Below are 58,854 nucleotides of genomic sequence, written 5' to 3' on the forward strand. Positions count from 1 at the left end.
GGCCTCGAACTCAGAATTCCACCTGCCTCTGCCTCCCAAGTGCTGGGATTAAAGGTGTGTGCCACCACAGCCCTTTTTTTATTTTTTTTATAAAATATTTTACTTATTTACATTTCAAATGTTATCCTCTTTCCCAGTTTCCCCTCTGCAACTCCACTATTCTGTCCCCCACTTACCCTGCTTCTATAAGGGTGCTCTCCCATCCATCTACCCACTCCTGTCTCACTCCTCTACACTGGGGCATCAAGACTTCACAGGACCAAGGGACTCACCTCCGATTGATAAGGCCCCTTCAGCTCCTTCTGTCTTTCCTGTAACTGCTCCATTGGGGTCCCTGTGCTCAGTGTGATGGTTGGTTGTGAGCGTCTACATCTGTATTGGTCAGGAGCTGGCAGAGTCTTTCAGGAGAGAGCTCTATCAGGCTCCTGTCAGCAAGCACTTTTTGGCATCTGCAATAGTTTCTGGGTTTGGTGTCTGCATGTGTGATGAATACCTAGGTGGGGCATGTACTCACTGATAAGTGGCTATTAGGCAAAGAATGCGGAATACCTAAGATAAAACTTAGGGACCACATGAAGCTCAAGAGGAAGACCAAAGAGTGGATGCTTCAGTCCTACTTCGAAGGGGAAACAAAATAATCAAGGGAAGTAGAGGGTGGGAGGGACTTGGGAGAAAGAGAGGAAGGGGAGGGGAAAGAGAAGAGAAGAATCAGGTATGGGAAGAGATGAAGGAGGTGTACAGAGGGTCAGGAAATTAAACAGAGTTGTGTAGCAATAGGCGATGGGAAACTGAGGGTAGCAAGCAGAAAGTCCCAGATGCCAGAAAAGCAAGAGACTCCTAGGACTCCACAGAGATGACATTGGCTGAGATACCCCACAAAGGGGAGGGAGAACCTGAAGAAACCATATTCAGAGGTTAGGCATGGCCCCCGGGTTGAGGGATGAAGCTACCCACCCATCTTCAAAATTTTAACCCAGAATTGTTTCTGTCCAAAGGAAATACAGGGATAAAGAATGGAGCAGAGGCTGAAGGAAAAGCCATCCTGAGACTATATTGTGCTTTTAGAAATTTGTTTCAAACAATAGTTAGTTTTTTTCTTTTACTTCAATGATCTACTATTTGTTCAAATTTATGCTGTTCAGTTTCTACCTGTTTGTAGAGTTTATAAAGCTATTGTAGTTGACTTCGAGTTTCATTTCATTATGATATGAGAGGCAAGAATTTAGTTCAATCATTTAGAATTTATAAAATATGTCTTTGTATACTTAAAATACTTATTTTTCCTCCATTTCCTTTGAGGCAGTATCTCCTTAGGTAGCCCTGGCTGTTGAGGAATTCACCATGTCAGTCAAGCTAGCCTCAAACTCAGAGATTCCCTTTTCTTTGCTCAAGGGCTGGGCTTAAAGGTATGTGTCCCCACATTCAGATTGTTCTGAAATAAGCTACATATTACACAAAAGTATATTTAAATACATGTAAAAGTATCTTTAAATTATATATTCATGTATATATATACATGATTTTTAAACATGTACTTTTTGTGTAATATACTGCTTATTGTAAGGTTCCTTGTCTTTTTATGAAGGGAAAATTATGTGTGCTTTGGAAAAGAATGTATACTCTATAGCTATTGAATCAAAGACTTAACAGTTGTCTAAGTCAATCCATCTATAGCATAGTTTGACTCTAATGGATTTCTTTGTTAGTTTTTCTGCTCTGGATAGTGTACTAATTGATGAGTAAGGTAATGACATTGTACACTAACAGTGTACTTCTTCCCTTAGGACTAATACTGTTTTTTTTTTTTAATAAAACCAGGTGTTCTAATATTAGATTCACCTATTGCCACAATAATTATTTTAGTATTCTTAGTAATCTTTTTATTATTACACAATGACCTTAAGGCCAATTTTCAGTTTTTGCTTTAAAATTTAGTGTTTTTCTATGTATGATTAGCTATTTCTTATGGTCATTGATTTTAATGTTGTATACCTTTTTATTATTATTTTAATTCTATTTTTTGTGTTTCTTATAGCTGAAGTGAGTTTCTTTTTTAAAACCTTCATATTGGTTCTCTGTGAATTTCACATTATGCACCCCAATCTCACTCGTCTTCCTGTCGTTCAGTATCTGCCATCTGCCCTTGCAACCTCTTCCTCAAAAGAAAACAAAAATAAAAGAAAATAAAAAGACATCATGCCATGGAAGCTTCAGTGTGTCATGGTGTGTCACACAGTATACCCTTTTATCCTTTTCTGTTTCTTTGTTTTTAAATTCTTTTATTTATTTTTATTTATTTACATCTCAAATGTTGCCTTCTCTCTGTACCCCCTTGAAGAGGTCTTTCCCCATATCCCTACCCCTTGCCTTTGAGAATGTGACCCCCCAATATTCCCCTAACCAACTCTCTACAGGATTAGGTGTAGCCTTCCCCACTGAAGCCAGAAAAGGCAGCTCTCTGCTATATAAGTGTCTGGGCCTCAGAAGAGCCCATGTATGCTCTTTGTAAGGTGGCTCAGTCTCCAGGAGCTCCCAGGGGTCCCAGTTAGTTGACACTGTTGGTCTTTCTATGGGGTTGTTAACTTCTTCAGTTCCTTTAATCCTTTCCCTAACTTTTCTATAGGGGTTCCCAAGCTCAATCTAGTGCTTGGCTCTAAGTATCTGCATCTGTCTCAGTCAGCTGCTGGTAGAGCCTCTCAGAGGAGAGGCACGCTAGGCTCCTGTTTGCAAGGACAATATAGCATCAGTAATAGTGTCAGGGACTGGTACCTGCCTATGGGTACCTTAGTTGGTACCCCATATGGGATCCCAAGTTGGGCAGGTCACTGGTCGGCCATTCCTTCAGTCTCTCTTCCATTTTTTTTTGTCCCTGCATTTTGTTTAGACAGGAACAGTTTTGGGTCCAGAGTCTTGTTAGACGGGTTGATGTTCCCATTTCTACTGGGGGACCTTTCTGACTACTAGGGGTGGTCTTTTCAGGTTCCATCTCTCTCCACTGTGGGGAATTTTGGGTAAGGTCACCCATGTTAAATCCTGGATGCCTCCCCATCCCTTTTCTAGAGGTTCCCCCATATCCCACTCCCAACAGCAGCATATTTCTCTTCATTCTCTAGGCCCTCTGAGCTTCTCTTCTGTCTCTCTCCTCACCTGATCCTGTCCTCTCTCATTCCCTTCCCCTCCCTTCTCACACCCAGGTTCCTTCTTCCCTCTGCCTGCCATGATTATTTTGTTCCTGTTTTAAATGAGATTTATGCATCCTCCCCTGGGTTTTTCTTCCTCTTTACCTTCTTAGAGTCTGTGGGGTGTATCATGGGCATTTTTTACTTTTGATTAATATCTACTTATCAGTGAGTACATACTATGTATGTCCTTTTGGGTCTAGGTTACCTCACTCAGGATGATATTTTCTAGTTCTATCTATTTACCTGCAAAAATTCATGCTGTCCTTGTTTTTATTAGCTGAATAGTATTCTATTGTAAATAAACCGTATTTTCTGTATCCATTCTTCAACTGGGGCTGTTTCTAGTTTCTGGCTACTAGGAATAAGGCTGCTATGAATTTAGTGAAGCATATGTCCTTGTGATATGGTAGAACATATTTTGATATATATTCAAGAGCAGTATAGCTCAGAAAATTGGAAATATTTCTATTATATGTCGATACTTATTTTCTGTTTGAGTATGTGACCAAATAGATTGGATCAGAAAAGAAAATCTTCCCACCTTATTCAAGCAGCTTTACTTGCAAATGTCCATTACAATAATTCATTGTTCGAGTCTAGTTCTATTGAATCCTCACTGAGACAATTGCATTATAAACAGAAGAGAGGGTGTGATACAACAGTGTGGCTAATTTTACAGTGGAAGTGATTGTCCCTATCAGATGACCATAGGTTTTTTTTGGGGGGGATACTGGTACCATTCACTCTATTATGTGATGTACTGACTGCCTCAGCAATCACAAATGGGCAGACTGAAGCACTTCTTCAAACTGGCTGTGGTGTTCTTCCAGATGTTACACAAATAGAGACAGAAACTGATGCACAGCATCTGTGGAAACAAACACAAAACTTTCAGAATACATGATCAGATTAGATGAGGAGGTGCCCAGTAATGTGCGTATAAGGGCTTGGTGCCATCACAAGTTGTAATGTTCATTTCCGCACCTATTATGTGTATATTTATTTAGGAGTGGACTGTTCATTCATAGAGGCCAGATGTGCATGTCAGTGTTGTGATGCCTGGGATTTTTCCCCAAGACTTTCAATTAAAATGTCAGTGAAGCAAGAGATCATTATATGGTCAGCACTGGACATATAGACAGATAACAGTTTTCTTTGGATATGTTTAAAGTACAAAAAAAAAAAAAACCCAAACAAACAAACAAAAAACTCAAGGCAATTGTTAGAGCCATGACATTGACCAGTGCTGTCTCAAAATGCTTCTGTATGTAGACTTACAATTTGAACCATGGATTTTCTTTTACTGTGCTGCAACAGAGAGCTTGGTGTTGTGCTTGAGGGAGGGACTGTGTGACCTGCACACATGAGTGCCTTCAGGACTGGCATCAGCAGAAATCCACAGATGAGTATGTTAATCTAAGGGAACTCACCCTGACCTCTAGACTCTTTCCAATAATGTCATATGTGCTGCCCAGGAGATAACAACTGTCCTGTAATGAAAGGTGTGTAGTGGGTTGGAGTCAGATTACTATATCTCACTAAGTTCATGAACAAGGCAGCTTCCTGTTGAGGCAATGCAATGAAGATCCCTAGAAAATACTAAATCCAGACTTTATTTAGGAGAGTCTTGGCTATAATGCTCGGAGATAATACACAGTTTCCTTTCTGATGTAATCATACTCTAGATTTTTGGCTACTCACTTGGTAGGCTAAAAATCCATGGCATGTTTGAAAATTTCTGCTAGCTATCATTCTCAGTAGCCACTACTGTGGGATTTGCTGTCATTTTCTCCTTCAGGCATAGCATTGCAGAAGGCACATTCCCCTGCACCAGTTTCATAGCTGCGACAAGTGGCAGGATAAAAGATTTCTCTCTGTTGTTGTTCCTTTTTTTTGTCATTCTGGTTTTCAGTGTTCTGATATTATCATCCTCTTCAAATGCAGCTATGCCCTTGTTCCTTTAGTGCTTTGTGAAAAAACGACCAAGCCATGGCTGTCTTCTTTAACTCATCTTAACTGCTGTTTTTTTTATTTATAATTGTAGACAGAAGCCAATGGCACAATATATTATAAAGTTAAAGAGATCAATATCATACAGTCTATATGAGCTATTTTGTAAATAGTTATCTTGTATAGAAAAAGACCTAGGGGTACACATCAACACACAAACAGTGGTTACTTTGGATAATAAATTAAAAGTGTTTCTCCATTTCTAATTTTTCAGTAACTATACATTTCTTGTAAATAAGATGATGCATTACTAAAAAAATATTCACAGGAAGACATCTGAAAGCCCCTCCCCTTTAACTTGCTTTTCTGGCATTGCTTTCTTTAAGATTTGTATTGTTGCTGTTTTTAATTTCATAAAAATTATCCAAAATATCTTGAAATTAAAATGCAATGTCAAAACAGTACAGGGACCATTTCAAGAGAAAAATGAATATCTTTGAATAAATGAGGATGATGAAAGGGGAATAGGTCTGGTAGGATCTTTGTAAGTAGAGTTGAATTGCCATTCATGAGCAAATGTTTGGATACTGAGCTTATAACAGTTCCACTTCAGATACAGTGTTGGTAAGCTTAGAATATTTTGTAGGGAAGATGGTTTTCTTTTTTAAAAAAATGTGTAAAAATGGTTCATTTTGTGGAATACCACAGATATTTTGGTTTATACTGAAATATACACACTGAAAAATTTTTATATTGGAGTAAGAATATATATGTAAGTATATTTTTTCAAATATATGCTTTTTTGTGATAGAAAATCATAGTCCTTTCTTGTAGCTTTCTGAATGTACAATACATTACTGATATTTATACTAACCCTGACAAGATGGTCTTACACTAAAGGAAAATCAAAAGTTACAAATCAGAACAATGGGCGTATTTTTTAAGAATCAAAATTAAGTTAATTGCTTTATATTAAGCACATAATTCTCAAACTTCTATGTAAATTATAACTTAGCTTATTGTCCACTCAGTATTGAGAGCTAAGTTACTACTTCAGATAATGTAAACAATACATATTGACCTACATGAAATGCTATAGAGATGCTTCCAAAATGTGTGTGAAATATTCATACAGTGTCATTACTTAATGCTAGATGCTAATCCTTGCTTGTTTGACTTGGAGTTTTCAGGCAAGATAAAGACATCAATAGCCATCTAATTAGACATATCAGAACCTTGTGAATGAATCCCTCAATAAAGCTGAAGACAAATGAATCATATTTTCATTGGCTCTGTTGTGAATTTGTATTTTAATATGTACCTGCATCAAGTGTTTGGATGAAGAGTCTGGGTGGTAGAGACAGAACATCTCCTCTTATCCAAGGAATATACAAGTAGTGTTTTGCTATACCTTGCTTTGACTATGCCTGTGTTAATGACTGTGTCTTTATTGTCCATAGGATTTAACATGTTATTTATTTTATATTTATATTGCATTTTAACTGTTGCCTGCCAGAAAATTTATTTTATAGTTAACCTAAAGTAAGTCACTCTCTTCTGAACGGACTGAATTCAAGCTGCCTGTATCTGAGTATTATGCATTTGGCAACTAAAACTTTGAAAATTTATAAATATAGTTCGAAGAGTAGAATACCATCAGTCAATTGGCTTTGCATCATAAGCATTTCCTTGTACTGTCTTTTGGAATAAAATCTGTATCTTAGTAAGTTAGCTTTATGAGCTCCTCAGGAGTCAGAAAATACTGTGTCTCCTCTGAGTCCAGCGCCCACTTGATAATAATGTAAAGGTGAGAAAACAGTCAGCTTTGTTATTAAGGGAATGCAAGTGTAATTTAGCATTTCAAATCATGTGATTTCAATGTAATTGAAGTACAGCAGCTAAAGCTTAATCCATTCAATACATTTATGTTTTCTTGGGGATGTATTGAACCTAGAGTTTTTGTTTATGTACTACTAATCTGAGTCTGTCTGTCTCTGTCCTCCCTCCCTCTCTCCCTCTCCCTCCTCCTTCTCTCTCTCTCTCTCTCTCTCTCTCTCTCTCTCTGTGTGTGTGTGTGTATGTGTGTGTGTGAAGTGCATGCATATGTGACAGTAAACAAAGAGAGGGAGCATGAATTATCTATGAGCAATAGTAGCAGAACAAAGAGATGAGTAATCACAGTTGTCTTTAATTTTTTTCATGATTCTTTTTGATGGAGCTTGAATTTGTAGGTTATGCTTTGAGATACAGCTGGGGGCTTGTTTCTGCCCTCTTAGAAATTATAGTTTGTGACTTCCCTTTTCCAGTCAGTGTTTCCTAAACTCCATGTGGCAGGAATTGTAAAGAATAATGGAGTCAGCAATGACTATTTAGTGCCTCTGAGGTGCTGAGAGCTGAAGCAGAGAAAACTAACAGCTGTAGATGCTTCAGCTCAGAGGCTGGCTCTGAAGTACAGTCTCTCGATATGTGTTCCCAAAGGGATAGTTACACCACTTTACATTGTGTCTTAGAAAAGAAAAATATTTGACTGGACTGTTAGCACATCTTTAATATATAATGTATTATTTTGAAATTATTTCTATCACAGCGTATTTTCATATTGTATAATTCACTCTTCCAAGTGTAAATATTAATGAATGTGATAAACTAATAGTCTACAATCAATCAGGATCTTGACCCATGTTCAATAGGTCTACCCAGAACCAGCACTAGACCTTAACTAAGCCCCACTCCTTCTTTGTCACTCCTTTATATTTCTAGCTCCCCTTCCTTTCCTCTTTCACTACACCTCCATTTTCTCCCTTTGCTTTGTAGTACCAGACACTGAACCCATGGTTTCACTAGTATCCTATATTTCAAGTCAAGGTCTTGTCCTGTATATCATGTAAGCGTACATTGTGCAGTATTTGGAGAAAAACTTCATTCACTTGGTAAAATGTACTTGCTATTAATCCATGCTACTAAATGAAGTGAAAGCTCACTTAGGGGTCAGTGATAAGGGTCTCAGCAGATAAGGGTGCTATTGATAGTTGCTGATTTCTGGGAGAATGAGTCAGTTTTCTTAAAGGGTGTGGTTTCTGGTAGGTCAATCATAGCCCAGTGGATGGCCCCAACCTATATGTACATGTGCACTACAAATTGAACTCAGTGTGTAATTAGAAAATACCAGGGAAAATGATGTTTTAAGAAAAAAAGGAGGGCAGGTAGTTGATTTGGGAAGAGTTAGGGATAAAGGCAATGGTAATATGATCAAAATGTAGTGTATTCCTGATTAAAGTCTCAAAAAATTAATGAAAAGGTTATGTTTTAATAGCTTGTTTTTATTACCAAAATTAATATTATTAAATATATGATGTAGGACAAGGATATGTGCCCCATAACTGAATGTATGCAGGTCAGAGCACAGGTTTGTGTAGTCTGTTCTCTCCATTTTCCATTATGTGGGTTCTAGGGATTGAACTCAGGTTGTCAGGCATTGCATCAACTGCTTTTATCTGCTGAAGAACCTTACTAGTTCCCCTTCCCCAGAGTTCATTTTCCAGCATAACATAATAATACTCTATTATGCTATTATGGTTTGTTTATAGCTTGCCATTTGAAAGAATTTTGGATTGTTTCCAGGTTATGGTGATTGTAAATACAGTCAATATGCATGTTCAAATAAAATTGTGTGTATGTATTTGTAAATGTGTATACATAGTGTGTGTAATATGTTTGTAGTGTGTATGTGTGTGCATGTATGTGTATGTTTGCTTGTGTCTGTGCATGTGTGTATAGTGTGTATGTGTATGTAGTATGTATATGTAGTATATGTGTGTGAAGTTCTTATTTCTCTTGGCAAATATATAAGTGATTAAAGAGTTATTTTTACTTTTATGGAAAAATGTGATAAAATCTATAAAATTTTATTTCCAAGTTGGGAGTGCATTATAGATAATCATAAATCCACATCCTTGTCTGAAACTTTCCATTACTTTTTAAAATTTGAGCTATTTGTTGCTGTATAGTAAATAGTAGTAATAGTAGTTTAATTTTCATTATTCTAATTAATAATGCCACACTTATTGTGTAATTTCATGCTGTCTGTATATCTTTGTCTATACTTTGTATATATTTGTCTGTATATTTTTGTATAAATTACTATTCATTGTTTTTGCGCACTGGATATACTTCCAATCTACCTTTGCCATTTCCTTGTCTTTCACAAATTCTCTAGGCATATGTTAATGTTAATATATTCTGAGTCATCTATTTTAAATTGTTAGTTTTATGTCATTAATAAAAAATTGCTGTTCTGGGCTGAAAAGATGGCTCAGTGGGTAAGAACACTGACTACTCTTCCAAAGGTCATGAGTTCAAATTCTGGCAACCACATGGTGGCTCACAACCACCCATAATGAGATCTGATGCCCTTTCCTGGTGTGTCTGAAGACAGCTACAGTGTATTTACATATAATAATAAAGAAATCTTTAAAAAATTGCTGTTCTTTAAATGTGAATTCTACTGTCTAATTTCTTTTAATTTACAATGTATATTACATTTAATTTTTTTAAAGTATAGATTACACATCAAAGTTTATTTATTGTTATTGTTTTAATTTTCTTACTTATTTTAGGTTGATTTTGAATTTTTAAAAACCTCTTTCTCAGCCTTGCATGAGAGGATCACAAATGTCTGTGACTATACCTATCTATAATGTGATTTAGAACCATTTGTTGAAATAATTTTATAAAACTACACGTTTTACTTTATTGTGCACATATATGTGGGGGTGGCATGTAGGACATGTGAGGGACATATAGGAGGATGTGGGGAATATGTATGTGGCACATGTGTGTGTGGGACACATGTGGTGTAGGCACAAGTAAGGAATGGCACATGTGTATAGGTCAGATGATATCTTGCAGGAGCAGGTTTTGTCATTTTGTAATATGCATCTTGTTATAATTGAACTCAGATCCAGGTTCAGCAGCAAAAGTCTTTACCTAAATACTGAGTCATCTTGCTTGCTCACTGATCTCCTGATCCTCCTGTTGCCATCTCATAAGCGATAAGACTGTAGGTGTGTGCTATCACACCAGGATTTTGATTAGGTTTATTCCTAGTTATTTTGGTTATTATGAATGGTGCACATTTACTGATATTTTCTGGATATGTTTGTTATTAGTATATAGAAGCGCTATTGATTTTACATCCTGATTCTATGTCCTGCTCCTCTACCAAATATATCCATCAAATGGAAAATATCATTCTGAGTGAGATAACCCAATCACAAAAGAACACACATGGTATGCACTTGCTGATAAGTGGATATTAGCACAGAATCTTGGAATACCCAAGATACAATCCATAAACCACAAGAAACTCAAGAAGAAGGAAGACCAAAGTGTGGATACTTCAATCCTTCTTAGAAGGGAAAACAAAATACCCATGGAAGGAGTTGCAGAGACAAAGTATGGAGCAGAGACTGAAGTAGGGTCAATCCAAAGACTTCCCTACCTGGGGATCTTTCCCACATACAATCACCAAACCCAGACACTATTGTGGATGCCAGCAAGTGCTGGCTGACAGAAGCCTGATATAGCTGTCTCCTGGAGGTTCTGCCAGTGCCTAACTAATACAGAAATAGAGGCTCACAGCCATCCATTGGACTGAGTACAGGGTCCCCAATGAAGGAGTTAGAAAAAGGACCCAAGGAGCTGAAGGGGTTTGCAGCCCCATAGTAGGAACAACAATATGAACTAACTAGTACCCTCAGAGCTCCCAGGGACTAAACCACCAACCAAAGAGTACACATGGTGGAACTCATGACTCCAATGAATGGCCTAGTCAGTCATCAATGGGAGGAGAAACCTTTGGTCCTGTGAAGGCTCTATGTCCCAGTGTAGGGGAATAGCAGGGCCAAGAAGCGGGAGAGTGTGGGCTGGTGAGCAGGGGGAGGGGAGAGGGAACAAGGTTCTTTTTCGGAGAAGAAACTGGGAAAGGGAATATCATTTGAAATGTAAATGAAGAAAATACCTATTCAAAAATAAACAAGTAAATAAATTAATAAAAAAGAATTTGTGATATCTGCCTTTATAGCTACAAGTATATTCTTATGGACCTTCTCTCTGTTTCTTTTGATTGATCTGTCTAAGTGTCTGTCATTCTTATAAATATATTTCAAAGAATTATGTTTTTGCTTGTCATATTCTTTTAGATTTTATTGCAATAATTTCATCTTTAACTTTTATTGTATCTTACCTTTTAATGACTTTTGGCTTGGTTTGTTCTCACTCTTCGTAGACGTCAAAAGGTATCATAGGTTATTTACTTCAGATCCCTTAAATTTGCTTTTAGTTGCTGAGTGTTGAAACCAGAGTCTTTTTGCATTTGTAAGGCAAGCAATGTACCACTGAGTGACATCCCAAGGATATGATTGATTTTGAATGTTGGCTATCTTAGCTGTAATTCTCTTATAAAAGTTGAATTTGAAAAAACCAAAAAAAAAAAAAAAAAAAAAAAAAAAAAAAAAAAAAAACAAAAGTTGAATTTGATGTATTAGAGTCTGATATGCTATGCTTCATTCATTTTCATGTTTTAAAGGATAGGCCTTGATTTTAAGTGATTGATTCATCATTATGAAGTATACTGTTAGCCTGAAAGTGGTGGCACATGCATTTAATCTCAGCACTAGAGAGGGAGAGGCAGGTAAATCTCTGAGTTCGAGGTTGTCCTGGTCTACAGAGTGAATTCCAGGATAGCCAAGACTACAGAGAGAAACCCTGCCTCAAAAACTCAAAATATATGAATAAATAAAAAGAAAAAACAAAGTATATTGTTTTTTCCATATTTTTATAATTTCTGGTGTATCATGTGATTTATTTCTAGTTTTGTCCTTTGTGACCTTAAATGATGAAGATTATTTGATTTCAGGGGTATTTTCTGAGACTTGCTTTGTGACACATGCATATTCTGGTTCTTGGACTGGACATTCTGTTTCCTATGTATATTCAACCAATGGTGTAGTGAATCAAAGTTCCTTTGCTGATTTTATCTTGTGAGTGTATGACATATCTATGGCAAGAGAGAATATGTAGGTCACTCTGATTTTGTAGTATGGCTCATTTTCCCCTCTATTTCAGGGAATGTTTGTTTTGCGCAGTAAACTGTCTTCTTGATGTATTACTTTATCAGCACACACCGGCTCTCCTGCCTTTTCAAATTTTATATCACCACTAACTCATTGGCTATAAGTCTAGCTACTCTTGCTGGTTTCTAGATTCCATTTGCTTAGATTATCATTCATCAGCTTCTTGTGTGAAGATTTTATGTCTTAGCTATCTAGGTGTGTATCTTATACTTAGCCATTATCTGCATCTTATATTTAATCTAATTAGCCATTGTGTGTTTTTTATTTGGGGAATTAAGGTCATTTACATTCATGGTTATGATTACAAATACTAACGAATGCTTGTCATTTGCTGTCTTTAATGGTTACTGCTTTCTTAGCTCTCATTTGACCTTCTATTCTTCTTGTAGCATCTATTCACTCCTTTACTTTTGTAGGTGTGATTATCTTCTTTTTTATTGACTCTCTTTTGCCATAGATTTCTATTGCTGTGATAATACAGTCTGACTAAGAAACCTGAAGGAAAAAATTTTATTTGGCTTATACTTCCATGTCACAGTCCATCACTAAGATATGTTATGGGGCAGGGGAACTCAAGCAGAAACCATAAAAGAGAACCACTTACTGACTTACTATCTGACACTCATTTAACTTTCTATTTCCATGCCCCACTGCTAGGGAAACTACCATCCACTATAGACTGGACCATTCAAAATTAACCATCAGTCAAGTCAGTCTCTTACAGACATGTCCGGAGTTCAGTATGATCACTCAATTCTTCATTAAGGCTCCCTCTTTGCAGGTAAGTCTAAGTGGGTCAAATTGATAATAAAATCTAGCAAGGACACCATATTCTTTGTATTACATTCACTTAGAATGATCTGAAATTTTAAGTTAGATGTGTATTTATCTTGTTTTTCCTGGAATGTATATATATTTGCTTTGGTTCTGAAGATCACTTTGCTGGAAATAGCACTCTCAGTTGGCAGACATTTTCTTTCAGGACCTAAAGTAACTTATTTCATGCTTTCCTTGCTTTTAGAGCCTTGGTTGATAAATCTTACTGTTGTTCTAATGGGCTTGGGTTTAAAAGTAAGTTGATATTTCTCTCTTACAGCTTTCTATATGTTTTTCTGTTATATATTCTTGGTATTTTAAATATAATAAGGTACAAGAGAAGGTTTTCTTAGTAGGGCAATACATTATGTCTATTTGGAGTTTAGAAGGACTAGAATAAAAAGACAACAATAACTTTCTCAACATTTGGATGACTGCTAATATTTCTACCTTCTATACCAAAACTATATGATATTTTTCATTTAACTGCATATTCTATTAATAAATTCTATTTATTTATAAAGTATTTTATTTACTTAAAATATAATTGCTTAAATTACCTCTCATTTCCAACCTTCAATTCTTCCTATGAATCTCTGTCCTAAATTAATGGTCTTATATTCTTTAGTTATTATTTTCACACACAAGGATACATATACATAATTATATAAATGCAACCCATTGATTTAATTTAGTGTTGCTTACATATATATGTTTTTAGGGCTAACTATTTGGCATTAAATAATTAGTAGTTACTTAGGGGTTATTCCCTGGAGAAAACCAACTCTTCTTCTTTTTGTAGTCTTTAACTACCTGAAGATCTTTTTCTACAGCTGGGGCCCCAAGAGATTCCCCCACTCATTTTGGCAAAGCTGTTGTCATTGTTTGGGTTTTATTTCAGTAGTTATATTGCTGAGATTTTATGAGTATAACTTGCCTGTCATATCTAGAAGACATGATGTTACAGCTGACATCCTTGTCCTTTGTTCTTACACTCTTTTTGCTCCTTCCTCTGTCATATCTCCTAAAATATAAGTGTAAAGTTTGTGCTTCTTAAAAAATATCTCAATATTCTTGACTATGTGCTTTGTCTTCAAGCTCCAAACAGTTTCTTTTGCTACGTTTTGTCTAGTCTGCTGGTAATGGTAAATGGTATTTTTATTAGAATTATCGAGACTCTTACTTCCAAGATTGGTTGCATCTTTTTAAAAATATTGATTTCTTTATTGAGTTCCATTTGTGCATCATATTACTGTTCATAATTCATTTAGATTTTTAACATTTTCTAGAGACTCAATGATATAAAAAAACCCATTCTTTTGAGTTTTATTAAAATTGTTTTTATTTACCCTTTGAAAACTTCACACTTGTATACAATGTTTCTTGAGCATATCCATCTTAGTCCCCCACTATACCTAGAAGCCTCCACTAAGTTTTCCACAGACTGGGTAATTTTCTATTTATTTTATCCCACTGAATCCAATTAGTGCTGCTGATATGTACATCAATCCCAGGGTGTCCACTGGACCCTGGGAGCCTATGCGTGGACCCTGGGAGACTATGCAGGATGTCCACTGGACCCTGGGAGCCTATGCAAGATGTCCACTGGACCCTGGGAGCCTATGCGTGGCCACATTTTTAAATTAAAAACTGACTCTTCCTCCTCTGAGAGCTGTCACTACCAATATCTCTCTCATTAGAGAGGGAGCCTTAGGAACCCTTCCCTGACCAATGTTGCGATTTTCTTCCTCCTAATCCCTTCTAAATAGTTTCAGTTTAATGTCTATTTTGCCCCTCCTAGAGGAAAAGTACTTCTCCCACTCTCAATATTCTTAAGTTCTCTTTACATTTTTGTATATCATTGAGACCTCCTGGGATTCCTCTGCCATCCCTCCTACCCATGTCTATTGTTGTTCTTGTTCACCTTTTTTTAGGCAGTCATGTTTATGAGACCTTATGAGTATGACATCTGACAGTGGTAGGAGATACAATCTTACAGCAAACATGTTACTCCCTTTAATCTCTTTTCCCTTTACAGCTCTACAACTTTTTTATTTCCCCCCAATAGTCTCTGATCTTTAGGTGTTGGAGCTGTAATCTAAATGTATCTGTTGGGACTATCCTCCACATTTATGCAGTTTGCTGGGTTGTGGCTTTCTGTAATAGTTTCCAATTATTATAAAGAGAAACTTCCCTGAGGAGTGGTGAGAACTATACTTGCTTTGACTACAAGGACAGATATTTAGAGTGTAGTTAAGGGTCATACATCTTTAGTAAAATGACAGTGCTCCTTTATCCCTAAATTCTTTGCTGGATTTCCAGCACCAGATATTTTCCCTGTTGTTGAATAGGTCTTGATTCCAGTTAGAGAATTGTTAGTTGCGTTTCTGTTCTATCTGTGTTTTTGTGTCTACTTTTCTACTGCTTCTTTTTCTTTCTTTAAGCTATCCCTTAGCCATGTCTCAGGGCTGTCACAGGATCAATCATGTTCCTCTTAATCTTCTTTTATGATAACAAGATTGTCTTCAAGTCCTTGTATAGTAGTGAACTTAGGTGTTTCCTTTCAGACACCTACCTTTCTGAATCACTTTCTGGGCTATTTTTATTCTGAGTCATGCGAAGGTGTTGGAATGTGCTACCAGCTTCTGATTTATTATAATAATTCTTGTTCTAGTTTCATCATTATTGACATGACAAAACATGTAGACCAAAAGCTACACAGGGGAAGAAAGAGTTTACCTGATGTATGATTCCAACTGATAGTCCATCATTTTCTGGAAATCAAGCATTAATTATATCACAATCATGTTAGCATAAAGGGAATAAACATATTCATATTTGTTTGCTCTTTTCAATCAGATATGTCAGAGTCCAGCACAGGAAATGGTGCTTCCTCTATTGGATTTGGTCTTCCTTCATCAAATAACAATTAAGACACTCTTTCATAGACATGACTAAAAACCAACCTAATTTACATACTTATTTAATTCACATTCTCTTACTTAGTGATTCTTTGTTGGTCAAGATGACAATTCAAACTAACCAGCACAATCATTTTAATTTAAATTATTTTTCTAGAAATTTAAAGAATTTTGTCCATCCTCTAAATCTATTGTGGAGGGTAGGATACTGAATAATAGCTGAATAAGATTGTCTAATATTTATCTCCTCACTTAGAAACTAATCTGAGCAGCTATTTATATATTTACCTGCTTTTATGAGAACCAAGGAAGGCTGGTGAGAGATCTTTCTCCATCACAGTTCAGATCTTTCATAGTTTAGAAACTAGACATCAACACCATTTAATAACATATACATGATAAAAATAAGACTATTATAATGTTTAATATTGTTAACCTGATTTAATTTAGAATCCACAGGGACAGGACTGTCAATGAAGCATTATCTAGAGTAAATTTCATCTGGGAATGTTCATGGGGCGTTAAGTTTATTGTCTTATTTGAGGTAGAAGACCTGCCTACTATAGGCAGCATCAGTCCCTCAGCAGGGGATAAGAAACTGCATAAGTGTAGGCAAGCCAAGCTGAGCACAAACGCATGTGCATTAATTCACTCCTCTGCACTGTTAACTGTGGTTTTATAACTGGCTGCTTCAAGTTTATGTCTACTTCGTTTCCTAGCATAGGTGAACTGCAACTTGGAACTGACTCAAAAACTACCCCCCCAAGTTGCTTTTTCAAAGTATTTTAAGAAGAAAAATGGATTAAACTCCAAAAAGAAGACCAACAGAGTCAACTAACCTGGACCCTTGCAGCTCTCAGAGGCTGAACCACCTACCAAAGAACATACAGAGACAGGATGGACCTAGGCCTCCCACACATATGTAGCAGATGTAGAGCTTGGTCTTCATGGGGGGTCCTGAAAAACTGGAATTGGGCTGTCCCAAAAGCTATTACTAGTGTGTGGGATATGTTCATCTAAGTGGGCGGCCTTGTGAGAGAAGTGCCTAGCCTCACAGAGACTTGAAGTGCCAGGGTAGGGAGATAGCTATGGGGTCCCCACTCAGAGAAGAAGGGAAGGGAGATAGTAGAAATATTGTAGGAGGTGGTGACTAGGAGGTTAAAAGTGAATGAGATATAAAGTGAGTAACAAAAATGTTAAATTATAAAAAGAAAAATTCTTATATGCATAACTAGAGCGTATTGAAACAGCTACAGAATGTTCCAATAAATCTGTAGCATTAAAATAAAAAAAGGTTTTTGCCTAAGTGTGTTTAGTTAATTACAGAGACACAGTGTTATTAATATTATCAGTTGAAGAAGGACTTTGGAAATATAAGTGACTTTGACACCAGACTCCACTGGTACCAGTTTACCAGAGGTAAGACTAGGAGGAGAATGTGCTTGAGATATAGTTAATACATATCATGGTTGCCAGGTTTAGTGGCAAACACCTTTAATTCCAGCACTTGGGAGGTGAAGAAAGGATAATCTCTGTGAGTTCAAGACCAGTCTGTTCTACAAAGTGAGGTATAGGACAGCCAGAGCTACATAGTTCGACCCTTAACCAAGCCAAACCATAATAAAAGAAACAAAACCAAAATAAAACACAATATATCATTGTTTTAGATCTTCAGAATATTTTTCCAAATTATCTTTTCTAGTTTTTATGAAAATATTGCACAAAGGAGTATCATTGTGGCATTTTACTACTTGAATATAATTTGCTGATATTTATCTTTTCTAGTATCCTTTTTCTTATATCCCCTTCCTTTCATATACAACAATCCCCATTTTACTTTTATGTTCTTTCCATATGTTCCCCTATAGATGCTCATGACAGAAAATGGGGTACATATTAGTTTGATAGTTAATGCAGTTATTAAGTAAAAATTGGCTGCAGTAACTACATTTATATCAATGTTTCACAAGTTAAAGTCATTTGGGAAGACAGAACTTCAGTTTAGAAAATGCCTCTATCAGATGGGCTTATGGAAAATCTTTTTGGCACATTTCTTTTAAATTGATGGTTGATGGTGACTGCTATGGGTAGTTCTAGCATTGGGTAGTCATCTTGAGTTATATAAAATATAAAACTGGCCAAGCCATAAGGAGCCAGTCAGTAAGGACTTTACCACAGCCCCTGCCTCCAGGTTCCACTCTTGAGTTCTTGTCCTGACTTATTTCAGTGATAATTTTTAACATAAGAGTTAAAAGACTGAATAACTCCTCCCAGGCTATTTATAGTAATAGAATTTTATCACAGCAATAGAAGCCCTATGACAGTGGCAAAGTGTTTCTTATATATTGTTTTATGAGTGATGTCATTTGAGATTAGGCAGTGAACATAAGTGTCCTAGCATAAACAGAGATGAAACTAGTTACTGTATTAGAACACAATTCTACACTCTTATCATGAAAGAGCTAATTTAATTATTAGGTTAAAATATTTTATACATCTACAGTGTCAAGTACAGTGAGAGGGATTTAGGGCATAAATACGTCATATACTTTCTGATTAATGTGTTGCCTCAGAAGAGAATATAAGAGTATGTGGTCTGGTGTCTAGCTTAAAAATTCTGACTGCCTAGAAACCAGTCATGGGTGACTTTGGAAAAGTGACCCAGAGCTAGTTTTTTGTGGATGTGTTATTTCAATGGAATTCTGACACATGAATCAAAAGTCTTAAGTCAAGATGATAGAGATGAAGTTTGGTGCAAGGGAAGTATGTAGCTTGGACGAAGGCTCAGAGATGAGAGTTTCCCAATGAGTGTCTGACAACAGGCTGTTTTACTGCAATAACTCTGGCTCTCTGAGGAAAGAGGGCACAGATTTCTTTGATGCCTTGCAGAGGGCAACTTAATGCCATTAGGACCAGCTGTAGCATTCAATAGTATGATATCTTCCTGACACGGTAATCCAAGAGGGATGATTCTTAGACAAAACAACTTTTGACGAGTCATAATCTAGAATACTAGAAAGCTGGTATTTGAATTTATAAGGATGCTAGTTTGAATAGAGAAAAGACCCAGAATTAATGGATTCTGAGGACAATTAGAAACCAAATGTCAAAACTTGAACATATTATACTTAGAAAGGTTATATGTAAAGCAGATAATTATCAGTTTCTAAAAAATAAGTATTCATAAAGTTAAAATCTTGATCTTATGTCCAAGGGTTCCATCGAGGGATTAGAGCAGGTGTCTGTTATTTTGTCCCCACTTTAATTTTAGATTTCATTAATTTGGATATTCTCTATCTTTTAATAAGGATATGTCTATCTTGTCTAATAAAAGGCTCTGAAGGCCAACTCTATGTCTCCTTAATTCTTTGTATTCTTCACTTTCTACTTTATTGATTTCAGCCCCCAATTTGATAATTTCTTGATGTCTACTCCTTTTTTTTGTTGCCCACTCACTTCTTTCTGCTCTACACTTTAAAGCATGCTGTTAAATTGCCAATATGAAAGCTCTCCAAATTTTTCATGTATGTACCTATGTATTGCAACTCTTCCAAGCTGGTCCTTGACTGGTCAGTGAAAAGCAAAAATAAAACACTGAATGAGTTTCCCCAAAAAGAAAAAAAAAAAGACTGAAGTAGCATGGAGCCTGTGAGAATGGTGTTACATGTTGGCCTGCCTTATAATTTAAGCTGCTTAAAAAAAAATCCAACTACCCAGCTTTCTCATCACATATTCTGTGGAAATATTTAGGAAAGCCCATGATGTATTAACATCTTTAAGGGTCATCAGTTGATCAGAATGTGCAGCAAACCTAGGTAACAAGGGTGGAAACCTTGTTAGAATAAAAATATACTATACTTTGTTTCATCAGGTTAGGTTAGTGTGTGTCTTAGGGAGGGTTTCATTGCTAAGAATAGGCACCATGACCAAGACAACTCTTATAAGGACAACATTTAATTGGGGCTGGCTTACAGTTGCAGAGATTCAGTCCACTATCATCAAGGTAGAAGCATGCACTGTCCAGGCAGGCACGGTGCAGAATATGCTGAGAGTTTTACATCTTCATCTGAAGGCTACTAGGAGAGGACTGGATTCCAAGCAGCTAGGATGAGGGTCTAAAAGCCTACATCCAAAGTGACACACGTATTCCAAGAAGGCCACACCTACTCCAACAAGGCCACACCTTCTAATAGTGCCACTCCCTGGACCAAGCATATACAAACCACCACAGTGTAACAAGATGTTGCTATCAAAAAGATACTGACAGGAATGTCCTTCTTTACCCCTTTAAGACTACTCTTAAGTGATATTTGCTAGACAAGGAACAAGAATTCTTGGTGCAATATTAGAGCCATATGATCTTTAAGTTGTACATCTATCAGCTATCCTGGGATAAGATGTGACTCATGAGTCATTTGTGTGCTGAGATCAGAGGTGGTAATGCACACCTGGACTATTCACATGGCACCTTTCCCAGAACACCTAAGCCACAAGAAAATATTGCTGTGCCATCCCACTTGGCCCTGTGGATTCACAGGAGGAAATACCTTACCACTCTTTCTTATGAAAGAGGAAAATGACATATAAGAAAATGAAGCTAGAATCTAGGCTTATTTAGTTTTATGCCCAGATAGCACTAATATAAGGAGCTTGCTTTGTTTAATAGACTGAGACAAAAGTATGTGCCAGAAATGCTATTTTGGGGTAAACAGAACAAAACCAATATTCTTTTCTTTGTAGTTAATATATTTTCACTAAAAATCTTGTGTTTCAGAAAACAACAACTGGAGATTATAGCAGTTTTTGTACTGTGAACACTTAACATATGTTACAAGAAATAACACTCACTATTTGTAGGAAGTATTTATTACCTACCTACATATCTAATATTCACTTTGCACCACGAATAAACTGAGGACAGGATATTTTCTTCTTCTTCTTGTTTTTTTTTTTATATAAGGAGTTTGCAATGTACTTATGTCAGTTTTTATTTTTTAAAAAGATTTATTTACTTATACTTTATGTGTATGTATGTTCTGCCTACATGTCTATCTCTGCATCACCTTCATGCTTGGTGTTTACTGAGGCCAAAAGAGAATATAAAATCCCCTGAAACTGGAGTTATAGCTAGTTGTAGACCACCATGTAGACACACTGGAAATGGAACTTGGGTTCTCTGGAAGAATGGCCAGTGCTCTAGAACACTGAACCATCTCTCCACCAGTTTAAGTTAGTTTCTTGATATAGGAGTTTTCTGTATGCTGATGAATTAGGACCACATTTGTAATGTAATTCTTACATACCCTGGTAGAGTGTGATTTTGGGTCATATAAACTGTTTCATGGCAGCATGTAAGAAGTCATTTGTCTTTTATAACTTTCTTTGATATTATAAGAAAGTATATAATCTCATAGTTCAAATGAGAGACATCAAAATAATCTGGAAAAGATGAACTTAGTATGAGAAACTTCAGACTTTTTTTCTCTAAGTGGAAAAATGAAGGGCCAACAAAAGAACAGAAACAAAACTTGAGCTTCATAATGTCTGTGAGTTGTATCGTTGGGTATTCAGAACTTGTTTCCTAGTATCCGTGAATCAGTATGTACATACCATGCATTTTTTTTGTGACATGGTTACCTCACTCAGGATATTTTCTAGTTCCATCCATTTGCCTAAGAATTTCATGAAGTCATTGTTTTTAATAGCTGAGTTGTATTACATTGTGTAAATGTACCACATTTTCTGTATCCATTCCTCTGTTGAGGGACATCTAGGTTGCTTCCAGCTTCTGGCAATTAGAAATAAGGCTGCTGTGAACATAGTGGAGCATGGGTCCTTGTTATATGTTGGAGCATCTTTTGAGTATATGACCAGGAGTGGTATAGCTGGGTCCTCAGGTAATACAATGTCCAATTTTTTGAAGAACCACCAGATTGATTTCCAGAGTGGTTGTAGCAGCTTGCAATCTCACCAGCAATGGAGGAGTGTTCCTCTTTCTCCATGTTCTTGCCAGCATCATATGAAGCTCATGAAAACCAAAGTGTGAATGTTTCAGTCCTACTTAGAAAGGGGAAGAAAATAATCACAGGAGGGAGAGAGAAGGTGAAGGGGAAAAGTGGGGGCAGGATCAGGTGTGTGAGGAGATGGGGGAGATATAACACCGGAAATTGAACAGAGGTGTGTAGCAGTTGGGGATAAGGAACTGGGGATAGCCAGAAAGTTCAAGATGCCAGGAAATCAAGAGGCTCTCAGGACCCAACAGTGATGACATTGGCTGAAGTACCCAACAAAGAGGAGAGAATACGTACAAAGAACATATCGGAAAGTTAGGCATGACCCCCGGTTGAAGGATGAAGCCACCCACCCATCTCAAAAATATGAACCCAGAATTGCTCCTGTCTAAAGGAAATATAGGCACATAGAGTGGAGCAGAAACTGAAGGAAAGGCCACCAACAGAGTACCCCACTTGGGGATCCATCCCATATGCAGCCACCAAACCCAGACGCTATTGCTGATGCCAAGTAGTGCTTGCTGACAGCCTGGTATAGCTGTCTCCTGAGAGCTCCTGCTAGAGCTTGACAAATACAGATGTGGATGCTTGCAGCAAACCATTGGATTGAGCATGGAGACACTTTTTGAGGAGTTGGGGAAAGGAATGATGGACCTGAAAGGGTTTGCATCCCCATAGGAAGAATAGCAATATCAATCAACTAGACACCCCGCACACCCAGAGCTCCGAGGACTTAACCACCAACCAAAGAGTACACATGGAGGGACCCGTGGCTCCAGCTGCATATAGGGGAGGCCCTTGGCCCTATGAAGGCTTGATGCCCCAATGTAGTGTAATGCTAGGGCGGAGAGGTGAGGAATGTGTAGGTGAATGGGTGGGGGAGAAGGGAGAGGGATTATGGCACAGTGACTTTCCAGATAGGAAACTGGGAAAGGGGATAACATTTGAAATGTAAATAAATAAAATAACCAATAAAAAAAAGAAACAAAACTGAGTTCAGTTACTCCTTTTGTACAACCCACAGTGAGTAGAAAGCTGCACAGGCTTTGTCTTTGTAATGATGTCTTCCAGATGTAGTACTTCCATATGCTGAGTTCCTGTTGACGGGGCAGTGGGTACCTCATGTCAATCTCTCTGCAGTAGGTCCTAGTGCACTGGCTATGTAAGGAAATGTATGAGAGTGGCAAAGCTCACCTTGTCTTGATGTTAAAAACAGGGGAACATTGGTTAAAGTCTCTTTTTGTTGTGTTCCAGTTGCCACCATGATTAAAACTTTCCAGCATAGAGGGAAACTTCTCTCTCCATTATTCATTTGTTTTTATTTATTTATTTATCTATACATCTTTTTACTTTACATCTCAATCACTGCCCCTTCTTCTCTTGTCCCTGTCCCAGATAATCCCTCTTCAATCCTCTTTTCCCCTTCTCCCCTGTGAGAGGGTGGAGTACTCCTTCCCTCTGTTCCACTACCCCAGCACATTAAGTCTGCAGGGATAGGTACCACCTCTCCCACTGAGGTCAGAGTAGGCAGCCTAGTTAGAAGAATGCATAGCAGGTAACAGACTTAGAGCCAGTCCCTATTACAGTTGTTGGCAGACCCACATGGGGACATCTGGTACATATTGTAGAGGCGTAGGTCCATCTCATGTATGCTCTTTGGTTGGTGGTTTAGTCTCTGAGAGTGCTGAAGAGTCTAGTCTATGTTGGTCTTCCTGAAGAGTTTCTCTCCCCTCTGGGGCCCTCAATCCTTTGACCATCTCTTCCATAAATGTCTTTGAGCTCTGCCCAAATTTTGGCTTTGGGTCTCTGCATCTCTTTCAGTCAGCTACTGAGTGGAGCCTCCCAGAAGACAGACATCTGCAAGCACAATAGAATATCATTAATAGTGCCATGGATTAGTTTTCCCCATGGGATGGGTCTCTAGTTGGGCCAGTTATTGGTTGGCCAGTGCCTCAGTCTCTGCTCCATCTTTGCCCCACATTTCTTGTATACAGGACAAATTTTGGGTTGAAAGTTTTGTGAATTGATGTTTGTCCTTATCCTCCCACTGAGGGTCCTGCCTGGCTACAGGAGGTGCCAGTTTTAGGTTCCATATCCCCACTTTTAGGAGTCTCAGCCAAAGTCACCCTAATAGACTCCTGAGAGCCTCAGCGTCTCAGGTCTCTGCTACATCCTAGAAATACTCCCACTGCCACCAGCTGCTGATTTGCATTTATTTTCCTGGTCCTCTGGTCCTCTCTTTATACCTGATCCTGACCCCATTTTCCTCTCTGTCCCCTCTCCCATGTAGTTCCTTCCCTCCATTTGCCTTCTATGACTATTTTATTCCCTGTTTTAAGTGAGATTCAGGCATCCTTGCTTGGCCTTTCTTATTTAGCTTCTTTGAGTATAGTGGGTTATCCTGTACTCTACAGCTAATGTACACTTATAAGTGGGTTACACTATGCATTATGCCATACATGTCCATTTGGGGCTGGGTTATCTCACTCAGGATGATATTTTCTAGTTCCATCCATTTGCCTGCAAAATTCATGACATCCCTATTTTTAACAGCTGAGTAGATTTCCATGGTGTAAACGAACCACATTTCCTATACCCATTCTTTATTTGAGGGGCATCTTGGTTGTTTCCAGTTTCTCCTTATTATAAATAAAGCTGCTATGAACACAGTGGAACATGTGTTCTTGTGGTATGGTAGAGCATCTTTTGGGTATATGCCCTGCAGCAGTACAGCTGGGTCTTCAGGTAGAACTATTTTCAATTTTCTGAGACACTGAAAAATTGATTTCCAGGGTGGTTGTACAAGTTTGCACTCCCACTAGCAATGGAGGAGTGTTCCACTTGTTCTACATCTTTACCAGCATATGCTATCTCTTGGGCTTTTGATTATAGCTATTCTAATTGGAATCTCTGGGTCATTTTGATTGGCATTTCCTCGGAGAAATTTATAACAGGATATTTTCAAGGAGATGACATAGGATAGTCTGGGGGGGGGGAGAGGAAACACTTCAGGGAAGTTCCCTACAACAGTAAGTACAACAACTAAAAGTAGCTCCAGGAAGTCCCTGAATTGACTAACTTCACTCAGCCCTTCCTATTCACAAGTATGTTATCATTAAAGACTGCTACAAATCATACTTAGGTAAGCCCGGGAGCTGGGAAGAAGCAGAAGGTAGTCTAGCAGATTTTGATCACAGCCAAGGAGATGCAAATAAACAGAGACCAGACTGAACTGCTTAGAGGAAACAAAGAGCTGGTAAGCTGCCTGGAAGAACCATTCTATTGGAAAGGACACTTTTCAATTTGTTGAGTTCACTTTATCAGTTGGGTGTGCAGCCTATGCCTTAGGCAAGAAATAAAGGTGGGACATCAAGAGGAAAAAGAATTCTGGGAGAGAAGGAGGTAGGGACAGGAGCTGGGAAAGATGTGAAGAGACAGACAAATGGTACCTGAGCACAGGGAACCAGCCACGTGGCAAATGTAGGTTAACATAATTGGGTTATTTTAGCTATGATTTAGTAAGAGTAAAGCCTAACTATATGGCCAAGGTATTTGTAAATAAATTTTGAGTCTGAGTCATAATTCTGGGAATATGGGGCTGGGAGGAAGAATTGGAGACTAAATACAACAGAGAAAGGATTAAATGAGGAAAAGGGGGCAAGGATACCACAAAAAACCCCTACAAAATCAACTAACTTGACCCATAGGGGCCCACAGAAACTGAATCACCAACCAGCCCTCTGCACATGTAAAACAGTTGTGCAGCTGGTGATGTACATGGGACTCCTAAAGTAGGAGCAGGGGCTATCTCTGACTACACTGCCTGCTTTGAATCTCTTTCCCATTACTGGGCTGCCTTGTCTATCCCCAATAGGAGAAAATGCTAGTCTTACTACAAATTGATATGTAAGGCTGGTTGATATCCACGAGAGGCTTCCCCTTTGCTGAAGGGAATAGGAGGAGGGGTAGAAATAGGAGGAGATATGAGAAGAAGGGACTTGGAGGAAAGCAATGAGAGAAAGCTGCAATAGGAATGTAAGGTAAATGAATACTTTAATAAAAAAAATCAACTTATTGCATATATGTGATTCATAGTTTGGATTTGTGGCTCATTTTCATAATTCAATATCTTATCCAAACTTTAGTCCCACAGTCTATTATGTATAGAATATTTTTATTTCTATTTCTTATTTATTATGGGACTAAATATATCTTACTATTCATTAAATTCTATCATAAAATTATTCTTATTATATTTCAATAAATTTTAAAATTCATACTGAATGGCTGAGAAGCACCTAAAGAAATGTTCACCATCCTTACTCATCAGGGAAATGCAAATCAAAAAGACCCTGAGATTCCACCTCACACCAGTCAGAATGGCTAAGATCAAAAACTCAGGTGACAGCATATGCTGGTGAGGATGTAGAGAAAGAGAAACACTCCTCCATTTTTGGTGGGACTACAAGCTGGTACAACCACTTTAGAAATCAGTCTGGGGGTTCCTCAGAAAATTTGACATAGTACTACCTGAGGACCCAGCTACACCACTCCTGGGCATATACCCAGAAGATGCTCCAGCATGTAATAAGGACACATGCCCCACTATGTTTATAGCAGCCATATTTATAATAGCCCAAGGCTGAAAACAACCCACATGTCCCTCAACAGAAAAACACAATGGACTACTACTCAGTTATTAAGAACAATGACTTCATGAAGTTCATAGGCAAATGGATGATTCTAGAAAATATCTTTCTGAGTGAGGTATCTCAGTCACAAAAGAACATACATGGTATATAGTTACTAATAATTGAGTATTAGGCAAAGAGCATTGAATACCCATGATACAACTCACAGACCACATGAAGCTCAAGAGGAAGGAAGACCAAATCCTTCAGTCCTTCTTAGAAGAGAACAAACGTAATACTTAAGAAAAGAAATAAAAAAACAAAGTATGGAGCCAAGACTGAAGGAAAGGCCACCCAGAGACTGAGGATCCATCCCATATACAGCTACCAAACCCAGACACTATTGTGGATGTCAAGAAATGCTTGATGACAGGAGCTTGATATAGCTGTCTCCTGACAGGCTCTGTCAGATCCTGACAAATACAAAGAAGGATTCTCACAGCCAACCATTGGACTGAGCACAGGGTCCCCAGTGAAGGAGTTAAAGAAAGGACTGAAGGAGCTGAAGGGGTTTGCAACCTCATAGGAAGAACAACAATATCAACCAACCAGAGCCCCCAGAGCTCCCAGGTACTAAACCACCAACCAAAGACTACATATCGAGTGACCCATAGCTCAAGGCGCATATGTAGCAGAGGATGACCTTGTCGTACATCAGTGGGAGGAGAGGCCCGTGGTCCTGTGCAGGCTTGATGCCCCAGTGTAGGGAAATGCCAGGACAGGGAGTCAGGAGTGAGTAGGTTGGTGGGGGAGCACTCTCATAGAAGCAGGGGGAGGGAGGATGGGATAAGATGTTTTCGGAGGGGAAACTGGGAAAGGTGATAACACTTGAAATGTAAATAAATAAAATATCCAATAAAAAAGTCACATCTACAGAAAGGCTTATTGAGCATTTAACTGAGATTTCATTGAATATGTATGTCAGTTCAGGGAGAATTAATAATCAACTATTAGGAAGTTTTCTTATATAAATTTAAGCTTTAAAGTGCTTTTTTAAAGCACTTAAGTTCATTTTCATTTTTTATTCTGTTTGTTGCTAGGTTGTTACAGTATTTTAAACTTTTAGATTTTCTTTTTGTATATCAATGTACTATACAAACTTTTTACTGACTTCTGTAACCTTTTTTTAGGTTTTTGATTTTGTTAATATAAGATGATATGAACAATAAATGAAGAGATATCTATGTCTTTGAATCTTCCCTTTAAAAGTTTTTTGTTTGTTGTTATACTAAAAATGACTTCCATTGCAATAGAAGCATAAAGTGCAAATACATGGATATTTAATCATAAGTTTACAGTTTCCCTATAATTTTTATAGCTATCTTTTATCAGGTTGGAATTTCTAATATATCCTTATAAGTCTATTCTAGAGGCTAGACTCTTTCTTTGTAATTTTAACACCTATTGCAAAACAAATACTCCCATAGTTGGACTTCTTGTAAATTAAAAAAATTATGGTAATGCTATCACAAATCAGGAAATGCTTTCTAGTACATCATTTCCTTAGAGAATTTTGTATTATTTATTCCTCCAAAGTGTAATAAAATTCTCTGTGGAAGTCTGTATATATTATTTTAGCTGCACTTAGCAGATGTATTATGGTGATTTTATTAAAATTATTAATTGTAAAATTTATGGCTTTTATTCTGATACTTTCACATGTGCATGTAATGTATTTTGATCATATTTATATTGTTACCCTCATTCATTTCCACCCTCCTATTTATTAGTATTCTTGATTTTTAAAGACTAAATAGTATTATTGTTTAAAATCTTATGACTTTGTTTCTGAAAATGTGAAGATACATATGTTTGTATGTATACATGTATATGTATATATTTGTTAGCACTATCTAATTAAATTTTTATGCTAAATAAAATATAAATTTCATGAGAATCAGTTTAGATTCCCTAATCATATATTGTGATGACTGTTCCATGTATATATCCATTTTTATTACTGCTCCATCCACATTAATTAGGAAATGAAAACATCCCAGTCATTCATCAGAAGATGAATGAGTAACAAAATGTGATGAATGCAATAGTTTATATTCATCCAGAAAGAAATATGAAATCATGATAATTACAGGAAAACGGATGGAACTGGAAATTATTATGGTAGATGAAAGAAGCCAGATTAGGAAAGACAAAACCTACTTTAAAAGTTTATATAAATAGAGGTGTGTATGTGTGTGTGTGTGTGTGTGTGTGTGTGTGTGTGTGTGTTGGTAGTGGTGGTTGTTACATCTACTTATGTCTTGAAACTAGAAAATGGAACAGAAACAGAAAGTAATGGAGTACATGTGACATGAATGCAGATCCAGAGACACGTTGGGGGTGGGGAGGAAGAATATCAGTTAAAAGTAATTACAGGGAGGTAAAGCAAGGGAGAATAGTTCAGAACAAAGCATAAGGATGTGTTTATGAAAATATCATAATAAAACCCACATTGTTGTGTGATAACTTAAAGATTAATGAAAAATCCTTGGACACAGTACAGGGAACACTACTGCCATTTTAAATAGCTAGCAGAACTAATCATCTTTTAAGTATAGACTTGAGTTACCTGGCAAGACTCAGTTTCTGAGTGAGTTTTATGGCTGTGCTTAATTTGCCTCTTCCTAGTGATGTATGTGTCCTTTGGCTTTAACCTAAGAACAATCATGACAGAGGCTCAGTTAGCAATATGAATGTATTGACACAATATTTCTCTGCATTGCAATATTCTCTGGGAACAAAACCACATCTCTTAGATGATCATGGATATCTATATTTTATAGGAAGAGAAAATGTAAATAGTATAAATCTACAATGGTAGATGGAGGTTTATAAAAATCTGAAATATATCTTCAAGAATTTCTTTGCTCTTTCTGACTTGTTGATAGGGATCATCTATATTCTTTTACTTTCAGTCCTTATACAACCTCAGTTTACTTTATTAGTATTGTGGTATATACTAGTTATGAAAAGGCTATGCCAGAATTTTTATGGGATCTCATTACTCTTCATCAACATTTTAATAAACAGGAAAAGGTAGTTTTGCAAACATAAAATTAAGGAGAAAAAAAATGGACTTACCTAACAAAAGAATTTGCATTTAATTAACTTTCTTTCTCCTTATACCAAACACATATTCTAGGAGGAAACATGTGTAACAAAGTTTAACTTTTTAATGCTAATTTAATTTTTTTATTCCTGTGATTCTTTTTTTTTTTAATGAAATGCTTCATGAATTTGTGTGTCATCCTTGCGCAGGGGCCATGCTAAGCTCTGTATCGTTCCAATTTTTTTTAGTATATGTGCTGCCAAAGTGAGCACCATGTGATTCTTTCTTATCTACACCTTCCCCATTTTCATTACATGAAATGATGGTTGATGAGGAGAGTACGAGATTTAGGAGCGGTAGAAATTTGAGGCTCCCTTCATTCTTGGTCTCAGTTGTTTCACAATCATGTGGTCAAGTAGTTCTGTTGCCACTTACATAGCCTTTCTTTCTTATTTCTTTTTTAAAAAGATGCTTTGACACAGGAGATGATTTTCTGATTATTATACTGACCATTAGTGAAGGCACTAAGATCAACAATTGATAAATAGAACCTCTTAAAACTGAAAATCTTCAATAAGGCAAATGACACTGCCGCTCAGGTAAAGCAGCAGCCTACATAATGGGAAAAAATGATCAACTTCACATTTAATGCATGACTAAATCAAAAATATATAAAAACTCAATAAGCTAGATATCAAAAACCCAATAATTCAATTTAAAAAATGAAATACAGATCTAAACAGAGAATTCTCAGAAGAAGCTGAGTTGACTGAGCAACACTTGATGTAATGTTCAACATACTTAGCCATCAGGAAAATCCAAATAAAAACTGTTTTGAGATTTCATCTTACACCTGTCAGAAAGGTTAAGATCAATAACACAAGGAAAAGTTCATGCTGGCAAGGATGTGGAGCAAGGGGAACAATCCTCCATTATTGGTACTAGTGTAAATTTGTACAGCCACTAAGAAAATCAATATGACAGTTCCTCAGAAAGTTGGGAATCAATTCCTTCCAACATCCAGCTATACCATTCTTGTGCATATACCGAAAGAATATTCTATACTTCCACAAGGATACTTGCTCAATCATGTTCATTGCAGCTTTATTCATAATATCCAGAAACTGGAAACAACTTAGAATAAAGAATGGATAAAGGAAACATGATACATTTATCAATGGACTATTATTCAGCTGTTAAAATCACAATATTATAAAATTTTCAGTCAAATGGATGGAACTATAAAAAAATTATTCTAGGTTAGGTAATCCAGACTCAAAAATATAAACATGATCTATATTTACTTGTAAGTAGATATTAGTAGTTAAGTAAATGATATTCAAGCGTCAATTAATAGACAAAGAGGTAAAGAGGTTAGGTAAAGAGGAAAGAAAAATATGGAAGGGGAAATAGAATGTGTTTTAAAGTAGACTGTGGTCAGGTGGGGACAGGAGTGGGCAGGGATGGAAGGATAGGGTGTAGAAAGAGAGAGTGTGGGAAGAGATGGCTGGAATTAGGGGGAAGTAAGAAGCTGGTATGGAAACCTAGTTCAGTGGAAACTTCCTGGAATGGCAGATGCAGAGTCTCGACTGGCCATCTCTGTCACCAAGCAAAGCTTCCAGTACTGAGACTGGGTTTCATTCAATTGAGTTGTCTAAGAGAGTTCCATGAAAATCCTCAAACATCCCAAGACTGTTGCAAAAACAATGCGTTACTCTTTGGAAAATGACAACAGGTCCCCATTGCTGCAGACAATACCCACACAAGTCATTGAATATAGAGAAGTTGAGCTGGTGCTTACATGTAACCTACACCCCTATGTTCTAATATTTTTGGTACAGGAGGTTCTCTTCAGGCTACCAAAAGAAAAACATGGAAACCAACCAGACCACAAAACCTTTGACTTACAATCTATTCTTTTTGCAAGATGTGCTAGGGCAATGGTTTTACAGAACTTGTGGGGATAACAAACCAATATGTGATTTGACTTGAGGATTACTCCATGAGAAGGAACGCATACCCATCACTATTTCTATAACTGAGAACCACAGACTAGATAGCCATAGAGATCTATGGTGTCTTGTTAAGGTTGCCATTGCTGTGAAATGACACCATGACCAAGGCAACTCTTATATTGGGACAATATTTAATTGGGGATGGCTTACAGTGCCAAAGATTTGGTACATTATCATCATGGTAGGAAGCATGGCAGTGTCCAGGCAGATAAGGTATTGGAGCTGAGACTCACGCGTTTTGATCCAACAGCAGTCAGAAGAATTGTCTCCAAGGCAGCCAGGGGACAGATCTCAAAGCTCCCCCTCCATAGTTACAAATTTCCTCCAACAAGGCCATGCTTGCTCCAACAAGGCCACTTACTGGGCCAAGCACATTCAAACCACCACATATGGTAAAAGTAACACTACTGGTCTTAATATTGCTTCTTATTGGATCTTACCTGATCTCATTTTATAAAATTAGGATCCAAAACTCTCTTATCTTGTTTTGTAAAAACTTCTTTCTATACTGCATATTCCCTTTCAAAACACTATGTAGTTTATTTTTAATTGTTCTATTATCTGTTTACAACTTTGAAAATTTTTTTATTGTGTGAGCTCACATGCACCCACATGTATGTGATATTGCCTGCGTACGAGTGTACACCCATGGGCAAGCATATGAAGGCTTCCTCTATTGTGCTTTACCTTATAGGTCTGAGAAAGGTTCCCTCACCACATTTTGGTTAGGCTGTCTGTCTAGTGAACTGCAGAGATTTGCCTGTGCTCAAGCTCCTGGCCAGTGCTGATTTTTTAGGTACATGCATCTATGCTCACCTTTTAGGTGGGTACTGAGGAGTTAAGCTCAGGTCCTCCTCATATCTTCACACTTGTGGAGCAAGTTCTTTTACCCAGTGAGCCAGCATCTCTCTAGTTCTTCTCTACATCTTTTACCACAGGGAGTAACCCCCAGAAGAAAGAAAGTTTTATTTCAGTTAATCATCTCTGGTATTTAGGGAAAGTGTGTGTTATACTACATATGTAATAGTTACTGAACAAGTAGGTAAAGCAATAGAGTTGGGAAACAGCCCTTGGGGTCTGAGGTATGGGATAGTGGTAGGTTGCAGGGCAGAATAGAGGATATAACATTAAATCATGAAAAGGGTGGTATAATTGCATCGTATCTACCTAATTCAGACCAGTCAGTGATGAAAAGCCTAGGAGCATGCTAGTCCATTAGATAACAATGGACTGGAAATATAACTTCTTTTGCTATTGGATCTAATAGAAGTAACAAAATACTTCATAGTTTGGACTTTCATTAAACATAAAGAAAGGAACTAAAATTCCCCAAGTGTCCTTGTGTCCTTATGTTTATCTTGGACTATAGCTGACAGCAAGTTCTCTCTCTCTCTCTCTCTCTCTCTCTCTCTCTCTCTCTCTCTCTCTCTCTCTCTCCCTATCTATTCATCTATTTGCTTAATAAAGACGAATGGGGGAAAAGGCGTTCTTTATGAGAAGCAGTCATTTTAGTACTATTGAGTGATGAGATTGTAGAACCAAAGGCACTCCCTTGATAGTCCTTTGATTTTGTTTGGAGAAAACACAAGCAAATCAAAGCCATTCATTCTTCACTATCATAAGATGCATTTTTGATGCCACTTTAGAGAATCATCTGCGGTAAGAAGGTTGATGATGTGTTCCTCGAGGTACATAGTGTTGCTTTCTGTTCCTAAGCAATAGGTGCTAAGTTAAATTCATCCACCTATGGAATCAACTAGGGAAAGTAAAGCTGGATATAACTCATTTTCTCATTTAACACATGCCTCCTCTAGAAACTGCTCATATTAAACTGTGAGTCTTAAGCAAACTTCAATAATTTTTAACCCTGTAGATGGTGGAACCTAACTCATCTTTGATAATGAAAAAAGACTTGCTTTAGAATACCTTTGGAGCAGATTGGTTGTAATAATATTTGTGTTAATTCGGCTCCCCAAATTACATGGGAACCAGCACATCAACCTTTAAAAATGAGGGTCCCTGCTGCCAGTTGGTTTTGATTGATGAAATAAAGATTCTGGATGTCAATGGCTGGGTAAAGAGACAGTGGAGTGACTTTAGATTTCCCAGGCAAAAGAGGAGAGAGGAGTTTTTAAATCACCATGATGGAGAGGCAGAAAGATCAAGCCTGAGAGCTGCAGCAGAGAAAGCATACAATATGTAAGAATTGGGGTAGGTTGGCCCTAGGGGTCACTCCCCCATTGGGCCTGGGGTAGCAGAAATGGAATATAGATTTTGGTTGGTAATAATTTAGGAATATCGGAGTGGAGAGTGTGTTAAGCAGGACAAGGTTTGGAAGTACCTGACCACTGAATTGCTTAAAAATAAATCTGCGTGTTTGTGTGTGTGTTCGTGTTTGTGTGTGTGTCTTTCATCTGTGAATCCAAAACATTTGGGTGGGTGTAGAGGAGGCACATGCATTCACCGTTTACACCTTTAGTACAACATGGCAATGTCAGTGATTTTTATTGTATGGCCATTCACTTATGATAATCCAGTAGTGATCAGCACCGCTGATCTAGCACTTCACACAGCAGCCACATTTAGATCCTTTTTATGCTTAACCATTGCTATCTGGATTTTCATACTTTGGAACAAATTAATTTTTGAAAAGTTTTTTTAAATCCAACCTTTGATTTCTTCAATTTTGAAAAAAAATAACAGGTAAAATATTTCCACAATCCCAGCCTAACCTGAGATATTTCTTAAGACATAAATTTATATGGTTTCACATCTTTAAATCATCCGGATTGGTTGAGTTTTCAGTATCAATATCAATTATTTACTATTAACTCAATACATTCCTTTCTAAAGTTTATCTAGAAATTTCTGGAGAGCAACTGAGTTCCTAATAATATTTTCCCCCATTTAATAGGCAGTCTGAGCATATTTCTCATCTTTACTGAATCCCCACTATAAATATTGTCCCAGAGTTTTTAATGGGCAATAGAGTAGGGGTATTGTTTATTTGTAAAGCACTTGCCTAGTCAATTTGAGGTTGTTGGTTCAATTTCTAGTAGAGACAGACAGACAGACAGACAGACAGACAGAGACAAATTTAGGGTGAGAGAGATGTCTCAGTTCATGAGTGTTTGCAGCATAGGAATGAGGACCAGCATTTGGTCTTTGAGTCCAAGTAACTTGTGTGCCTATGAACAAACCTGCAGCTCCAATATTGTGGTGTATTGAGCCCTGAGGGTTGGAGGGGATTCCTGGCAACTGGAGTAGCTTGAGTGTTAGACTCTGTCTTAAAATATGAGGTGCAGAGTGATAGAAAGGAAACTTGATGCTCTCCTCTCGCTTCTATACATTTGGACAAGTTGGGTATGCCTGAGCACACATATACATGTACTATGTGTACATGAGAACACATACACATACTCACATTCACACACAGAGAGACACACTCACTATATTTTAAAAATGTTTATTTTTACTTATTTATTTTGTATATGTGAGTAGAACATACTCACATGAGCATACATGGGGAGGTCCAATAACAACTTAAGGGGCCTCCTTGCCTTCTACTGTTTCTGATGCTAGTTGCTCCGCTAGTGTTGCTGGCCTGCAGGGTTCCAGGTGATTCTCCTTATCGCATTTTCCATCTGATCTTAGAAGTACTCCAATTCCAGACAAACTCCATCACATGCATCTCTCTTTCTCTTTTTGTTTCCATTCCTCTCTGTTTCTCTCTCTTTCTCTTTCTGCATCTCTGTCTCTGTTTTTCTCTCCTCTCTCTATCCCTCCCTCCCTCCTATTTTTCTATGAATCATTTCTTTTCCACAGAGGTGTGAAGGATCAAGCTACAGTTGCAAGGCTTGAGTTGCTAGCAATTTTAACATTTGAATCCGCCAAGTTATTTCCTTAGCTCCAGACATATTTGTAAAAATGCAGCTTTCTCCATTATACATTTTTTTTTTTTTAGTGTAAAGCATGGTTTAGTTAACATAGTATTGGTGGGTGGGGTGATAGAAGAAATGAAGTTTCAATGAACAATTCTGTCTCTTCTCCCCTCAGACTATTATCTACTGCAAAAAGAACAAAGATGGCAAGCAGTGAATACAGAAAGATATTTAGATATACTTAAATATAGCAGCATTTATAAGAATGTCATTCATTAATGATGCTGTATTAAAGATAGAACTGACTACAATGAATAAAACACAAGTAGAATTTTATGCAATTTCATGCCAGTGTATAATATAAGGTAACTAAGGCATATTTTATAAATCATGTCATAAAATATTAATATAAATTTACTCACTGTTCAGTTATCTCAGATGTATATTTGAGTTCCTAGAAACAGAGCTCAAATATTACATTAATTGATAGACTGGTTATTTCTTGTCTATTTAGACTCTCTTTCCATTAAATACAAAAGTACAGTTTTTTTAAATCATATTTGAGGAAAAAGACCTACCGCAGTTTCTTTTTTTAAATTTTAGTGTTGATTCTTATTTAAGTATACCCAGAAGCATTGACAGAATTCCAAAAATATACAGATATTTATTAAAATCAAGACATACATGTTTAACAGACTTCAGATTATAAAGAACCTGGTATATTGTGATACATTACATTAAATTATTACAAATTAATGAGATATAGCATGATCACTATATATATATATACATATATATATATATATGTATATATATATATTTCAGACAGTATTTAATTATGCCATATCCTTATACTTGAAGTTTGATCTGACAGCATAGTTACCTTGGTATTTATATTCTATATATTTTTCCCAATAGCTTTTGTGATAGTATGTGTGTTGATGCAACTCTCTCTTCAGATTTGAGGGTGGTGGTTTGTCTTCTGACCTCAGCTCTCTGACTTATGCAGAAAAATTATCGATTTTCAAATTGTCTGCTTTTTTTTCCATCCTGGCTTAGTGTCAATTGATTGATTTTTCTCCTCATTATGAAGTGTAGTTTCTGGTTTATTTGCAAGCCTCATAGCTTTTTATTGCAGGACCTACAGTGTACATTTTCCCAGTTTGCTAGTTGGGTATGTTTGTTGTCCTTTACACAATCTTTAGTGTCATTCTGACTCTTGAGTGTCTTCTAGGATGACACATTGCTATGTCAAAATAATTTGGTTCCTTCATGTCTTGTATGTCAGAGATTTTACAGAAGAAGGAGCAGCATACAGTAGTGTGTGTTATAGACTTAATTATCACTACCACTAAGATAAGACACTTTGCTGTATTTCCCCCCATGTCTTTAATTTGATCTGGCTAGTGAATGCAGCCTATTCCTGGCTCATTCCTCTCCTCTGCCTCTCTATTTTATAATGTTTTTATGTAGTTATACACTATGTATCTGATTCATCTAGTTTATTACCAACATGAGCTGACCAATATTAAGCTGAATAATCAGATGAGGTCGTTCGAGAAATCCACAGTTCTCTATCCTCTGGCTCTCCCTCTTGGGAGCTATAACTACTTTGGTCTCCATGTCTCTATGACTTTCTGCTTTATTATCTAGAGAAAGGGCCTGTCATTGAATCTGGACTTTACTATTTTAGATTAATCTGTCTGACCAGAAGCAATCCTGTCTCTGTCCTGTCCAGCATTAAGATTACAGCTATGTGACCATGCCTGGATTTTTATGTAGGTTCTCAGAACACAACCTTAGGTACTGATCGCAGCATAGGATGTGCTCTTATTCACAGAATTATCTTAACAGACCTCTGCATATTTATAGCTATTGTAATACCTATAATACAGTATTCAATGTAGAGCTTGTCCTAAAAAAGCAAAACAAAAACAAAACAAAACCAACCAAACAAGCCAGCTGGACCAGCTAAGCCTCATTTTGCTTGCATCAATGAATGTTATAGAACTTCAAATATAATCACTACAGTTAAAGTTCAAAGAAGTATTGCTATAAATAAATGTTTGAACATTTAGTACAGACCAGAATTGAGCTATTGAAATATCCAATCCTGTGTAGCAAGGTGATTATCTCAAACTTCTTCAATAGGTTTTAGAAGGAACATATAATTGACTTCATGTGATTGGCCCATAATGTAAGTATAGGTATGAAGCCTTTTTTTCATGCTTTTGTTTTCTCAATTAGGACCACTAAGAGAAGGCTTGGACATTGAGTGTTTTTGCTTAGCATTAAGAGCCACAAATATCTCACTTTAGATCTAGTATATCACCTTAAATTGAAAGCCTGAGAAGTTCATATTACTGTATTCACTTTATTCAGAAACACTGGGCATGATGTAATACTGGAAAGATTTCTTAAATCTTATGAGGATATTGTGTCTAGGCATATCACATGAATTATATAACACTGTGCTTCTGATAGGAAGAACACTTGATTTCAGGTAACAAGGAGTGAAGTCTATCCTCTTTTTACTCTTCTATAGCCATATTAAGGAGATTTCTTATTCATGTCTTTCTAATTTCCTGGTCAGGATGAGAAAAGATACTGATTCCAGAGAAAGTATGAATTTACTAGCTGGCATAGAATTTCCAGTTTGTCTTCTCTAGATATTATGGTAAACAACAGAGAAAAATGTCTGCCTATGATGCTAATGTTTGAAATTGAAACTTTAGTTTAAAACTATTCATTTAGATATTCTATAATTATTTATTATAATCCATTGGGGAATACAGTTTTTAAAACTGGCACTAGAAGGAATGAAATGCCCAGGTTTTATCATAAAAAGATTTACTTTTCATTTAAGAGACTTTAGATTGGGTTGGAAATAAAAATTAATGTTTATTCTTAGTTTATAAGAAAGACATTTCCAAAAAAATAAATCAAACATTTTTACAACTGTGAAGTTTTGACAAGAAATTTGAATTGTACAAACTACACTTATTTTAGAAAAAAAAAAACCAAAACATTTGCAAAAGAGTAATGAGCCATGTATCACTTTAATTTTCTTAATCCTCTTGAGTAACTTGGGTTAATTTAGGTGTCTCTGGAAGAACATATGCTCATATGTCAAGTTAGAGTAATAATCGTATGAAAGCTCCTGTTATTCTTCTATATTTCAAAAAATTTGGAGCAAGAAAATCATTCCTGAATAAACCAATAGCTCATCCTTTAATTTTCCTTGCTCTCTCTCTCTCTCTCTCTCTCTCTCTCTCTCTCTCTCTCTGTCTGTCTGTCTGTCTCTCTCTTTCTGTCTCTCTCTCTCTGTCTCTCTCTCTCTGTGTCTCTCTGATACACATATATATGAGAACTAACATTTAAGAGAGAAAGCCTGATGTTGATGCTATAATGTATACTTTTAGTCCCTGTACAAGAAAGGCAGATGCAGGAAGATCCCTGTGAGTTCATAATCTACACAGTGATCTGTAGGCCAGCCAAGTTGCAGAGTTAAATGCTGTCTAAGCAAAAAGAAGGTTTGACTTGGTAGCAGATATCTATACCCTAGTTCTTGGGTGGAGGAAATGTACATCTGCATGAGGCTAACTGGACAGCCAGCCAAACTTAGGCCTCTTTTATATTGATCATATGTATTTGTAATCAATAGTTCTTATTTAGAGTTTTATCAACATGTTTAGTTTCTTTTTTTTAATTGATTTAAGTTTTATTGCATTATGATGAGAAAAGTACATGATTTTAATTTATCTGAATTTGTTAACATTTAAAAACATATTTTAAGTAAATAGAATTAAATCACATTCTTGTTTCCTTTTTGTACCCCAACTCCTCCCAGAGACCACACTTCAATACCTACAATACCTTTATTGTCATATTTTTTAAAGTTTATAAAATATTATAACAATAAAAATAAGTATTATAAAAGTTGTTTGATATAAAACAATCAATTTAACAGTCTTATGTAGATGCTTGTCTACAGCAATACTGAAAATACATACATTTTTCTCAATATAAATTTTAAATAACTCCAAATATATTAACTGTATATTTTAAAATAATACATCACTACTAATATTTTTTAAATGAATATAAATATATAAAGTCTTTTTGTTTGTTTGTTTGCTTTGTATTTAGTAGAGCTTAAAATCTTGGCTCTTACTGCCAAAATAAGCTTAATATAAGAACAATTTGTAGACATTAGATTTCATTATAATAAGGCTGTACTTCAATGGCCCTCACATCACCAAAGGATTTTAATTCCTTGTTTTCTCTCTCTCTCTCTCTCTCTCTCTCTCTCTCTCTCTCTCTCTCTCTCTCTCTGTCTCTCTCTCTCTGTCTCTCTCTCTCTGTCTCTCTGACACACATATGTATGAGAACTAACATTTAAGAGAGAAAGCCTGATGTTGATGCTATAATGTATACTTTTAGTCCCTGTACAAGAAAGGCAGATGCAGGAAGATCCCTGTGAGTTCATAAACTACTGAGAGTTGATAGTTCTGCTACACCATAGAATGAATTGTAGGCTCAATTTTTGGATACAGACTTCCTGCTATGGTTAAAGCTATTTGACTTGAGTGAGTGTCTTCATTTTCAGCCCACAGAGAGCAGGTTACATTCATTTATGAAATGGCATAGGTATTAAGATGGTCTATCCATAAAGTCATTCACCAACTATTTCAATGAACATGGTTCTGCTTGGAGGGTGGCACAGATATTAGGTGAGGGTAAGAATCTGGTTCATTGGATGTGATAATTTGGAAAAGTATTCATCTCAGAGAAAGAGTAACTTATAAAGTCCTCTTCTTGAAAATTGATACAGTAGTTACAAACGTCAAGCAAAGCATTCAGTCTCACTCTTTGTTGTTCTCTTACAAGCCACCTCCCAAGGTAATTGTCTATGTTTCTTTTGGCTGTATAAATATTTTCAAAATGTGTAAGTTGTTCTGAAAACCATAGTATAGTGTAAAAATATTAAATAAACAATAGTACTAATAGAGGGGCTGAGATAGAAGAAGTATGATTTCAAGACCATTATGTGGAATACAGCAAGACACTGTCAGGTACAAACAAGTTGAAAGTGTATATGGATTATACAATACTGGACCTTTCCTCCAATTACCAAATTAGAGAGACCATTGGATGACAATCAACAAATTTCTAATTCCTCATATTTTTGGATTTCAATCAATTAGGATATGTTGGTAATATTAATTTTCATATTAAGATATTAAGAAAAAGTGTTACTTCTTGTTTTTGTTTGGGTTTGTTGAAAGATTACTTTATTGCTTCTTCTAGGGTGTAGTTTTGCTCATTGTGTTGATGTTTTCCATCTATTTTCTTTTGTAGGGCTGGATTTGTGGAAAGATATTGTGTGAATTTCATTTTGTTATGGAATATCTTGTTTTTTCCATCTATGGTAATTGAGAGTTTTGCTGGGTATAGTAGCCTGGGCTGGCATTTGTGTTCTCTTAGTGTCTGTATGACATCTGTCCAGGATCTTCTAGTTTTCATAGTCTCGGGTGAGAAGTCTGGTGTAATTCTGATAGGCCTGCCTTTATATGTTACTTGACCTTTTTCCTTTACTGCTTTTAAAAATTCTTTCTTTGTTTAGTGCATATGTTGTTTTATTATGTGACAGGGAGGAATTTCTTTTTTATGGTCCAGTCTATTTGGAGATCTATAGGGTTCTTGTATGTTCATGGGCATCTCTTTCTTTAGGTTAGGGAAGTTTTCTATAATTTTGTTGAAGATATTTACTGGCCCTTTAAATTGAGAGTCTTCACTCTCTTCTATACCTATTATCCTTAGGTTTGGTCTTCTCATTGTGTCCTGAATTTCCTAGATGTTCTGGGTTAGAAGCTTTTTGCCTTTTGCATTTTCTTTAACTGTTGTGTCAATGTTTTCTATGGTGTCTTCTGCCCCTGAGATTCTCTTTTCTATCTCTAGTATTCTGTTGGTGATGCTTGCATCTTATGACTCCTAATATCTTTCCTAGGTTTTCTACCTCCAGGGTTGTCTCCCTTTCTGATTTCTTTATTGTTTCTATTTCCATTTTTCGATCCTGGATGGTTTTGTTCATTTCCTTTACCCGTTTGATTGTGTTTTACTGTAGATCTTTATGAGATTTTTGTGTTTCCTCTTTAAGGGCTTCTAGCTGTTTACCTGTGTTCTCCTGTATATCTTTGAGGAGCTATTTATGTCTTTTTTAAAGTCCTGTATCATCATCATGATAAGTGATTTTAGGTCTGAATCTTGCTTTTCCGGTGTAATGGTGTGTTCAGGACTTGCTATGGTGAGAGAATTGGGTTCTGATGATGCCAAGTAACCTTGGTTTGTGTTGCTTGTATTCTTACACTTGTTCCGCACCATCTGTTTATCTCTAGAGCTACCTGTCCTTGCTAAATCTGACTTGAGCCTGTCCTTCCTGTGATCCTGGTTGTGTCAGAACTCCTCAGAGTCAAGCTGTCTCTGGGATTCTGGGATTCTGGGATTCTGGGATCCTGTGATCCTGGGTGTTTGAGAGCTCCTGGGAGTGGAGCTTCCTCTGGGTGTTGTGGGAGTGGCTGCAGAGTTTGCACCCAAGGTCTGCTCAGGGCACTGGCCCAGACAGACTGGAAGCCAACATGTTCAATTTCTACCTATAATTATGCCACTGACAGAATAAATGTATATGTATCTATACACATACAAACATACATGCATACATACATGCATACATATATACATATATATACATACACATATACAAAGGTAATAAAATAAACATTAAAATCTAAGGAAATATAAATCAACTAGGTGTTTAAATTCAGAACCTACAGAAAGAAGACACTTTAGTTAACATTAGTTATAGTCTGTAAATATCTCTTGAATATTAATATATTACAAATTGTATCCCCAAATTTTTCATAATGGTGCTTGAAGTTTGATATTTGGAAAGCAGTTAGGACTAGAGGAAGTCGGGGTTACAATCCCTATCATGAATTAGTGGATCTGTAAGAAGAGGAAAACGAAACATGATTTGTTCCCTGCCCAAGAGACACACCCTGCCATGTAACAATATTGGAAAAAGTTTCTTATCCTAGTGCCAAACAGCTGTAGGTGACATCATCTTGGAGATGCCAGTCTTCACAATATTCAGCCAAATCATCTCATAATTGTTACAAATTATCTAGTTTTAATATCATGTTTTAGCAATAGGAGATTGACAATGTTGTAGGTAAGAAGAAACTCCCCATCTCATGTTTTCAACAGAAATTTAAAAAGGTAGTTATTGTTTGTCTGTTTGCTTGTTTTATAAGGAAATATTCTCACTATCTGGCAGCTCCTTTTCCTACTGCATCTCATGGCTTTACTATTCTTGGGTAGTGAGTAAATTGAAGGAACTGAGGTGCTTATTATATCTAATTTTAGTCATCTTTATACACATCTGCCCACTGGAAGTGTCTCCCTCTCAGTTCTCTGCCTTAAGGTAAAATGGTTTCTTCTGCAGAATGATATGGATGATATTAGATTATGTTGGAACTGGGAATGTGAATCAAAGGGAAAATATTAGTCAACCTGTCATGAGCATTACACCCTGTCATTTTTATCTATGATTTTATATTCCCATTATTCCCAATTGGGAAAGAAATAGCATATTGCATATTGATATAGATATTCAGTTAGTAGCATACTGCACCATTGTAGTGAGAAAATGCACTTACTACATCAAGTAAATGAATTCTATAACTTTGATTAATTAAAAACATGTGTCTTTAAATCACATTTTTAATGTGATTTGGGGATAGAGTTTGTTAGCTTTCTATTGTAAGGATCAATTGATTTCAGTGGATTTGAAGACTTATGATATAATTTATTAAACCTATGTCTAATAGAATGAGTAAAATAGAGAAAAATACTCATTGCTACTGGAAAACACTACAGTAATGCTGACCTTAAAAGGTCAGCTGTGCCATCCTTACAATTGGTCAGTGCATCAATGCTTCGCAAACTTGTAACCTCAGGGCAGAAAATAAAAGTCCTGTATCCTTGAACTTTCTTTAGCCTTTGAAGGGGAAAGTGAATTTCATATTACTTTAATACTCAAACAACTGACTATATATTTTTGTATTATTTCTTTCCATAGCTTATATCTAGGATATTATCATAGAATAACAAATCTCATAATATGTGATTAAATATTAATTATGAAGTTTGAGTTGTCTAAAAACAGATGTTAAGGCCAAGGGAAACTTTAATTATAGTTTGTTTTTTTAAAGCTTGTCAGCAATCACTTTAGAATTTTGTATGAAAGAAAAATGGCATAAAGCCATTCAAAAATTTTTAGGAATGATTAAACAATTATAACCAGCAATAACATCTACAGTAGCTAATCCATTTATAATACTTTCCATACACTACCTCTATAGAAAAGTCAGAATACTACAAGGAATGTTGACAAATATAAGGAAAACAAAATCACTCCAGGGGCTTTTGAAGTCCCACAGGAAACCATGTCTTAAATAAAAGAATGGTGGAATCATGAGATTGTTGTTTGAGCATATGAGAAGCATGTTCTGAGGATACCATAAATAATTATAGGCAGAGACACTGGTGGTAGGTGTCTAAGACAATGAGCTGGCATAATTTGCTGTTATTCTAGTAATATGCAAAGATGAATATTATGAAATTAAAATGGTAGAAAAACTTTCAGAACCCAAACAGTATATACCATTAAAATGGATATGCCAAAGTGGATGGGGAAAATCCCATGAGGGCTTACACAAAAACCACAGGTAAATGAGGAAAGCTGGCAACTGAAGGGGTGGGTGTCTCCAGGGAAGAATACTTCAATTTGTTGTCAAGTGCCAATGGCCAGCCCTGAAAAATAGCTATATTACACAGGTTAAACAAGTTGTATTTAGTAATATATATGTACAAACATACATGCATGCAATGACAGCTGGTAAAAGAGGAGACCATGAATTCAAGGAGAGTAGGAAAGGACATATGGGAGTATTTGGATGACTGAAACAGTTGTAATTATATTATAATCTCAAGAAATTGGAACCCTCTCTTTGAGAGCTGGAAATGTATGCAGAGTTGAGGATTTCACAAGTCCTTTTCTAGTTTTTCAGTTTCCTTTGTTTTTCCTTTGTAAAATTGTTGCTTATTTTTTATAAAAGTTGAAGTGAACTTCATTATCTATTTTCATTAATTGAATTAATTAGTATCACATACTAACACATATACATATACTAATACAAATAGTCATCATTTTGGTGACCCTTAAACCAGCACTCTAGGAATTTGCTGCCTTTTATAGTGTTGTTCAGATTTTCCTGTTGTATTTCAATATACTATGTAGTGCAGCTTCAAATAATAACATCTGAAACATAAGCTCTAACTCCCTTCAATAGAATAATAAATGAGATAAATTAAATAAAAGTCGATTGGAAGTTAAAGTACATATGACTTGTACATCACATATCACACATTTAATGGTTGGATTACATAGATGCATAGTAAACATCATGAGTATTATATGACTTATTTGGAGAGTTTGGTTAAATCTTCAGAGAACATTCTAAAGATGCAAGTATTTTTATAGCAACCATTCTGTGGCTTACAGTTTTTTATATAATAAAAGCTCCAATGGTAAACTTCTCCAGTTTACACTTCTTATTTGACTCCTACTTTAAAAATTATATATATTTAAAATATATATTTATAAAAATTATGTATATATGTGTGTGTGTATGTGTTTGTGTGTGTGTTGCAATGAAATGATAAGTGAGGATACTTTATTACAATTGCAAGAAAGTGAATTAACCACAATAAAGTTGCACTTGCATTAAAATACATTTTTAATGAATGTTCAGTTTACAAAATCATAATGCTAATGACTTTGTTCATTAGAGAATATTTGAGCCCATAATGGGCATTAACCATATATTCTATTATCGTCACAAAGAAGAGGTACTTGGACATTATAAAGGCAATTTCAGCTTACCCTGAAAGACTCCTCAGGAAGTATAGCAGCTTTGAGTAGCATTGATCCAGTGATTGAACAGCCAATTTACTTTCATTATAAATGAACTATGAAGAAGCCAAAAGCTGCACCCACAATCTTCAAAGCCCTGTGTCCTTGTTGATTCTTTGCTTCAATGCTCATTTTTTCTTTATTCCTCAAAAGACTGGCTACATGCCATGTTCCATTGGACACATCAGATTCTCCAAGAAGTTTCCACTGACCTCATTTAAAGTACCAGCAGCCCTCACTCTCTTTGATCAGGCTGTTTTATTTTTCTTCATTTCACTAATTGATACTTACTTAGGAAATGCTTTGTGAGTACCCAGAATGTGTCAGGCACTGTCACAGGAATGAAGATTAATGCATCAGTGACAAGATGCAAATTTACTTAAAGAAAAAAACTCATATTCACTTAATTTTATTATCTTCCAACAAGGACATATGAGAGCAAGCATTTCTGAGTTTGGGAAGGATCTCCTTAATGATTGTAATAGTTTTCATTCTTGCCAACACTTTATAAGTTTATTCTTCTTCTGACATTATTTTTCTATGCCATAGAGCATAGAAATATTGATTGTATCAAATATTAGACATCACAGGAATGATTCTATTCTATGCATTTCACAATTTTTGTCCATTTCTCAATAATTAGTCAGAATGTGGAACAATCACTCTTCTTATAAAATACTGGTCCAAGGTTTGAGTAGATCATATTAGTGAGTTATTTCCTAGTATCTCTAGTTACTCTGTTCTTAACACTTGAGCTCCTTGGAGTTAGTTTTTTTTCTTTTTGTTTGTATTCTTGTAAAAAGTTACTCTTCTAAAACATTTTTTTAAAATCAAGAATATTAGAGTTTTTAGTTGATGCAATGCAATTATATTTACTCATTAGGTACATGGTGTTATTTCAGTACATGTTTTTGTATATAATGACCTAATTCAATGTATACTGCAGATCTATCAACTCTAAAACTAGTTCTTTGTTTTAAAATATTCAGATTCTCTTTTATATCTTTTTTTTTTTTTGAGACAGGGTATCTCTGTATAGCTCTTGGCTGTCCTGGAACTCACTCTGTACACCAGGCTGGCCTCAAACTCAGAAATCTACCCGCCTCTGCCTCCCAAGTGCTGGTATTAAAGGCGTGCACCACCACTGCCTGGCTTATATCTTTTTTCAATACACATTCCTTAGCTATAATATTCTCATTGTTCCTTAGAGCATTAGAATTTATTTTCCCCAATTAAGTACAAATTTGTAATAGTTAATGAACCTCCTTCCATCTCCTATTCCTTCCAAACCTTGGGCACACAATCATATTCTATGAGATAATTATTTTTAATTCCTATGAATAAATGAGAAGACATGATATTGTGTTTGTTTTTCAGTGCTTGGCAAATTCTCATGATAAACTTCCCTCTGTTGTTATTCATGTTCCTGAAAGTAAGAGTTTATCCTGTTTTAAAAAAGGTTTATTTATTTATTTTATAGGAGTACACTGTAGCTGTATTCATACACACCAGAAGAGGGTGTCCGATCTCACTACGGATGGTTGTGAGTCATCATGTGGTTGCTGGGATTTGAACTCAGGGAATTCAAAGAGCAGTCAATGCTCTTAACTGCTGACCCATCTCTCCAGCCTGTGTTTATTCTTTTATCACCTAAAAATATTCCATTGTGTGTTTTATATAGGCATCTACTGATAAACACTTGGGTTGTTTGCATATCAACATAACCAGGCCTTTTTTGTTTTGGTATACACTTAATGGTGTGATTCTGGATCACAAGCTAGTTTTGTTTTTAAGTTTGATATTGTTTTCTAAAATGACTTACTAATTTTAATTATTACATCTGAATATTTTATTGTACATTCTAGGAAAGTATTGTACATTGAGCCATTAGCTTAGTCCTTTATTTTTTGATACAGAGTCTCTCTCTGTAACCCAGAATGTCCTTGAATTAATGATTTATTTCCTTTTGCTTCCTGGGAACTAGCATTGTGAATATGTGCTGTAATTCTCAGAATTTTTCTGCCCTTCTGACAATAACCAGCCTTATTGCATAGAGGTGATATATCAGTATGTTTTTATATGTACTCATATGATTATTAATGATGATGAAGATTTATCATACACCTGTTGGTCTCATATTGATAGATGAATGATCTTTCTACAAAGGTACCAAGGTAATACATTGAAGAGGATAATCTCTCATAAATGTTAATGTGAAAACTAGATATCTATATGTAAAATGATAAAACTTTATTTTTATTTGTACCATATTAACAGATAATAAGTAAGAATTAATTGAGACAAATGTAAGACATTAACCTATAAAATTGGTTAAAGAAAACTATTTAAAAATGTGCTAAGAAACTTGTGTGTACACAATACTTTTAGAGAAGAATTAGGATCCTAAAAGCATATACACTAAAAATTACAATAAAGTAAAAGATTTTTCAAGCTAAAATATTATTCATTGCAAAAAATAACTATCAGAATATAACACTACTTTAGGGATATTTAAAGATTTGATTGTTCAAACTATTCTGATAAGTTATCAATGGCAAAAATATACAAGTAACACAAGTAACTCAACAGCAAATATCAAATAATATGATGTAATAACTGGCAATTGAACTGATGAATGTACATTTTCTTTGCCATACAGCACAATGTCATAAACTTAGAGATTCAGAGCAAAACACTTTTGTTGTTTTTATTGTTTTAGAGCACAAATGTCTGGGCTCACCTATCCTTTTGCTGCTCTTCAAAGTCTCTACACAGGCAGCAGTTGAGGATTTAGGTATGGTTAAGCCTCTTATAAAAGCTCAACAAAGAAAGTATGGGCTTAAGATTTATGTGATTGTGGGTAATTTACTTTATTGAGTGCTGTTGTAATAAAGGCCTTCTTCCTCTTTATCTTATTTTGAGGCTATCATTGGCTCACTACCAAATTGGTCTCCTAAATATGGCAGCTTGCTTCGTAAAAGCCTGTAAGCTTTCATACAAATAGATAAAAAAGATACTTGGCTATTTCTAAGCAATAAGTCAGATTTCAAGAATAAGTCATATTTTTATACTTATTAACATAAAAGTGACATCCCATCCTTTATATAATAGTCAATTAATTACATGGTAGCCCCCATGCAAGACCATGTTTTATACAAGGGACTGATTTCCAAAATACAGGGATTATTGAAGACATCACAAGTCTGCCAACTATAACAGTTGTTGCAAGTGTTGTTTTAGCATTTTGTTAAACTAGTAATGAAAACCCAAGATATATGAGTGAGACAAGTGAATTGCTGACATAAAACTGTTATGTTTGATAAAGACTTTAACAAGTTAATTCTCTAAGTGAAATGTTCTTGAAGTATGTGTAGGCTTGAATGCTATAAAAACAATAACAACCTATAATTCTACATATATGGTTTTGTAGAATACCTCATTTACCATCAAAGAAAAACAAATTCAAGTTATATATTATACTTAACTCATTATGAATGTAACATATGCAACAGAGGCAATGGAAACATATTTGCAACCATACCCCTTAACCAACAATATTGGCCACACAAATATTTTTGTCTGATTCCTGGTTTTAAAAGAATTTTTTATATATTTTTTGAGATTACTATATAACTACATAATTTCCCTTTCCTTTATGCCCTCCAAAGCATCCCATATACCCTTGTTTGCTTGCTGTCTTAGATGTTTATGGATTCTTTTTCATTAATTGACTCATACACACATATATACATATGTACCTCCATAAACACATACAAGTATGTTACCAAATACATAAATACAATATTTTCTATATGAATAATTTTACTTGTACCTATGAGGCTTGATACCTTGCTTGTTCCTTGCTCTCTTAGATGTTAGTGGGTTCTTTTTTGTTAATTGACTCATATATGCATAAACACATATAAGTTTATTACTAAATATATAAATACAACCCTCTCTATTGGCATAATGTTACTTGTATGTATGAAGTCTGACCATTTGGTATAAGATAATCAGTTCATATGTTTTTCTTCATGGAAGAATATTTCTTTTGTTCTCAGAACACCTGGCTTCCTGAAGTTCTTGGGCAAGTTTCAGGTTCTGTGGGTTTTCTCTTGTTCATTTTAATATGTTTATTGTTTAGTCCTTATTTGCCTCATATCTAAGCATGTTGGTGAGACTTTACAGGTGTAGTTTCTAATATCTGAGAATGATGATTTTGTAGTAAACCACGTACAAATGATTTAAGATTTGGTTCCAATTAACTATTGTTAAAGTTTACCTGAGGACAACATGTAAAAGTGGTTGTGTCAATGGCTTGGGAAATAAGATAATTGTTACAGTAGAATTCCTTTATTCATTGAAATAGGACATAAAAACTACATAATTGAAGCTAAAAGGAAGACTTTCTTATGTGTTACTTAAAAAAAAAAAATCACAGAGATGTGGTATATTGGCAGTGCAACAACTAGTAAAGTTGTAAACTAGTAAAGTACCGGGAAGAAACTATATACATTCCTCTAACAGAATAAATTAAATAGATAGGACAAATAATTGCCATGTTAAAATAATGTCTTAAATACTTTAAATAGATGACCTTCTCAACAGTTTATAATTCTTGAAAAGGTATGAATTCATAACTTTGAAAATCTCTACTGAAGTTGACTAGTCAAACTACTTACATAACTCAGCTGTACTCAAAATGACATTCGTGAAAAAATGTTCATATGCTTAGGCTACTGAATATACTTAAATTGAAATATTAGGCTATGATTCTTGTGAAAGGAATATGACCTCAACTCTTATTCCATAAAATGGCTAACACTAAAACTATATAGAAGGTTGTTTCTTATAATCAGTGATGAAAATCTCAATTTGAGATTTTCAAATACCTATTGAGGGTTACAACTATTAAATTTACATTATTCACTTGAATTTAAAATTACAACAGGTTTATAATGCTGTATAAACTCAAACAAAATGGCATTATTCACATTAACATAAAAAATATATAATTTTAATGATTATCATTGTTTGTTTGCCTCATTTCCATATAATCTTTCCTTAACATTGCTATGGAGTAGTAACAACCAATCAGCAATATCATGTCCTTCTTGTGAAATAACTGAGCAACAGCATATCCCCTCTTGTAGAGCAATTGATCAGGATGGACATGTGACCGATTTCTACCCATGAAACAGAGTTTTTCTTCCATGGTTGGGGAAGAGAATTTTCTTATCTTCTAGAATATGATAAGTTGCTGGTAGGACTTGGTACTATTTCATCTAACTTGTTACCACAAATAACACCAGAATAAAAATTGGGTTACATGAATGAGGTTGCAATGACAACAATTGTAGCTTAATTCAAGGTAAGGTAAGGTAAGGTAAGGTAAGGCTTAATGTCTATCTTTTAGTATGGTCACTAGCAAGGAATAAGGTAGAGGTAATTACTTAATTAAGGGGAAATAAAGATCATCCTGAATGAGGTAACCCAAACCCAGAAAGGCAAACATGGTATGTACTCACTTATAAGTAAATATTCGTTGTAAAGTACAGGATAACCATGCTACAAATCACAGACCCAAACAAACTAAGTAATAAGAAAGGCCCAAAGTGGGGGAGGCACTTGAATCTCACTGAGAAGGAGAAATAGATTAGACATGAGAGTGAATGAAAAGAGGATGGAGGGTATGGGAATAGGAACAAGAGAGATGATGTGGAGGAAGACAGCAGGAGAGAATACTTGGTGAGACAACTGGATTGGTGTGTGGGAGAGTGCATCCTTGGGAAGAGCTAGAAACCTAAAGAATGGGAACTTATAGAAATCTATGAGGGTGATCCTAGCTAAGACTCCTAGCAATGGAGCATTTAGAGCCTGTATTAGCCATCTCATGTAACCAGGCAAGACTTCCACTGGAAGGATTGGAACATCAACCCATCCATAAAACATTCAACCTCAAATTTGTCCTGCCTGCAGGATGTGAAATGGAGCATAATGAGGGGAGGGCCAACTAATGACTGGTCCAGTTGAGACTCATGTCATGAGAGGGATCTCACCCCTGACATTACAATTCCACACTGGAGCCTAGCTAGCATAAATGTCATCAGAGAAGTTTCAACTAGAAGTTCAACTGATGGAAACTGATGTAGAGACACACAGCCAAATATTAACTGGAGCTTTAGGACTCCTGTTGAAGATGGGGAGAATAATTCTATGAACCAGAAGCATTGAGGACATGGTAAGAAAACCTACAGAATTAACTAACATGGGACCATGAAGGCTCATGGAAACTGAACTGTCAACTAGAGAACATGCAGGGGATGGATGTAGGACCTCTGAACATACGTAACAGTTGTAAAGCTGAATTTGCATGTGGGACTCTCAAAGTGGGAGCAGTGTATCTCTGACTACATTGCCTACCTTTGGATCCTCTTCCCCTAGCTTGCCTCAATAGAAGAAAATGTGTCTTATTTTATTACAGCTTGATATGCAGAAAGGGAGGCTTCCCCTTCCCTGAGGAGAAGGGAAGGAGGGGTGGATGGGGTTGGTGAGAGGGAGGGACTGAAAGGAGAGGAGGGAAGGAAAGCTGTGATCTGGGTATCAGACAAATAAATAACTCAATCAACAAAAAAGAGATAAAGAGATTTTAGATTTAAGAGGATTAACTGGAAATAGACATCAGAGGGTAGGATAAATGTAGAAATATGAAAAGGCACAAATACTACCAAAGATCTTTTGGAAAGCCACATGGTAGTCTAATAGTGCTACTGTAGAAGCTTCTAAACTATTTATATAAAGAGAATTAAAATGAAGTCATCATATAATAGGAGAAGATGATGTAACCAAGTAAAACTTCCTACGTTAGGAATGGTTGTCTTGTTGAATGTCAACCAAAAGAATCCTGTAGACATTCTAGATATCACAGGCTATTGCCAAGGCTGTTGGTTACTTTTCAAAACCTGATGGATGATATGACTCTGTTACTGAAGATGCAACTTATTTATGTGGTCAAACAGGAAAAAATCAACTTGGCAACCAACTAGACATTTCATCTCTACTTATGAGAGATAGATATGTAGATAGATAGATAGATAGATAGATAGATAGATAGATAGATAGATAGATAGAAGAGGAATTTTGGTAATGAGGAAGTGGGGCAAATCTGACAAGAGCTTGTGGGAAGGAAAGAATATAATCAAAGTATACTATATAAAAAAGCTTAAAAATAAAAAACAGGAAAAAGAAAACACTAAAAATGAATAAATACACATGTAAGAAAATTTACTTAGAATTTTTTGTTATTTGCAGAACACATACTTATTTTCTAGACAAGGCCTCAGTACACAGGGGATGACAGTCAGTTGTGGTACTTAGATTGACAAGACCACTGTGTGTTGTGAGTAACAGAGGGTAGGTTCCAGCTGAAGCCAACCAGTGAATATTTGATAATCTGATAATATCAGTGCATGCAACCATGTTTCTGGTGGTTCAGTGACCATCTCTACTTGGTTATCTTTTCACTTCTAATGGCTAATTCTGCTGTTAGGCATGGGAAAATTTTACCTTGAAATAAACTGTACCTCTACTTGCTAATGCTATTTTTGTCCATACCTTGATCATCTTTGGCTAACAGAATTAAATATTTATTGGAGTTACACATAACTGGGAATTATTAGTGATTGACCACAGCTGTACCCCATTAAATATTCATTATATATCTCTAAATTATTGATTAATATTACAAATGCACACACACCATAATAGAACACAAGTTTAGAAAATTTTTCTTTGATGAATATTAACTTTATTTGTATTTTTATAGGAAAATAACAAGATTGGTATTCGAGTCTAACATTATTTCATATTGTCTTTTCATACACATTTGTTTCTAATTGAAAGACTGAGAGATAAGATAATGTGGATAACAAAGTATAGGTATAGCTGTGAGTCTTGCACTATTTTATCACTTTTCATACTTTATTTCATATAATTCCTTGACAATCTCAGTAAGTATTACTTCCTCTTTCCACAGAGGGTAAAGTTGAGACACACAGGTTAAGCCACATGCCCACCCCAACCCCCTAAAAAAAAGTGAAGGTGGCAAAGTTGGAGTCTTACCACCACATCTTTATTAAAACTGAAAGGTGTGCTGGTCTGACTGTTCAAAAAGGTTACCACACTCAAAGCATAGATTGATCTCATGAAGAAGTCATAAGAAAACCCAACTTACTATGTTGCTATATCATAGAGAAGTATTCTGGGTAGATGGTGGTTGACTACAGTAACTAAAAACTATGTTGTAATAAGAGACTCTCAGATAGGATATTTGTTCTATTATGTTATTGTAGGGATAAGTTTTTTCAGCTTTAATAAAAATATAGTGTGTTGTATATAGCTTTTGTTCCAGGAACAGGACATGCTACCAGCCTGCACCCAGAGGATATTGGATCCATGGATGAAAAACATGGAGATACATATACAACTGTTCAATTTCAACTTTCCCTCTTGTCTCAGCTGCTGGGTACCTTCAATCTACCTCATCTAGTGTGCCCTTTTAAGTACTATCAGATGAGCATTCTAAATCTGCACTCAATTTCAGTTGCTCAGCCACCTTCAGTCTCAGTTCAACATGCCCAACCTCCTGCCCATAAAGATGGACTGTGGGTGGCTCTGCCTGAGATCTCACATGATTGGTAGGCTTTTATCCCTCTAAAGCATGGCAAAAACCCTCCGTCTCCCCTCAGTCTGCCAGCTTGCCTGCTGGGACCAGAAGGCCCGTCTGTTCCTCTCACCTAGCAATTGGCCCTTGACATCTTTACTGACAGATCATGAACCAATTGGGGAACAGGACCTTTGCATCAGAACAACTCTTACAGTGATGAGTACTTTTTGTTTTATAAAGAGTGATCACTTTAAACAAACTATGGCAAGGCAGAGGAGTGAATGTTTTTGCAAATATTGGAGAAGAGATTTTTTTGTTTGGTTGTTTGTTGTTTGTTTCTTTTGCATTTTTGACTCCAGGTGTAATGGGAGAGATAAATTTATGACCACACTTTTCTCAGGAAGTTTATGCTGTAACAGTAACCAAAATGTAAATAAAGCTACTAAGTAATTTCCAAGTAATAAAAGACATGGTAAATGTTAGAAGATTCACATGTAGGCAATATTTAAGGTACAATGGTTATGCCTCTGGGCTATATTTCTGAGGAATAAAAGTCTTCCATTCAGGTGTCAAGAAAGCCAGTAAGAATGTGCATGTAAAATGATTAAAAACACTAATTTGACTTTGCAGGAATAAGTCTTTCAGATTTTACAAGATCATGTGGCTTCAGGTACCAAGTGATAAAATATTAGTAACTGTGAGTGGAATTCTGGGTATGGTTATGCTCACAGATGAGCACTAGGGATATCAAGAATGTTAAATATGCAGAGTTGTCTCTTTAAAGAAATAGATGTATAAGCCTTTCTCCACCAAAAGGCTGGAGATAGATGTGGTAATAGTCTGGTGACCTTTGAGCTATCTATATGGCTAGGGCATACCTAGATCTTCCAGACTCTTATGTTTATCTCAGTCACACTCCATAGATCCTTATCTTGAGCATTGTTTTCAGTCAATAGAACCTATGTTTATGGAGGCGGTCCCATGTACTTTGAAAAATGTTTCAATGCAATTATGTCTCATACTTTGTTTTACACATGGGATTGAGTTAATTATCATCAGGACACTTTTTTCCCAAAATTGTGCTGTACTAACATATGCCTACAATAAACTACCCATTATTAGATGCTCAAAGTTTGAACCAACACTAGCTACTGTGTTCCTCCTTGTCACATGTGCTGATCAACATCTTGCTGGTTGAGATGATTGCCCTCTCCACCCTCAGATTTCTGGTCAGGATTTTCCTTGAAGCTGTGGTTTCTGTATCCAGCTACCCACCAAGAATCAATGTCTATATGATGGTGTGATAGGGTTTTTCTTATCTTAGTGCTATCACATACTTAAATTTCAGTTTAACTTCTAATGATTCTATCACTTAAAATGACATGTACTTCTCTTTAAGTGTGTTTATAGGTATTATCTTGCAAGTTTGGGTATTCATTTTATCAAATATTTTAATAATATTTTTATTAATTCTTTGACAATTACAAACAATGTATTTGAACATATTTATGCCAGCTTCTCACATTACCATCTTCCCAATCTTGCCATCCCTTCCAGTCCAAATTTCAGATGTCTACTTTGTTCTTTTCACACTAAGTTTGTGTTGCCCTATTATTAGTCATGGAACAAGGTCTATGCTGCCATGTGGCCAACCAAAGAGGAGTCACTTCACTAAATAAAACTGATTTCCCCTCCTCATGCATCTATAAAATGCTAACAACTCCCCAGCTTGTAGTGGATTTCAGGATCACCTTGTCCATCTATGCTGGTATTCTGCCTGGTTAGATCTTCCAAAGGTCGTAATGTGTTCTGAAACAATCATTGTGACTTTATATGTCCATTTTCCTTGTTGTTCCTAGAAGACACCATTTTTTGTTTCCTTTATGTTATTAACAACCTCTGTTTTTATCATTTTTCTGATCCCTTCTATGCAAAGATTTCTGAGTCATGGTGTATTCTTCTTTCATAAAGGATAAGAGATACTCTAGTCTATGTGTGCAATAAGTTATTTTGATACTATATCTATTTTGCAGGAAAATAGAATTGAGCTCTCCCCTAGGGCCTATGATTCTTTAACTACATGTTCTCATTACCTTGAATGGTGCAAGGAATGGGTCCCATATCATTAGTGAACTTTATTACCAATAAGAAAGTAGATGGCTACTCCAATACCATTCATGCCAATATTGTACCAGTCTGACAACTCATTGTTCTAACTTGCAGAGTTCACATCTTGCTGACACAGAGGATTAGTTGTTGTTGGTTTTTTTTTCTAGTTACATTAATAGCAACTTCTAGCACCATTAATGCTACCAGTCAGGATGATGCTGACAGGTGAATACCAGGTTGATTTTTCCATGCTTTGTGACTAAATTTTTTGGTGTCTTTACCAGTGGGGTCTTACCATCAATTTATAAAGGTCAAGAATATTGGAATTATCCTATAATGCTGGGGTCAATGTAATCCTACTGGCAACAAGTCAGGAAGATGCAACCCATTCCTTAGTATAGGGTTTCTTATAAGCTAGAATGTGATGTCTGGTAGTATTATGCTCCCTTCCTCATCGAGTTACCCTAGTAAGTCTATCATACCTCTTTTTTGTATGTACTTCATAAATTTTCTCTAGTACTAGGTTTCCTTATGACTCTCCTCCCCATAATTCCCCTTCTACAAAGTCTCCCCAGATCCCAACTCAATTTCACCATTCTTATTCCACTATTAGAATTTATTCTCTTCTATATTTGTATTTTATTTCCCCTTACTTGAAGAAATCTCTTCACATTATAGTCTCTTACTAAATTCCTGACTTCTGTGGATATTTTATGTAGAACCCAGATATTCAAAGATTCAAAAATAACATTCACAAGTAAGTGAAAAAATATGACATGCCTCTTTCTGTGTTTTGTCACCTCACCCAGGATGACTATTTCCACCTATTTAGTCAACAATTTTATACTTCATTTTTTCCTTAATGGCTAGATTATATTCTTCTGTGTTAATGGACCACATTGTCATTATACATTTATCTATTAATGAAAAACTATGCTGTTTCCATTTATGGAATATAATGAATAAATCATAAGAGAATGTAGATGAGCAGGTATTTTGTGTATCTAAGCATGCCCAATACTACTACAACTGAGTAATGTAGTAGATCTATTTTCAGCTTTTTGAGGAATATCTAGAATGAGTTCAATAGTGATTGCAACAGTTTGCACCACCCGTGGCAGTGAATAAATATTATCCTTCCACCACATCCATGCCAGACTCTGCTGGCATTTACTTCTTTGATCTTAACCTTTCTGACTAGGATAAGATGAAACCTCAAGGTAGCTGAACATTAAACAAAATATTTTTCATCCACTTATATTTTATACTTAAAAACTTCTCTTTAGTTCTATGGGCCATTTTTAGTTGGTTTATTTTTATTCTTTTATTTTTGATTACAGTGTTTTTAAATTCTTTGTACATTCTAGATATTAATCCACTGTCATATGTATTGCTACTAAAGTTTTTTTTTCTGCATCTGTGGGATATCTCTGCATTCTAATGAAGGTGTCATTTTCTGAACATAATCTTTCTGTACAATTGTTGTACAGTTTTCTGAAGTTTCATTCATTAGCTTTTGGTCTTGATGATTTGTGTTCTACTGTTCTCACTTAATAGCTTATCAGTGCATCCTTAATGACATTGAACATCTTCCAATTCTGATTTTTATAAGGGCCAGAATTTTTGCAAAATTGGTCTTTTCAGATTTATGAATAAATGTTTTTTATCCATAAATATGCATCCAAATTGTATACTCAATAAATACAAGTCTCACTAAATACTAGAGAAAGTAGAACTTAAGAGTGAAAAGTGAACTACCTCTGGACCAGTCTGATGGGATGTCCAAGTTTTATTCACTTCCCAGCTCTCTCACTTTCATCAGTTCTATTTATTCTCTAAAGCAGTTGTTTTCAACCTTCCTAATGCTCTGACCCTTTAATTGTTTCTCATGTTGTGGAGACTCCCAAATTATTAAAATATTTTATTGGTACTTCATAACTGTAATTTTCTACTCTTGTAATGTAAATATCTGATTTGCAGGATATCTGACATGCTATCCCCCAAAGAGGTTGAGACCCACTGCTCTAAAGACATATGGATTATTTGCATTCTAAATGTGAATTACATTCTGTATTATTAAGTATAATGTTCCTTATGAAAGCTGGGCCATGGTAGTACACTCCTCTAATCCCAGAGCTTGGGAGGCAGAGAAAGGTGGATTTCAGAGTTCGAGGCTAGCTTGGTCTACAGAGTGAGTACCAGGACAGCCGGAAACCCTGTTTCGAAAAAACAAACAAACAAAAAAATGAAATCTCAATTTAAAGCTAATTAATAAATCTTCTCTACTGTGTAAATTTAGAGAAATAACTAGTAATTTTCTGTTATCTCATACTTATCTACCTTATAGCCTTAGGAGAAGAGAAGGCTGTCTGGCATATATATATATATATATATA

The 58,854-nt window shown here is 35.9% G+C and overlaps 1 non-coding gene across 1 annotated transcript; it reads right to left on the bottom strand.

The window, feature by feature from the left end:
* Nucleotides 1–29,917: 29,917 nt before the first annotated feature.
* LOC116097654 lies at nt 29,918–30,025 on the bottom strand. The gene has a single exon (XR_004121498.1). It is a non-coding gene; the product is annotated as a U6 spliceosomal RNA (small nuclear RNA).
* Between the last annotated feature and the right edge of the window lie 28,829 nt (nt 30,026–58,854).

This window comes from Mastomys coucha, unplaced genomic scaffold (assembly GCF_008632895.1).
Source record: "Mastomys coucha isolate ucsf_1 unplaced genomic scaffold, UCSF_Mcou_1 pScaffold19, whole genome shotgun sequence".
Classification (NCBI taxonomy): Eukaryota; Metazoa; Chordata; class Mammalia; order Rodentia; family Muridae; genus Mastomys; species Mastomys coucha.